The 72089-nt window shown below is 38.3% G+C and overlaps 2 protein-coding genes and 2 pseudogenes across 4 annotated transcripts; all 4 read right to left on the reverse strand.

The window, feature by feature from the left end:
* Positions 1-6711: 6711 nt before the first annotated feature.
* Positions 6712-20496, reverse strand: LOC140890653 (V-type proton ATPase subunit a1). 3 transcript variants are annotated; one of them, XM_073298594.1, is made up of 18 exons: positions 20031-20496; positions 18321-18365; positions 17352-17474; positions 17126-17233; positions 15915-16028; positions 15653-15826; positions 15251-15388; positions 14725-14832; positions 14522-14629; positions 14267-14415; positions 13220-13373; positions 11944-12104; positions 9916-10122; positions 9652-9835; positions 9484-9567; positions 8495-8691; positions 8354-8413; positions 6712-7327 (listed from the first exon to the last, which is right to left on the reverse strand). In XM_073298594.1, the coding sequence occupies exons 3-18, from the start codon at positions 17454-17456 to the stop codon at positions 7123-7125; spliced, it is 2256 nt and encodes a 751-aa protein (XP_073154695.1). In that variant the 5' UTR covers positions 17457-17474; positions 18321-18365; positions 20031-20496; the 3' UTR covers positions 6712-7122. The 3 variants fall into 3 exon arrangements, with proteins under 3 accessions (XP_073154695.1, XP_073154694.1, XP_073154696.1); XM_073298593.1 differs by having other exon boundaries at positions 20002-20496; XM_073298595.1 differs by lacking the exons at positions 6712-7327; positions 8354-8413 and having other exon boundaries at positions 8502-8689; positions 20002-20496.
* A 2089-nt stretch (positions 20497-22585) lies between these two features.
* LOC140890654 (shewanella-like protein phosphatase 2) lies at positions 22586-27496 on the reverse strand. The gene is made up of 4 exons (XM_073298596.1): positions 27031-27496; positions 25429-25473; positions 24355-24477; positions 22586-24236 (listed from the first exon to the last, which is right to left on the reverse strand). The coding sequence occupies exon 4, from the start codon at positions 24141-24143 to the stop codon at positions 22959-22961; it is 1185 nt and encodes a 394-aa protein (XP_073154697.1). The 5' UTR covers positions 24144-24236; positions 24355-24477; positions 25429-25473; positions 27031-27496; the 3' UTR covers positions 22586-22958.
* A 674-nt stretch (positions 27497-28170) lies between these two features.
* LOC140893583 (shewanella-like protein phosphatase 2) lies at positions 28171-29898 on the reverse strand (annotated as a pseudogene).
* A 1348-nt stretch (positions 29899-31246) lies between these two features.
* On the reverse strand, positions 31247-51867 carry LOC140892412 (E3 ubiquitin-protein ligase RSL1-like; annotated as a pseudogene).
* Positions 51868-72089: the final 20222 nt, after the last annotated feature.

The raw sequence follows: 72089 nt of genomic DNA on the forward strand, positions 1-72089 counted from the left end.
TATTATTATTAATATTATGTTGAATATTGAATGTTGAATGTTGAATATTGAGTTGTAAAATATGGAAAATTAGTGTGTGATGATGTAGATGATGATGTATTTATTTTTGGACTAATCTCAAATGTGGATCTATAAATAGGTCTTCATTTGTGATGAAAAATACAATTGAAGTTGAGAGAAAAATATTATAAAGTGTAGAGTTTGATATATTTTGAGTTTTGGAATATTTACTTTTTACCGTAAATTTTTACTTTTTCACAACACGTTATCAGCACGATCGCTCGAAGGTTCTCTATATTTTCCGACGATCCAAAATACAAGAAGAAGTCAAAAATATTCAACAAGTAAGAATAATTATTTTATTGTTTATTGTGTATATATTTAATATATATTATCATGTTATAAAAAAAAAATTAGTTTTTAAAAACTTGTTATAAATCCTGGGAGGATGTTAAGACGACATCCCACACTCCCGGTAAGGGATACGACAAGTATAAAAGCCTCTAAGGTTTTTAAACAATAACGTGATATGATATATGTATATATACTAACTATATCAATATATAATTTCATGTTATTATATAAGAGGTTGTCTAGGACACTGACCTTATAATAACGTGATATGATATATATTTTATTGCGTATATTTAATTATGATTATCATTATACGCATCACATGATTATCACGAATTTTTATTCAACACATAATCATTTTTTTCTTACCCTCAACGGTCACAAACGGTCATAAACGGCTAGTTTTTTGCCTATAAATATGTTCACTCAAACTCATTTTCAATCACACCAAAATTCATTCTTCATCTCAAAACATTCTCCTCGGTTTTTTTTTTTCGAAAAAGAAGATGGAGTTTTTGGCTTTTCTAAGGATATTTTTCATAACGACTATAATCATCATGTTCACGAGTTTTGTACTCACCAGCGATTTTCCACCACCTATTTTTTCTCTATTTGTATACGCACTTGTAATCTTCGTTTATCCATTATTTTGTATTGTCATATTAATGGAAATTAACTAATAAAATGTATTGTTATTTTTCTAGTACCACCATGTCAAATTTGGCAAAGATTGAATTCGTTGCGCTCGATATCACTGGAAAGAATTATATGCCATGGACTCTCGATGTAGAAATGCATCTTGAGTCATTGGGTCTAAGTGATACCATCAAAGAAATTAATATATCAACCTCACAAGATAAAGCAAAGGCAATGATTTTCTTACGCCACATCTTGATGAAGGGTTGAAATGTGAGTATCTCACAGAAAAAGACCCAATGATTTTATGGAAAGGGTTGAAAGAAAGATTTGAGCATATAAGGGAAGTGATACTTTCGACCGCCCGTGATGAATGGAATTCGTTGAGAATCCAAGACTTTAAAAAAGTCAGTGAATATAATTCTGCAATGTATCGAATAGTCTCACAATTAAAATTCTGTGGACTTGAAGTCACAGAGATGGAAATGCTTGAGAAAACATTTTCCACTTTTCACGCATCAAATATAACTCTACAGCAACAATATAGAGTGCGTGGTTTTACGAGATATTCCGAACTCATTGCATGTCTTCTTGTGGCGGAAAAGAACAACGAATTGTTAATAAAAAATCATCAATCCCGACCCACTGGATCAACGGCATTTCCTGAAGCAAATGTCGTAATGAAAAATGAAAATCAAAATCAAAGGCATAGACCAGATTTTGGTCGTGGACGAGGTCGAGGACGTGGGCGTGGACGTAAAAATGATCGCGGTCGTGGTCGCGGCCGTGGATATGAAAATAATAGAGATAGTTACTTCAATAACTCATCTCAAAAGAACGTCGCGAACCACCCACCAAAAAGGCAGCATGAAAACCCGAGTGAAAATGAAAATCACTCAAAAAGATCTGAGAGTGTTTGTTATAGATGTGGCACTCCAGGACATTGGTCACATATTTGTCGAACCCCTGAGCATCTATGTAAGCTTTATAAAGAATCGACAAAAGGGAAAGGAAAAGAGACCAATTTTGTTGAAAATAGTGACCATTTAATTGGCTCAACTAGTTTCAATGCTGCAGATTTTTTGAATGATTTCGAAGACATTGATTAAAAGATTGGTGGGACTATATTGTAACAAATTTGTATTTTTAATGCATTCTTGTATTATAAAGCATGTTATATTTTGCATTTGTATTGTACTTAATTTTTCTTTATTGCATTTTTTGTGAAGTTTGATATGAAAAATGCTATGAGCAAACATGGAAATAATATCATGGAAATTTGCATACCAGATAGTGGTACAACACACACTATTCTGCGAGATGAAAGATATTTCTTGGAAATAAAACCAACAAAAACAATGGTGAATACCATATCAGGTCCTGTAGACTTGATTGAAGGTTGTGGAAAAGCACATTTTTTGTTACCTAATGGTACAAAATTTCTGATAAATGATGCTTTATATTCACCACAATCGAAAAGAAATTTGTTGAGTTTTAATGACATATACTCTCATGGGTATGATACTGAGACGATAACTGATGAAAATCAGAAATATATGTGTTTTACCACATATAAATCAGGAAAGAAATATGTGGTTGAAAAATTATCAATGCTCCCTACTGGATTGCATTATACACATATAAAGCCAATCGAATCAAATATGGTGGTTAATAGTTCTTCAATATTAACAAATTGGCATGATCGATTGGGACATCCTGGTTCAATAATGATGCGAAGAATTATTGAAAATACGCATGGTCATCCATTGAAAGACCAGAAGATCTTTCAGAATAATAAGTTTCAATGTAAAGCATGTTCTCTTGGAAAACTTATTATAAGACCATCACCAGCTAAAATCCAAACAGAATCACCCATATTTCTTGAACGGATTCAGGGTGATATTTGTGGGCCAATTCATCCACCATGTGGACCATTTCGATATTTTATGGTATTGATAGATGCTTCTAGCAGATGGTCACATGTATGCTTATTGTCAACTCGGAATGTGGCATTTGCAAGATTAATGGCTCAAATAATAAAATTGCGGAATCAATTTCCAGATTATACAATCAAGAAAATAAGACTTGATAATGCTGGAGAATTTACATCCCAGACTTTCAATGATTATTGTATGTCAATGGGAATCACTGTTGAACATCCTGTAGCTCATGTTCATACGCAAAATAGATTAGCTGAATCATTGATTAAACGTCTACAACTGATTGCTAGACCAATGATTATGAAAACAAAACTCCCTATTTCTATATGGGGACATGCAATTTTACATGCTGCGGCATTAATTCGCATTAGACCAAGTGCATATCATAAATTCTCCCTATTGCAACTTGCATTTGGTAAAGAACCAAATATCTCTCATCTGAGAATTTTTGGATGTATGGTGTATGTGCCTATTGCACCACCTCAACGATAAAAAATGGGTCCTCAAAGAAAAATCGGTATTTATATCGGTTATGATAGTCCATCAATCATTAGATATCTTGAGCCTCAGACAGGCGATGTGTTTACAGCACGCTTTGCTGATTGTCATTTTAATGAAGAAATCTTCCCAGTGTTAGGGGGAGAAAAGAAACACATCGAAAAAGAAATCACATGGTATGTACCATCATTGTTACATTTGGATCCAAGGACCAAACAATGTGAGAAAGATGTACAGCAAATTGTGCACATGCAAAGAATTGCAAATCAAATGCCAGATGCATTTGCAGACACAAAAGGGGTAACAAAATCATATATACATGCTGTAAATGCCCCTGCTCGAATTGAAATTCCAAAGAAACAAATTGAAGACACTCATGATGTCATAAAACGCTTGAAGCGTGGAAGACCAGTCGGTTCCAAGGATAAAAATCCTCGGAAAAGAAAAGGCATAGAGAAACACGACGATCATAAAATAGAAAATGGTGTTCCAGAAGAATCACCTGATGATGAAAATATTCTGTCAGAACCACAAACTGACGAGAATCGTGAAATCTCTATCAATTATATTAATACTGGAAAAATATGGAACCGAAAAGACATAGAAGATATTGATGAGATATTTTCTTATAATGTGGCTTGTGACATCGTAAATGAAAATGAGGATCATGAACCAAAATCTTTTGGTGAATGTAAAACTCGTCATGATTGGGCCAAATGGAAAGATGCCATTCAGGTTGAATTGGATTCGCTGAATAAACGTAATGTTTTTGGACCTATAGTCCTCACACCTGAAGGTGTAAAACCTGTTGGATACAAATGGGTTTTTATTCGAAAGCGAAATGAGAAAAATGAAATAGTCAGATATAAAGCTAGACTTGTTGCACAAGGTTTTTCTCAAAGGCCTGGAATTGATTATGAAGAAACGTATTCTCCTGTTCTGGATGCAATTACGTTTCGATATTTGATTAGTTTGGCAGTGTCTGAAAATTTGGAAATGTGTCTTATGGATGTTGTTACAGCTTACTTATACGGATCACTTGATAGTGATATATACATGAAAATCCCTGAAGGATTTAAGATGCCTGAAGCACAAAGTTCAAAACCCAGAGAATTTTATTCTGTAAAATTGCAAAGATCATTATATGGGTTGAAGCAATCAGGCCGAATGTGGTATAATCGGCTAAGTGATCACTTGATGAAAAAGGGATATGTAAATGATCCAATATGCCCTTGTGTTTTCATCAAGAAAACAACATCCGGATGTGTAATTATTGCTGTATATGTTGATGATTTAAACATCATTGGAACGAATAAAGAAATTCAAGAAGTTATGATGTACTTGAAGGAAGAATTCGAAATGAAGGATCTTGGAAAAACCAAGTATTGTCTGGGTTTGCAAATCGAACAAAAAGAATGTGGAATTTTTGTTCACCAGGCAAATTATACAGAAAAGATCCTTAAACGTTTTAATATGGATAAATCAAATCCATTAAGTACTCCAATGGTCGTAAGATCATTAAACATAGAAAAGGATCCATTCCGTCCATGTGGAGATGATGAAGTTATTCTTGGTCCAGAAGTACCATATCTAAGTGCCATTGGTGCCCTTATGTATCTTGCAAATTGCACTAGACCTGATATATCTTTTGCTGTAAATTTATTGGCAAGATTCAGTTCATATCCAACAAAGAGGCACTGGAACGGAATTAAACATATATTTCGTTATCTACGAGGAACAACAGATTTGAGACTTTTGTACTCAAAAGACACCAATCAAAGTATCATTGGTTATGCTGATGCTGGATATTTATCTGATCCACATAAGGCACGTTCTCAAACCGGATATGTATTTACTCGTGGAGGCACCGCAATTTCTTGGCGTTCACAGAAACAAACACTCGTAACAACTTCATCAAATCACGCTGAGATTATTGCGCTACATGAAGCAAGCCGTGAATGTGTTTGGCTAAAATCAATGACACAACATATCCAAACTTCTTGTGGATTATCAGTAGACAAGAAGCCTGTGACGTTGTATGAAGACAATGCTGCATGTATTGCTCAAATGAAAGAAGGATACATCAAAAGTGACAGAACAAAACATATACTCCCAAAGTTCTTTGCCTACACTCAAGAGCTTGAGAAGAATAAAGATATTGATATCTGTTATATTCAATCAAGTGAGAACTCATCAGATCTCTTCACAAAGGCACTTCCCACGACGATATTCAGAAAACATATATACAACATTGGGATGCGCAATCTGCGGAATATGTGAAGAATCACTCATATTAACATGAGGGGGAGTTTACGTGGCTGCACTCTTTTTCCCTTACTATGGTTTTTATCCCACTGGGTTTTTCCTAGTAAGGTTTTTAATGAGGCAGTATAAAACACGTAATGAAGACAGTCATCATATCACAATCATCATCACAAGGGGGAGTGTTGAAAAATATTATTATTATTAATATTATGTTGAATATTGAATGTTGAATGTTGAATATTGAGTTGTAAAATGTGGAAAATTAGTGTGTGCTGATGTAGATGATGATGTATTTATTTTTGGACTAATCTCAAATGTGGATCTATAAATAGGTCTTCATTTGTGATGAAAAATACAATTGAAGTTGAGAGAAAAATATTATAAAGTGTAGAGTTTGATATATTTTGAGTTTTGGAATATTTACTTTTTACCGTAAATTTTTACTTTTTCACAACAGTTTTTAGTTATTATTATTAATTTAGCTTAATTAGCTGATTGAATTTATGGTATTTATTTTGATTTAATAATTGATGATTGGATTTATGATATTTATTTAATCTATATTTTAATTGTTCTATATGTATTTTTGTTGTAGATGTATGGATTTTTTATTTGGTGTTCCTGTGTACATAAATTTAAAATTTTATATATTCTTACCAAATTCAAAATTTTATGTATTTTTAAAATTTGCCCACTTTCTTAAATTATAATAAATATTATAAATCGGTACTTAAGTTTTTTATTTTTAAGTTTTTTATTTGTAATTTAATGGATAAAAATACATGAAACAAAAAATCTTATTTCCGTTTACTATAAATTAATTAGAAAAACAAATTCCTTATATTGTTCATAATATAATTAGGAAATAATTTAATTATGGAAGATTTTGTCAAGCTAAATAAGATGTGTAGCATATTGTGGTGCATAGAGTGTTATCAGCTAGTTGGTTTTGCAAGGAAAAAATTTTAATCTAATCTAAACTTGGTCATAAATATACCAGTTAAAATAAATGACGATAAAAAATATAATGAATAAAATAAGGCATGTCGCGAAGCCGCGAAGGTTGATTTCCAACCCAGATCCATTTTTCATATTTCTCCAAACATACGACATCAAAACAGTGATTCAGCTAAACAGATTCTTTACGCGTAGTCACAAAAAAATTATGTCCATCGAAACTAAGATCATCTCAAGATGAACGGTTTTCAGAGTTTGAAGGTTGTAAAAATGTATGTGGCTGGCTCCCAGATAGAAAAGATGAAGATTCTATTGTGTGTATACAAAAGAAGGGGTCATTTACAACAACCCAATCCTAATCCAGAAAAGGAAAATTGAAACTATGCCCTGTAGCCACAGCAAAACTTTCTCTTACCTTTCTATTTCATCAAAATCTGTTAAACCACCCCCCCCCTCCAAGAAGGCCAATGTACTATTCATCATCATCGCCTAATGCAGCGAAAGAAAAAGGCTTAAATTTATAGCCATCACCACTGTAGAACTTGTTTTGAAACTCGACCCAATGCAGACGCATAGAATGGAGGAAAGCACTGAGAGTCTCCATCATGAGTAGTATAAAAGCTGTCGCGAATGCAAAAACCACCAGGCCCACCAGGCGAATGATAATATTGTTGTACCTGCGTTGATGAGCATGACTGAGAGTAAGATTATAAGCTACAAGGAACTCTACTCGACAATTCTACAGCTTTATATCAGATCAAGCGAGAAACCTCTTGTATACCAAGAAAATACTATTTGATACGGGGATTCCACATTTCCACAATCCACTATACTTTACATCATGTGACCTAAATATGATACCAAGTGCTTCAATTGCATCCAAAAGTATAAAACAACACCGTATATTTAACATCTGACCAGGAATGTATACAAGTTACATCCCAAAAAAATGCCCGTGATAAAAGCAAATGTCCTCTACAGCACCCAACATTTTGCTCACCAGAGAATATGAAAAACAGTATGAGTAATATCAATTATTGAAAGGTGCAGACATATGCAGAGCAAAGATCAAGAGAATGCTTTAGTCTACAACATACAAAATATCTGAGCCCCCACCAATATTAAAAGATAAAGTAAAAAACAGGGAAAGCAATAAGTGGATGCGTTTCACGTGCATTTTCGAATTCATCTAGTAGCACAATGCAAGTTTATGAAATTAGCCAGCCATAAAATTGAAGTGATATTTGTTTTTTCTCAGTATTCTTCCACAATTTGCTTGTAACAGTAAGGTGCAATGGATTCAGGGAAATATAACGTTTTCATACGAGTAGACATACAATTGCTAATCTGCATTGGAAGGGGGAAAAAACATATATATATATATATAAACTTATTGAAATCGTCACAAGCTAATCAACTGACGATGCACGAAATCTATTTGCACACAATATAACAATCCCATGAACTTTTGTTAGTGCATGACCATATTGTGTTCAACACAGAAATGTGTGTGAGCAGATCATAAACACCGAAATTGATGTAATCCAACAAACACTATCAGATTTAATCAACGGCTGGAGTTGAAAAAAAAAATGTTAAGAAGGTTCATGCATGTCTAAGAGTTCATCTGACATTCTAACTCACTCAAGTAAATTCAAACTGAGGCAGAAAACATGAGGTGTGGTGTTAGTAGCAGAACTTACCCCCAAGCAAGAAGCAACACTTTCTCATAGAAAACAGTTGACAATTCTGAATGGGCCAAACTGTAGCATCGCAGACAAAATCACAAGATGAACGAAATCATGAATAAAAATGTCAAGAGCTGCATTAAAAAGTTCTCTAACCTTAGTGCCCATAGCCGGAGATATGATGCAGTATTAGAAACTGCACCAAGTACAAACTCAATAGAATGTATCATTTGGTGCACGAAGATCTCACTAAAGTTGAACTCCTCATGGCGTGGTTGCCTTGCAGAATCAGGTTCTTCATCAGCATGCATGTCAGTGGTTCCAAGAATACCATATGTCCGACCTTGAAACCTCTTAGATATATACATGAAAATGGCCTAGTTAATCAACAGTTCTATGGTTTCAAGATCACACAAACAATATTTAGTTTCCTGCTACTGTTGTTACATCCTACCCAATACAGATTAGCCATTGCTACCATGTTGTTTTAAGGACAGTTCCAGTATTAGATATATGTCTACTTACATATAAGAAGAGATCATTCTTGTTGGGAAATTCTTGACACTTATTTTCCAGACTATGAGAAAAATAGTAAGAGTGATCTAAAAAACATGCAATTCCACTTTATTAACATTTGGCAAACAGTATTTTGTATCCTAGAGTAAGGTATGAAACAGCATTCATGATCTGCATTTTTCAATGGGTTTCTGAAACAGTTGCATAAGTGGCAATTAGATACCAACCCACTCTTTTGACCCTAATTCTTATACAAGAATGACCCTGAATTCGATAGTCATATGCCAAGATTAGTGGAGATTAAACACATGCATTGGTGCAGTGTATCATTTAACTATCACGATGAAGAAGCTCAGAAAAGAACTTCAAACAAAGGAACTTTCTGTGACAATTAAACAGAGCAGCGGTTTTGGGGGGAAAATAAAGTACATGTACAACCACATAACTATGAGTAGGACAAGAATCTTAAAATCTTATGACAACAGAAGTTCAAAATACCAACAAAACAGTGCGCGTTTAGGAATGGTAGAAAGCCTAAAAAATGTGACAGTTTCCAGGATGGATAACACGAAAGAAAACGACTAAAGCACTTCAAAGAAAAAAACAGTCATGGAAATAGATGATTGTACCTCAGTATGAAGCCTCCTTAAAATAAAAGGTTTGGGAAAGAGCATCCATGGCACAGCAATAATGGCTAAAAGCAGCAATATGACCTGAAAAGTTTCTGCATGTGTTCACACATTCGAGCATGCAAGTATGACATCGTAACCACCACAAAATTTAAAAAGGATCAATACCTGAAGTACCCCCTGACCCCAGAATAGCTGATTTTCCCCTAAACCTTCAAAAGGACTTAAGAACATGTATATCATTACGTGGTAAAGGTCCGCTTGAGAACCAGTACACCATTTGATTATGATGAGAAGAGAAAGATAACCAAAAAGGCTGTTCAGGAAGATCATATGTGGTATAAACTGATACCTGAAAAAGAAAGAAATAAATAAGTCCCAAAAGGAGTGCTAAGATATTAATCGGTACAAGAGAATAGAAAGATAACACACTTGATATCAAGGGAGTTGGAAAAGTAGCGCGCATTGAAATAACTTAGGATAATTCCCAGATTCATATGTGCCACACCAAACAAAATTGACATTTTCATCTTGAGAGAATTCAAGAAAGGCAGCTCAGAACGACTTCCACGCCAACTTGGATCCACGCCAAATGGATATGCATCTCGGTATTTTACTAAACCAACTGAAGAAGCGTCACTACAGGTAGAGTAACAGAAAAGCAGTGTTAGAGCCACCGTTGACAGAAGTAAAAGAAAAGGGAAGACACAATTATCTGCAAATTTAAGGTTTCTGACATCGAATAATTATAAACATACTGCATCAATAGCATCCCAGTTGTGATCCCAAAGCCTTAGAAACAGGAACTATATTAATATCACCCAAATACGACAAATGCAGAACAAAACATAGACGACAATGAAATTAAAACGAGAAAGTATAAACATATCATAGGGTTTGGAAGAATCCCGTCAAATAAAATCATCAATTCAGATGTGATCATAACCTATTTTAACTAGCTCAATCTAGCCGTGATTCAAAGGTGAAACAATGCCCAAGCATCTTTTGATAAAAAATTTTAAAACCTACATATCATACACACTTGTTCGTTAAATCCTGTTTGAATGAATCAATTTTTGTGATGGCAAACGATAAAACCTTCACGTTCATGCAAACTTAGTAACATGCTAAAAAACTGCCTTGTTCATGAAAATCTAGCATCCTAAAATTTTGGATATCTTAGAAACTTAGTATGATGTACTTGAATCTTTTAAACCATGTTAGAAAGGATGGGAATGGATCGAAAATAATAATAATAAATAAACAAATATGGGAAATTGGTTTGCTTCATCGTGTGTTCGAGAGGGAGAGAATAAGCGAACAGAGAAAACCGATTATCAGGTAAATATGAACTTTCAAGCAATTTATGTTGTTTCCTGATATTGCAAGCAGTTTATGTTGTTTTCTGATATTGCAGTTTTACTTTGGTAGTTGAAAATGTGAAGGCTTGTGTCACTATCATGATACCTTGTAGCGATGATGTTGTTGGGGACTGAACTTCGTCAGTCTAATGCGGTGCGTAGACACATGTTCTACAATCTTAAGTCACTTGGACTGCTACATCGAGAAGAGTACTGTTGCGATGACTCTTATTATACGTTTTTAGATTGTTGAATGAGTAAACAGTTGTTCCATGATGATGATAGGTGGTGGTGTTAGTCGTTATTGATAGAAACAGCCAAATTGTATGTTCCCGTTCGACAACTTTGGGTCTTGCAGCAATGAAATTATGAATTCAAGAGTATTTCATGTAGGTGTTTCACATTATGCCTGTATTTATCTCTTGCCAATTATATGATGTTTTCTTCCTTTTTAGTAGTTGGGCTAACGCTCACTCCAAGCAAGTCTGTTTCTATCAAAACACGAGGCAGGTCAACTTGTGATGAGTATACATGTTAGAGAGGGAGTCTAGGCCAGTTACTGCCATTACCTTTCGGACGAGAGATGACTTCTAGAACCATATGCAGTAGTTTTAGTTTACGGCTTGGCTGTGAGTCTTTTGATTATTGTATATGGCTTATATATACATTTCGAAGTTGTTTTCCTATTGATACTGTTGCATGTATTTTGGGATCACTGCATTAGCTTTTCTATGGGGATATATGTATTGAGCCATACAATATTAAACCATAATTGCATGTTATGATGGTGAGTAACTAGGACTCCAAAGAAAAGGCATGGACCTCGGCTGTAACATTTAATCATGCCTACTAAACATTTCTAGCGTTTTGCTTTCCCACCAGGGAAGCGTGTTGTTTGGTTGTTTTCCCCATTGTGCACCCCTTAACATTCTCTAATTCTCTACGTATTCATTTTTTTTTATTTGATCAATTTCCTCTATTCTCTTCTTCAGTTTGAACTTTTTCATTACCCAAAAAAGAACAATGAAGTAACATGTACACTTTCAAAACTCAATCAGATATAAATCTCAATGATCACATGTGTAATGGTTTACATTACCTGCAAGTGGCCTCTCTGCATCCATATGCAGAGTGGCCGAATATGTGAAATGGAACGGAAAAGAATTCATTGTATATCACGCCACAATAAATTGAAAAAATTGACATCAAAAGGAGAACATATCGGCCACCAAAGAGCATCTCCATGAAGCTGCCAAGTTTCTGAGGGAACAAACATTCGAATTATGCAGCAGATTTGAAGCGGAAGCAGAATATATATAAGCATTGAGCAGATAGGAAAGAACAAGTTCGTAAGCTTATAAGTATATGAGAAAGAAACAGTACTGACAACGAAAAAGTGTAAAGTGGAGTAACAGATTCCACAAAATACATGTCATAAAACTTAAAACACGTGTTAAACTGAAAATCAGTGAACATGACCTCAATTCCAAAAAATTGATGGTTGCGCACAATCACCATCACAGGATCAGTTAACTTATATTATTCACCTCTCTCTACTTTTGGCCAGGAACAATTGTGGCCTGTACTCTATTGCTGTATTACATATTCAAAATTGTCAAAAAGGAAGAAGCATTCACATTATTTGCATTTGACAGTAGTCCAAAAAAAATTTAATTTTTAAGTTATTATTCGAGATAGTTAAGCCTATTCATCAAATACCACATATAAACTGAAACACGCAACCCTTCCCATGGACAACTGAAATAACCAACCATTCCCATGAAAAAAAATCATCCTTCTCCACCAAATGGATAATATGCTACTTTCTGACAAGATGTATATTTTACCCACTTTGTAATAGCAGCATAACAATATTTAACAAAACCTTCATCCCTTGCAGGGCGTTGTACCAGACTTTTATAACTTTCAGGTTTCACATTCAATAATTACTTTTCGTTGTCAAAATCTTACAGGCTCAGGATCACTAGTGCGTTCATCCTCGGGCGATCCCTATCACAATATAATTCCTTCTCCAACGACTACAACAGAAAGATACTATGTTTTCACATAATCATGACAAAGATTATCTATTTTATGAAAAAGGTGATCCACTACATTAATTATCCAAGAACATTGAATCAACATTGACCAAATTGTTGCATTTGTTCAAACCAGCTTATTTCAGAACCCAAATAAAATAGCTTGTTCACCATCGTCAATATAAACAAATTTCTGAAACAAGAAATTACGAAGGCAGGCCTTAAAATAAAATTTTACATGTATAAAAACCCAGAAATATAAAAATCATATCATGTAATTATTTATGAGCAGAAGACAAGATCATTACCTCTAGGGGAAAAAAACAATCGAATTACCTGAGAACTAAGCTTCTTCTCACGAGCTTTAAGGAACAGCGCTCCAAATAATAAGCAAATACCATGACCCCAATCCCCAAACATCACAGCAAATAAAAATGGAAATGTAATGATGGTAAAAACTGTAGGATTTGCCTCCTGATATTTAGCAACCCTGCAAATCAAAAATTTTATCAGTGCCTGATTCTACCATGCAGCTAAGTACTTAGAAACTCATAGGAATATATACAAAATAAACATTATTGCCAGCAAAAAAAACAATACGAGGAGCATATGATAAGAAATCATGCATCATGCACATATATAGGTGAAAATGAAATATATTGGGGTGCATATGATAAGAACTCATGTCCAATATACATTATAATATTAATAATATCAGCATACAATCAAAAAGGTTGATAAATGAAAGAACTCCGACCTCACAGAGCAATACTAAATTTGTGTGGATATCATACCAACCCTTCACACTTTCTCAACTTTTCTGCTAAATTAAGGGGCTTCCTTAACATCACTCACAAGCAAATTAATACAGCTGGTACTAGCGCAAGTTAGAGACTTGTTAGGTGCAGAAGTTGAGAACGCCTCCAAATCATGCAAACTAAAGTATTCATTCAATGTTAGAAAATAATGATTGACCAAATGGATTTTAAAAGTAATATTTTCTTTTAAAATTAAAAAGGGTTTTGCAGGTTAGTTATTTTGTCCGCTAAACTAGGAATGTGTTGACTAGGGAACACCATTCATTTAGACAAGTACCTTAGATTCCATAAATTCAACATGGAAGTTAATAATTCAGGGAAAAGATTTCCGACATCATATTTTATTAGAATTTAGAACCCAGATAATTATGGATAAAACCATGAGCTTCTCCAGGAACTCAAACAAAGCTAACATCATTTTCTTCTATTCTCTGTTAAATAAATTCTCAGCAATGCATAATAAAATGGTGAAGAACACCAAAAACAAGAGGCACAATTCATCGAAAGTTTATCATAAATTAAATGCATATCACTACTTGATACAAGGAAAAAAGTACTGCCTTACCCATACGCATCAACAATTTCTTGGTAGCCATTTGTAAAATGATTGGTCCTAAAGTATGTTGGAGGCAACTCAACGGAGTTCATCACATGAAATATTATACCAACTTGCGAACTACTGTCAAATGTTGCACGCTGCAGAGCTTCCTGAATCTGCAATGCCATAGATTAACAATTTCAATATATATAATATAGTAAATGGTAGTCACTCCAGATATATATCCAGATAAAAACACAAATAAAACAGTAGACCGGGTACCTTTGGTTTTGAAAATATTGGGCACCAACCCTCACCAACCAGACATTTCTTCGTAACATCAAAATTCAGCATATTTAATGTGTCATACACAGACTTTTCCCGTCTAACCTAGAAAGAGGAGTAAGGATGAGGACTTAGTCTCCAAAATTGGATGCCAATGATTGAGTTTGAAATTAACAAAACAACTCAAAAGCTGTAACTACCATGTTCAACCACTTTGTAATGTGAAACCCAATGGAAGTCAGGGCTTTATGCTGATGACGCAGACCAGCCTCTAAAGTTGTTTCCAACTCAGCTAAGCGTGATAAAACCTGGAATGGAGAAACTAATGCATGTCACTCAAATTCGAGAGTCACTGAAGCTTTGCAATACTGCAGTTGAGAAGCAGAAGTTTTCCTATATGCTCTTGTACATTTGAGGGTAATGAAATGACAGTGTGACAAGGAGATATGGTTTTAAAAAAACTAAGGAAACATGGCTTAATAAAAACATATAAATTTTTAGGAAACCGGATTGAGAACTGTTTACTTGAGCCATTGTTTATTTTGTACTAAGAGTGCACAAACTTATGAATTAATAAGTACATACAATGGTAAAGGACCAGAATGAGCCACAATTATCAGTCATTCCAATAGAGTGGTAACACATTCAACTACATTGTAATGCAGAGCACACAGTTCTTGTATCCCAATGAAAAAGAAAATCAAAGTGATACATTCAACAACATACTTCTCTTGTTATTTGTCTCCGTTTGGTGGTGTCTTCTGGAACTGGGTAGCAACTTGCACCAAATGCTTCACAAATTTTCAGGATTTTTGTTCTTGCCTGCTCGCCTGAGAAGAATACAACAAAAATTGTTTTCTCAACCTGCAGATGAAACAATTACAACTTTTAGAATATATTTTAAACTACAAGATTAAAGATGATCCAAAATTTAAAACTAAATTTATATGACTTGTAAAATCTCACTCTATATAAAGAAAAATGGCAGTTGCTTAAGAGAAACATGATGTGAAAAGATCATTTTTTTATTCATTTCGAGAGAGAGAAATATCCACTTCTGATTATATTGCCACCCACACAAGAAAGTACATCAATATTTCCAGGAACAAATCAAAGAATGCCACCAACCGTCTCATTTGATGAAGGATCAATGATTTGGTCATCAGCTGGCACCTGATTGAAAAGCATATTGCCCCTTGTTGTGCGAAATACCATCCTCTCAAATCTCATGACTTTAGATTTACAGATAATGCCACTTATAAATCTGACACCAGATTGATTTGATGGTCCTGGTCGAGAATCCTGCATATTAGAAAAACAAGATGAATATAGCATCTGAAATTATTCAAGAAGTAAAAAAGTTCAGTGATAATAATCATATTTCACGTACCTGCTCAAGCAGTGATGCTGTATCTGCATAATTATTATTTGTATGGACATTTTCGTTTAATTCCATCTCTTGGGCATCAATTTGACTTCCACTTGAGACAAGGAAGTCTCCAGACTGGAATTACCATGACAACATATAAATGAGATGATTGAATGACATATAAGGGACAAAATGAACATTGCACATTTCCACTTTCAAATATGGTTCAGGATTTGGTAAAAGACCAGGATAACATCTAGGAGAACATAAATGGGAAGTTCTAATGTGTCCTATATTCTTAAATGTGTCCCCATTTCCTGTTCTGTCAAAGAATCTTTATCATATTATGCTTCATCTGAAGAAGAGGAAAGCATATATGATTCACCTCCAGAGATTCCCAGAATGCACAATATAATATGCAATGTAATGCAGTCCAAACGCTGAAAAAAAGAAAGAACTGTGAGAACTGTGGGTTGTTAAATTTTAAGGAAAACTGTGGCATTGTCTGGTTTCACTTCTGAGTTTTTTTTTTTTTTTTTTTCTCTAGAAATGTATTGTTTGTATTGTAAAATGTGTTATATGTCTGGTTTTGTTTTCTGAAAGCATACTATAAAATAGTTATACAATAAATTCGATATAATATAAGAAAAAAATAGATTTTTTTTAAATAAAAATAGTTATTTTTTAGAGTCGTGAAAAGGTGAATCAGATTCTGCACTTTGAAATGAGGCAGAAATGAGTTTTTAGGGAAGAATGAAAATCAGATAGAAAAATTTTGGTTTTATTTTCGGAAAAGGGAAATGTTTCCGGAAAATTAAAAGGGAAACAAAAACTCAAGTTTGGAATCACCGTTATGTTGGATGAGTGGGCTGGATGTACAATTGTTAGCTTGGGCCGGCAAAGACAAGATCAGCAGTGTTGGTGAACTGATGAATAACTTAAGTCCATTCACTGAACTCTTGATTCTATTAAGTTACCAGTCCAATTCAAAGAGTGTACTAAAACAAAAGATACAGTCTTAAAAGTTTTATTTACAAAAAAAAAAAAGAATAAAAAAGAAAAAATCGGTCTCTTCTCTGCCAAATATGGCAAATTAAAATGGTTATCTGAAATTCTGCCAACAAAATAAAAACCAAATATGTTGTCATATATTTAACTAAATTGATATTTATCACGAATAGTAACCTAGTGATCACTAAGAAATAAAAAAGATAAATAGGTTGTCCATATACCTTCTGCAATACCATCCTGAACTCAAGCAGCTCGTTGTATGTTTGCTGCAGTTTCTCTGTATTGGAATTCATCTCAATTAACTCATGCTCATGTTCTGCAAGTTGAACCTAAAATAAAAGGAGAGACAAGATGGTTCAAAATAAACTCAACAAAGGAAGGAATTATATTTACAAAAAATAGAAACCTCATCAGATAAACATGAAAGTCAAACAGAAAGAATAAGACCTCTAGTTCTTCTAACTCAATATCAGGTTGGGAAGCTGGATGAGGAGATGGCAACAAACCAGCTTTATGAATCTGATCTTTGAAAAAACGCAACTTACGGGACATCTCAGCACATCTTTTAACCTGTGAACAAAATAATAAGACTAGAATCTACACAGCCAAAAATGATTGTAAAAGAAGATAATCGCTTCTGCACATGAACTAAGGAAAATCGCTGGCACAGAACTCCTGAATAATTTTCAAAACTTTGTGCTGCTTCTCTAACTAAACAAATACAGAATCAGCAATTTCATGAAACAATCTCTAGGAAATAATATTATCTTACTGCAAACAAGAAGTTTCAGAAAGATAACAACCGAAAGTCTGAAACACGGTGAAAAGTAGCATTCGCCATTAAGCATCATATTTGAGCACGTATCAATAACCAACTTATGCACACGACATGCAAAAGATCATAAACTAGGTTCTGCAATCATAATTGCCGTATGTATTAAATACCATCTGTTGACTGTATCCAGGTGCAACCCCGTGTCCAAAGAAGTAAATAGTAAGCAGAACTAGAAATATAGATTAGAAAGAATTTTATAGAGTTGACTGCCACACAGCTGTCCTTCAGAACTCGCAATAGTTGTAGACTAGGCTATAATTGATAAGGTAGATGGAAAAAATAAATTAAAAGTGAGCGCAGCTGAAATATCAGCATTTCTCTAATTATCAATTAATTTAAACGCCTGACAGGCTGACACCTCAAGCAAATTTACAAAAGTTTAGACCAACAAAAAGTTAAGTTGCCCATACAAACCAAACTATTTGAATTGCATTTTGAGATGGTGTGTAATTAAGGAACAAGAAAGATAGATTTCAGAGCTTTTTGTTTGATCCCAAATCAAACCAATCAAAATTTGAATATTAAAAAATATACTTGATGGTAATATAATCTGCAGTCTGTAGCATTTAAAGAACAAGTACCTGATTCACAAATGTCCTCTGGAAGGGGCTTTTATCATCATTTAACTGCAAGTTAGATTAACACTATTGAGTGCATTGAATAAATATTAGTCAAACGAAGAAATCAAAAAAATTATGAAGCACGGATAGAATATATTTTCATTAAATGATTAAAAGTTATCAAATTTACGAGAATGACCACAAAATGGCACCCAAAAACATTCTTACGTCCATAAATCATAAAGATCTTGGTGTAAATATTCTTACTAAAAAGTCCTATAAAATGCTACTAGTCACTAAACAGTCCATGAAAAGTCTGAACAGACTTATAATCATTTCTTTATTCCCACAGTAAAACACAATATCCTCCAGCCATATGCATATCAATAACAGACACAGTGGCATTAGAATGGAAAGAATGGAACCACGATTTTTTTCTAAAATTAGAGAAATTGTTCGGCGGCCACAGCTATATTTGTTTGCGCGTTTTCCTAATACAAACAATCCTTAAAGCAAAACGCCAACGACATAAGGCCTTTAATCATGAGATTTAGATTATGCTGAAGAGCCAATCCTAATCGATTTCCGATTTTCTCCTCCTTTCTATGAATGTTCATATTCACATGGGGTTGCATTAATCCTGCTGTGGCAACAACCATGAGATCCTCTCGGCCCCATTTATCATGTGAGGCCCTCCACTTCTCCGGGGAAACCAGTGGTATTTGTTCCACATGGAGTATCACTCGCCGTGGAGCATAATCAAACCCCATTTTGACCATTATTTCTGTGTCAAAGACAAACAATGTCCCTATTCTTCACACTGTGTTTCATTGAAATCTCATCACTAAAATATACGTGTTTCTTTTCTTTCAGGTAGCTACTTCAGTCTAAAAAGAGAAGTATAAATATTATTATTCCATACAAAGCAGCCTAGCACAAAAATCGTCAAAGATAAAAATAATGTATGTTTTTCTTTTCTTGGTCCTCACTTCAATAGCAAGGACAAGAACTAGCATTCGAACAATGCAAGTTTGTAAACTGCTTAATACATCTGGGGACCTGGATAATGGTTCCTAAGTTGAAATCAACTGGGGTGACATTAGCTACAATACTAGATCAACATAGCAAACTTTGCTTAAATCAAGCAAAGATGTTTAATTTGGAGATAATATTCATATGTGCTTTCCATTAAGTAAAGAAAAAATAGCATTTGAAATTAAATCAAACTTAAATTTACAAATGGAAAGTTTAGATCCATAGTCTGCTTTTTCTTTCACCAAAACATTTTTTAGGAAAACCCATGTTTTGATTATTCCTGAAAGTGAAAGCTACACTAAATCGTTGATTGAGAGTTTAAATGTTATCACTAGCAGCAAGAAGATAAAAGTGAATACACATTTGATCAACTGACAATGGAATAACACTTCCATGGCAATAAGATCAATAATAAAGACAGTCTAACAAATGTCACTGATCTACGGAATGAAGCATAAAAATCAACAGTTTCCTACTCTGCCACTCATATTGACAATTACCCGGAAAATATGAAACTCTTTTAAAACACAGCTTGAGCCCGACGAAGAATTGGATCAGAACACGAAATAATAATAGGAACATAAACAGTTTGACTGACAATTTCAATCAAAGCTTACGTAAAAAAGAATTCACACGCATGAATTGAAAGAAAGAGATCTAGACGTACATCACGGAATTGGAGGAGACCGAGTTGACCGAGATAAGAGACAGCCCGGTGCGCCGACTCGACGGGTATAATGAGTTGCACGTACGTCATTTGCTCCGAACGCATCAGATCCATGGTTGGCAAATTGTTTATGTACTCCATTTTCCATCAACCGCCAAGACCCTCCCTTTCGATATTATTAGTATCACAATCACAAACTTTACCCCACTCTACAGATCTGAATTCGATCAAATTAAAGAGACTCGGCTGCCGGGTTCGTTAAAGAGAGAAGCTTTGCCGCGTGTTTAATGGCTTCGTTTGTGTGAATAAGGGCATATCCGTTTGCAGCAACTGTGCGGCGACCGCAGCGGCGGTTTTGGCGGCAACTACCACGGAGGAATCTTCTGTGCTTTTGGCGGAAACGAGTGGCGTACTGGTGGAAATCACGAATGATATGTTGTATATCTTCAGGCTTTGTTCACTTGACATATACGCAATTAACTGGATGAAAGTAACCTGTAGATCTACTTGCAACAAATTCATTATTGCTTACAAATTAAATTTTATAGATTCAACTCTTAATTTAGATAAATAATAATAATAATAATAATACAGTTTAGTTTAAAAATAAAAATTTGTTGATCATGGTATATCACAAAAAATGAAATTTCCAAGACTTAAATCATATGTTTGGATTTAAATCAAATACTATCTAAATTAATATTAACAATAAAAATAAATTAAAATTACGACGATCGACATAATTTTTTCATGTGAATATCCCTTCATCTTAAACATTAAAATTAATATCGTTTTTCCGCTCGTCTCAAATGTATACAACTGTATAAAGTAATGTATTTGATTGATCATGTTTTTCGTTACGAGCAACAATAGTTCGTGACATGTTAAATGTATCACACATGTATAATATATTACATTATTATCATGTCTTGATAAGTATAATTATTTTATGACTAAAATAATGACAATATCATTTATTGCCAAATAACAACTAGAACATTAAACTGCATATTTAATATTACTTTATTATTTAGTTTCTAAACGAGCATAACACAACAACAAACATAGAAATAGAATGGAACCTTAAGAGGCCAAAAAACTTGTGTGAATAACTTGGATCCTTTGAACAAGAAGTGATAATTAAATCCGTCGGTCCGGTGATTTATCGTTGAATAATCCGTTGTGTTATAGCTTCGATTCACTTTTAAGACTTCGATCGCATAAACTAAAAAATCATGTAAAATCGTTTTGAAACTAGTAGCTAAACATGATCCATGTTAGATTCTCGTGCATCTTCTATGCTACCTAAGTGATTTAGAGGCGAGGCGATGTGTAATATCAAATCCTTAGAAAAATCCAAAATACACTTTGTGGAGATCCAGATAAGTTGCACTACCATTGTGACAATAGAATCACAAATAATAAATCGTCACTCATTTTAATAATGTTTGGCTCCACTGCAACCAAAAAACTATTTTTTTCATCTAATATTTAATAAAAAAAAATTTAAAAAAAAAGAAAAAAAATAAAAGAAAAGCAAGCTACGTTAGCAGAAACACCACACATTTTTTTTTTTAAAAAAAAAAAAGAAGAAGAAACACCATTCACCAAAGCAAATGCAAGGAATGTCCATTTGGTTATAACACTGTCGTTTGGGAAGATGTATAAACTTCAATATCTTTTAATTGGCGGACAGAGTCAGGATTCAAAAGTATTTAGGTCTGATTAGTCTGTAATTGACCACCGGAATTTGAGATATCAATATTGGATCTATAATGTCCATGACTCGTCCATGTCCGCTTCTTTCGTTTAGAAAATGAATTCATAGTTTTTCTTTTCTTCGTTCCCGGAGTTTCTTTTATAGCCTAACAAAATAAGTATAAATAATGAAAAATAACTTAATGCATGATTATATAAGTACGTGCAACTATAGAAAAAATAAATGTCAGAAAATATTTGCAATTACAGAATTAATTTAACCAAGCTTTTAAAAAATTATAATCTCGATCAAGATTCAAGCCTAATTTTCGGGCAATAAATTTAAGCATTTAAAATTTCAAATCGCGACTTTCAAACTAAAATCCTTATCAACATCTTTTTGTTCAAGAACTCGTCAATCAATAATTCGAAAATCTCGTAATACTATAGGCTAAAATTTCGACAGTAACCAAATAATATTCAAATAATTTGATTGATACCTCCAATCGATTCAAAGTTTGTATCTACAATCAATAACATACCAAACATCAATTAATTGAATCATAATAAAACCAAAATCGCATAAATCAAACCAAAATTTGGCTCACCCTTAAACAAACTCTAAATGTCGAGCAAGGACAAGATCTCAAGCTCCATAAATCCTAAAAAGTAAAAAATAGAGGGTAAACGTCGATGGAGATCTAGGGCGGCAGACAAGCTGCATGCGACGACGAAAGGGCGACGGCCAAGCTTGGGTCGATTGAAGGGTAACCCGATTTGATTTATTTCAACAACCTATTATTTTATTCTAATATGTATTTTAATATTGTTATTCTAATACAGATTTTTAACAAACAATTCAACAACCATTTAAATATAACCACGGAACAAATAATATTAACATTTGAAATGAGCATCTTGACTGCAACTTTACACCAATGTACCATAGCAAAAAACTTGACAAACATCCCACTGCAAAGTAGAATAAATAACTAAGCTTATGTTCAGATGAAGGGATTTGATTTTGCAGAAGGTTTTACAAATTTCAATCATACCGAAAACGAAGTTTAATTCGCTCACTATCATGGCAAAATATGGTAGAATGCTAACTCAAGGATTCCAAATTCAATCAACTTTAAACTAGCCAAACAAGTAGAGTGGATTTATATCTTCAAACTCTCTCTTCCAAATAAACCCCACAAGAATTCCATATACAGATGCAAATTGAGGCATTTTAAGTATTTTTAACTCATCTGCACTCAAGCATTCACCTCAATTTGCCTCACTCCTTGTTCTGGGATCAATGAACCAATGCCTTCTTTCTCATTGGGAGGCAGAGAAGCTCCATACCCTTTCAGATACAAAGGATTAGAAGTCAAAATGCGAACCTCCGAGTTTTCAATGATCTCCAGAACCTCTGGCAATCCATTCCCACACCCCCACGACATTCCCACATCTATCCTTATTGCTCGGTTACCACAAATTGCATTAATACCACCACTCTGAATTGTATGTCCCATGATCATTCTCTTCACTCCAGGAATGGTCTCGAGTACATGCTCAAGCATTGAACAATCACAATCTTTGGCCAACTCGTTCGAAAAATTCCTCAACCAAACGATAGAATTCCTCCCCCTAACCAATTGATTCGCCACCTTCTCATTCGCCCCACGAATCCAATCCCTTACATCTTTGTTCACACGCTCTAATCCGTATGATACATGTTTCTTCAACAACCCTCCATGAGCAAAAACCGAGTCCCCGACTACAACAACTGTCTGGTTCTTGGACAAGAATCTATTTGCTATCAAGCCATTTGGCCTCATAGCAGCAACTCGAGCTCTAACACCGTCCAGCAACTCCGGCCTAATGTTTCGGAATTCACAAGGCACCCCATCAAACAAATCCTTAATCACATGGTTTTCTTCCACCCCATTACACATTTTCTTCATAACATTCCCCACACATTGCCACATTGCCCAATTCTTAAACTCCTCGAACCCCTCACGCGTCACATACCGGAAGTCCCCATCAACATTCATGATCTCATGATTCCCATTCATAGTAATAACAAGACCACCTGTTTTGGTAGCCTCTCTCTTCAATTTCTCAAAGAAATACAACAACTTAATCTCATCCCCGCCACGATCAAAAATATCACCCACCTGTACCACAGTAGCCGACCCGCCAGACCAATGATCATCTGGGCCGATCAAACCCGCCAGTCTTAAGGCCTGCTTGGACTTGATAAGGTCTCCGTGGAGATCCCCGATTGCAATGAGGCGGCTGGGCTGAGGAAATACAGTTTGCAAGGGGGTATTGGAGTTGTTCAATGGATCTGGAGGCAAGAAAAGGCCGCCGCTGACGGAGAAATCGATGAAAGTGTCGACGAAGGAGGAGAGGAGGGAAGGTAGAAGGCCGCAGTTAACGTTCTGCAATACCATCCTGAACTCAAGCAGCTCGTTGTATGTTTGCTGCAGTTTCTATGTATTGGAATTCATCTCAATCAACTCATGCTCATGCTCTGCAAGTTGAACCTAAAATAAAAGGAGAGACGAGATGGTTCAAAATAAACTCAACAAAGGAAGGAATTATATTTACAAAAAATAGAAACATCATCAGATAAACATGAAAGTCAAATAGAAAGAATAAGACCTCTAGTTCTTCTAACTCAATATCAGGTTGGGAAGCTGGATAAGGAGATGGCAACAAACCAGCTTTATGAATCTGATCTTTGAAAAAACGCAACTTACAGGAAATCTCAGCACATCTTTTAACCTGTGAACAAAATAATAAGAATAGAATCTACACAGCCAAAAATGATTGTAAAAGAAGATAATCGCTTCTGCACATGAACTAAGGAAAATCGCTGGCACAGAACTCCTGAATAATTTTCAAAACTTTGTGCTGCTTCTCTAACTAAAGTACTAAACAAATATTTTTTTTTTGATAAGAAACTAGAATATTATTAAAAATGTAAAATGATTTAGAGTACAAACAGTGAACCAGCTGTCCACAAAAGCGTGCTATGGAACAGAATTAGCAATTTCATGAAACAATCTCTAGGAAATAATAGTATCTTTCTGCAAACAACAAGTTTCAGAAAGATAACCACCGAAAATCTGAAACACGGTGAAAAGTAGTATTAGCCATTAAGCATCATATTTGAGCACGCATCAATAAACAACTTATGTATACGACATGCAAAAGATCATAAACTAGGTTCTGCAATCATAATTTCCGTATGTATTAAATACCATCTGTTGACTGTATCCAGGTGCAACCCCGTGTCCAAAGAAGTAAATAGTAAGCAGAACTAGAAATATAGATTAGAAAGAATTTTATAGAGTTGACTGCCACACAGCTGTCCTTCAGAACTCGCAACAGTTGTAGACTAGGCTATAAATGATAAGGTAGATGAAAAAAATAAATTAAAAGTGAGCGCAGCTGAAATATCAGCATTTCTTTAATTATCAATTAATTTAAATGCCTGACAGGCTGACACCTCAAGCAAATTTACAAAAATTTAGACCAACAAAAAGTTAAGTTGCCCATACAAACCAAACTATTTGAATTGCAGTTTGAGGTGGTGTGTAATTAAGGAACAAGAACGATAGGTTTCAGAGCTTTTTGTTTGATCCCGAATCAAACCAATCAAAATTTGAAATATTAAAAAATATACTTGATGCGAATATAATCTGCAGTCTGTAGCATTTAAAGAACAAGTACCTGATTCACAAATGTCCTCTGGAAGGGGCTTTTATCATCATTTAACTGCAAGTTAGATTAACACTATTGAGTGCATTGGATAAATATTAGTCAAATGAAGAAATCAAAAAATTATGACGCACAGATAGAATATATTTTCATCAAATGATTAAAAGTTATCAAATTTACGAGAATGACCACAAAATGGCACCCAAAAACATTTTCACGTCCATAAACCATACAGATCTTGGTGTAAATATTCTTACTAAAAAGTCCTATAAAATGCTGCTAGTCACTAAACAGTCCATGAAAAGTTTGAACAGACTTATAATCATTTCTTTATTCCCACAGTAAAACACAATATCCACCAGCCATATGCATATCAATAACAGACACAGTGGCATTAGAATGGAAAGAATGGAACCACGAATTTTTTCTAAAATTAGAGAAATTGTTTGGCGGCCACAGCTATTTTTAGCTGCGCGTCTTCCTAATACAAACAATCCTTAAAGCAAAACGCCAACGACATAAGGCATTTAATCATGCGATTTAGATCATGCTGAAGAGCCAATCCTAATCGATTTCCGATTTTCTCCTCCTTTCTATAATTGTTCATATTCGCATGGGGTTGCATTAATCCTGCTGTGGCAACAACCATCAGATCCTCTCGGCCCCATTTATCATGTGAGGCCCCCCACTTCTCTGGGGAAACCAGTGGTATGTTCCACATGGAGTATCACTCGCAGTGGAGCATAATCAAACCCCATTTTCACCATTATTTCTGTGTCAAAGACAAACAATGTCCCTATTCTTCACACGGTGTTTCATTGAAATCTCATCACTAAAATATATGTGTTTCTTTTCTTTCAGGTAGCTACTTCAGTCTAAAAAGAGAAGTATAAATATTATTATTCCATACAAAGCCGCCTAGCACAAAAATCGTCAAAGATAGAAATAGTGTATGTTTTTCTTTTCTTGGTCCTCACTTCAATGGCAAGGGCAAGAACTAGCATTCGAACAATGCAAGTTTGTAAATTGCTTAATACATCTGGGACCTGGATAATGGTTCCTAAGTTGAAATCAACTGGGGTGACATTAGCTACAATACTAGGTCAACATAGCAAACTTTGCTTAAATCAAGCAAAGATGTTTAATTTGGAGATAATATTCGTATGTGCTTTCCATTAAGTAAAGAAAAAATAGCATTTGACATTAAATCAAACTTAAATTTACAAATGGAAAGTTTAGATCCATAGTCTGCTTTTCTTTCACCAAAACATCTTTTAGGAAAACCCATGTTTTGATTATTCCTGAAAGTGAAAGCTACACTAAATCCTTGATTGAGAGTTTAAATGTTATCACTAGCAGCAAGAAGATAAAAGTGAATACACATTTGATCAACTGACAATGCAATACCACGTCCATGGCAATAAGATCAATAATAACGACAGTCTAACAACTGTCATTGATCTACAGAATGAAGCATAAAAATCAACAGTTTCCTACTCTGCCACTCATATTGACAATTACCCAGAAAATATGAAACTCTTTTAGAACTCAACTTGAGCCCGACAAAGAATTGGATCAGAACACGAATAATAATAGGAAGGAGATCGAGTTGACCGAGATAAGAGACAGCCCGGTGCGCCGACTCGACGGGTATAATGAGTTGCACGTACGTCATTTGCTCCGAACGCATCAGATCCATGGTTGGCAAATTGTTTATGTACTCCATTTTCCATCAACCGCCAAGACCCTCCCTTTCGATATTATTAGTATCACAATCACAAACTTTACCCCACTCTACAGATCTGAATTCGATCAAATTAAAGAGACTCGGCTGCCGGGTTCGTTAAAGAGAGAAGCTTTGCCGCGTGTTTAATGGCTTCGTTTGTGTGAATAAGGGCATATCCGTTTGCAGCAACTGTGCGGCGACCGCAGCGGCGGTTTTGGCGGCAACTACCACGGAGGAATCTTCTGTGCTTTTGGCGGAAACGAGTGGCGTACTGGTGGAAATCACGAATGATATGTTGTATATCTTCAGGCTTTGTTCACTTGACATATACGCAATTAACTGGATGAAAGTAACCTGTAGATCTACTTGCAACAAATTCATTATTGCTTACAAATTAAATTTTATAGATTCAACTCTTAATTTAGATAAATAATAATAATAATAATAATACAGTTTAGTTTAAAAATAAAAATTTGTTGATCATGGTATATCACAAAAAATGAAATTTCCAAGACTTAATCATATGTTTGGATTTAAATCAAATACTATCTAAATTAATATTAACAATAAAAATAAATTAAAATTACGACGATCGACATAATTTTTTCATGTGAATATCCCTCCATCTTAAACATTAAAATTAATATCGTTTTTCCGCTCGTCTCAAATGTATACAACTGTATAAAGTAATGTATTTGATTGATCATGTTTTCCGTTACGAGCAACAATAGTTCGTGACATGCTAAATGTATCACACATGTATAATATATTACATTATTATCATGTCTTGATAAGTATAATTATTTTATGACTAAAATAATGACAATATCATTTATTGCCAAATATCAACTAGAACATTAAACTGCATATTTAATATTACTTTATTATTTAGTTTTTAAACGAGCATAACACAACAACAAACATAGAAATAGAATGGAACCTTAAGAGGCCGGTCCGGTCACGGTTCCGGGTCAAACCCGTTGACCCGGTTAACCGGCCCGCGGGTTTGACCCGGCCCTTGGCCAGGTCTACCCTTTCAGATACAAAGGATTAGAAGTCAAAATTCGAACCTCCGAGTTTTCAATGATCTCCAGAACCTCTGGCAATCCATTCTAGGGGTGTTATCGAGCCGAGTCGAGCTCGAGTAACACACTACTCGAGCTCGAGCTCATATTTTACTACTCGAGCTCGAGCTCGATCGAGTAGTAAAATATGAGCTCAAGCTCGAGCTCGATTGTAGTTCGAGTACTCGAGCTCGAGCTTTTATATTATATATATATAAATTAAAAATATATTAATAAATAAATAAATATAATATTATATTATATATATATTATAAAATAAATAAATATATAAATACAATAAATAAAATAAAATAAAATAAATATTATAAATAAATATATAAATATTATAAATAAATAAATATATAAATATAATATTATATTATATATATTATATTTATATTTATATTATTTTTTAATTTTTTAATATATATATATGTGGCTTATCGAGTAGCTCGCGAGCTACTCGATCACATAGTTTCAAAGCTCGACTCGAGCTCGATTGTATGCTCGAGCTACTCGAGCTCGAGCTCGGTCAAATCGAGCTCGAGTCGAGCTTTGACCAAGCTACTCGCGAGTTGCTCACGAGTAGCTCGGCTCGTTTACACCCCTAATTCATTCCCACGCCCCCACGACATTCCCACATCTATCCTTATTGCTCGGTTACCACAAATTGCATTAATACCACCACTCTGAATTGTATGGCCCGTGATCATTCTCTTCCCTCCAGGAATGGTCTCGAGTACATGCTCAAGCGTTGAACAATCACAATCTTTGGCCAACTCGTTCGAAAAGTTCCTCAACCAAACGATAGAATTCCTCCCCCTAACCTATTGATTCGCCACCTTCTCCTTCGCCCCACGAATCCAATCCCTTACATCTTTGTTCACACGCTCTAATCCGTATGATACATGTTTCTTCAACAACCCTCCATGAGCAAAAACCGAGTCCCCGACTACAACAACTGTCTGGTTCTTGGACAAGAATTTGTTTGCTATCAAGCCATTTGGCCTCATAGCAACAACTCGAGCTCTAACACCGTCCAACAACTCCGGCCTAATGTTTCGGAATTCACAGGGAACCCCATCAAACAAATCCGTAATCAAATGGTTTTCGTCCACCCCATTACACATTTTCTTCATAACATTCCCCACACATTGCCACATTGCCCAATTCTTAAACTCCTCGAACCCCTCACGCGTCACATACCGGAAGTCCCCATCAACATTCATGATCTCATGATTCCCATTCATAGTAATAACAAGACCACCTGTTTTGGCAGCCTCTCTTTTCAATTTCTCAAAGAAATACAACAAATTAATCTCGTTCCCGCCGCGATCAAAAATATCACCCACCTGTAGCACAGTAGCCGACCCGCCAGACCAACGATCATTTGGGCCGATCAAACCCGCCAGTCTTAAGGCCTACTTGGACTTGGTAAGGTCTCCGTGGAGATCCCCGATTGCAATGAGGTGGCTGGGCTGAGGAAATACAGTTTGCAGTGGGTTATTGGAGTTGTTCAATGGGTCCGGAGGCAAGAAAAGGCCGCCGCTGACAGAGAAATCGATGAAAGTGTCGACGAAGGAGGAGAGGAGAGAAGGTAGAAGGCCGCAGTTAACGGCGGAGCCGCTGTTTGGAGAGTCCGTAGTTTTCATGATTCAGCCTTCATCCGATTTAGGTTGCGTGAGGCTTTGTTAGAAGTTAGAACACTTCAAAAAGTTGGGGAAGAATAGGACATAGACAACACACACATGTATTTTAATACATGAATTTTATAAATGACATCTAATAACTAGGAAAAAAAATTATATTTTCTTTTTAAAATCTACTATTCATAATTAATTTTTATTTGAATATTTTTTCCAAGAACTCAAAATGAGAAATATGCAAAGTATAAACGAAAAAATTATGTAAATAAATTTAAATGAAAAATATATAGAATCACCGTGATTTTTTTTTCTTAAAAGTTTATTTAGATTATATAATTTTTTTTCTTAAGTAAACGGATCGGAATTTCGATTCCAACTTCCAACTATGCTTGATTTTTCGGACAATATACTCAAAGGCAGTTGTATATGATTGAAGAAAATTGATCGAGTTAACGAGTTGTGTGCTTCTAAAATTGGCCAAGGATGAATGGAAGAACCATCGATGTATTTTCTGCAAGAGATGTTCGGACTAACATCTCACTTAAAAACAAAATTTGAATAACTTATCGATATTTTATTTTTATTTATTTTTTGTTTCCAAATGAAAAATAACATATCTCAACGTATAATGTAGAATAACTCGTTTTCTCAGTACGACTTTGAACCTTGTGCTCTATACCCAACATAGAAGAACTAGTTTTCTGTACGACTTTGAACGTCTCATTCTCCATTCCTAACATAGAACAACCAGTTTTTCAATAGGACTTTGAACCTCTCATTCTCTATACCTAAGCTAATATCACGCATTTCATGATGAACATTACATCTTGGAACATGATGACATTTTCTTTCATTAGCTTTTATGAGAAATTAGAAATCACTTCGGCATAGGTCGATTGGTTCTGATATTGAGAATCTTTCCTAGCTTCTTCCAATGAAAATAAACATAGAATCAAGAGAGGAATCCACAGTAGCCGCAGATCACATATTCCAAATAGTTTTTCAAACTTAATAGATATTAAATATCGGAGACACAAAATTTAATAAAAATACCTACAACACAATTCACCTAACTACAAGTGACAATGAACTGAAACATAGTTTTGATATACAATATATAGAATTTGAAGAGTACAGTGGTTGTCCTGGCGTTCATCATCGTTTATATCCAACATCAGTCATTGCAGAACACTGTATGAATTGGTCGTTGATTTCATCTGAAAAGGAGAGACATGAATCAAAATAGTGACCAAGATAATCAAAATAAATGGAACTCGAAAAATCATAGATAATTAGAAGTTATAAAGAATCGAGCACCCAATCAGCCATGATTGATAGATTTTTGCAATAGAAATTATTGATCCTTGTCCTATCCTCACAAAAATTACCAGTACTGGTCAGAATCCGACTCGTACTCCTCTCCATCTTCATCATCATCGTCATCGTCCTCGTACTCATCCTCATCCTCATCACTGAAGTCTTCGTCTAAAATTTTTTGTTCATCCCAAAGTGGACAGCAGCAAGTCGCTGCCTTGTTCCTCCACTCCGCTCCACAAGTATAGCAAAATTCATAGCCACATCTGCAACAATTGGGTTCGAACCAATACCAAAGTACAGGAAAAAAAAGAAACTTATGTATATCAAAAGAAGTTTAAACCTCTGACCTCTTTGGCAGGTAACAATACCAAATGCCAACGAGGAATAAGAATTGAAGATTTAAGGTGTAATAGTAAAGTGTGTAAAATAAGGCTCTGCCCTCTGGATTAACCAAGAGCTGGAGCTTATAGATTTATAATAGACAAGCCTGACATCAACAAGGAACATAAATTGGTGATCCCATTTTATCTATGAGAAGATGCAATATGTTGTCTCAAGTTCCAAATGGTTAGACATACATTTCCCAAAGATTGTAAGATATTATATTCCTAATTTGGAATGCATCACCTTGTTTATTTCATAATGCTTTTTACAGAAAATCTCAGTTTAATGGAACAAAAAATAGCTACATTTTGGGAGACTATACCATTTCCAACTACAGGAATTCCAAAAGATTTAGAAAGCTAACCAATCATTGTTCATTATGATTCCGTATATTTATGTGAAACATTGAGATATCTGATATTTAGTTGGTACCTGGACCCAGCAACAAGTTCAATCATATGGTTGCACTTGACACACTGACGCCACATATTCGTTGCAGCCAAATTCTTCAACTTCGCTTCTTCTGGCTGGGGATGAGGATTTCTCCTCTTGTATTCTAAACAACCCATGCCATTGTGCCATGGCACCTTGCAATTGATGCAAAAGTTACCATTGAATTTTATGCACCTTCTGAATCCATTTCTTTTTGCTTCCGCTGAGGGACGCTTGGTATGTTCTAAAGCCTCCGTTTTAGACATCAAAGTCGAAAATTTTGGGTAAGGGCAATAGATTTTCTCAGCGATGGGAATTGAAGCCTCCATAATCCGCTGCTTCATAATTTTTGTCAGCCTGTGTGTCAAGAATTTGCGACAACTGTCAATTTTGAGTTGACTACCGCAGCCCTCATGCGGACATTTAGGCAATATCCCATGTAGTAACTTCACTTCCACGTGCTGTTTCATGCAAGAAAAGCGATATCGGTGCATGCAATCATCGATGGTGAAGATCTGGTTAATATTTGCATCCTCTAAACAAATTACACATGTCTCATTATACACGTTACTTGAACCACTCAATTCAGCACCTTTCTTCAACTGATTAGCTATAGCTTCTCTTGCAAGTTTAAATGCAAACTTAATATAATTTCGAGTCACAAGAGCTGGCCTGCAGTGGGTAAATTTTTCTTGAAGTTTGCACACTTGATTGACTAATGCCAACACTTTTCTCTGTTTCGCTGCCCACCGGCGTGTATTCTAGTTTGAATGGAAATTTGAACAAAATAAGTTAACTTTTGGAATTAAGCATCAGCACAAGTCCAAATTACTTTTTATCGTGATCAATTAAAATCAATGCAGCTATTCTTAGTGCAACATTAGTTGCTCCAGTTTGAAGTTGCATATGTCAGTATTTAGGTTTGGGGATTTGTCCTTGATGCACGTGATTGCAAGGAGCGAGAGCAAAAACATAACACTCAAAAGAAATACCACGTCAGCACATTTCTCCACCCCACTGGTGTGGCCAGGTTCTTGTTTAATACAAATGAATATGTTACAACCACAAATCATTAACTGAAAATTATATGTCAATAGAATAGAAAAGTTTTTTTCCCATAGATAAACTCTGTACACAAACCCTAGCTAACTGCTAGTAAGTTCCCTAGCCTAATCTAGTAAAAAAAACTCGAGGAAAATAACAGAATGCTAATCTACTCTCCCCAATATCTTTTTATATCCTCCCCATTTCTAGATAATTCTAAGGGTACTTGATTTGGCATAGGCCCATTATATTTGGATCCATGACAGAATATGTCCAGAGGCTAGCAGGATAATAACCAAAGCAACTCCCTAACTAATGATGCTTTTACAATGATAAATACAATTATTCATAAGAAGGAAAAATGGCATGTCAGTGAGACCCCGTGCACTAGCATTCACAGCCCAAAACCATACAAGACTAGAGTAGTTTATTAAGGATTAGTGAAAGCATAATTTGACTAATTTTCTGAAACGCCCAGAACAAAACACACAACACTGCAACAACAGGATATGAAGTCAAGACAGTGACTCGGGTATCATAAAAGTAAGGGTGATGTCCCAATTACACCAAGGAGCAACATGGTCAAATTCTCAAAACGTACACCATGCCAATCTAATCAAAAAGATGTTAAAAACTTAGGCACCATTTGGTATAATATATGAAAATGGAATGAACCACAATTATCATTGCATACGGATTAGATAAGACATCACTCCTATCCCACGTGATGGGAACATGATTAATTTGAATACTTGATATGAGTGGAATTTTATGAATATTCCCTTTTCCTACAATTGTTTGTGATTAACAAGTGCATTTAAGACATTATATAATTGTAAACATAATAATCCTACAAAATTAAACCACTTGTAGTTAATCTCTATATGTTTTGTCTTTGTCTTATCATAATTTTATTACACTTATACACATGTTTTGTTCATCTCATCCAGGACACCGAACAATATATAAATCTATGTGGTTAGCATTACCATTCTATCACATTCGAAAACAAAAAATTTGGATCACGATAACTTTCTCATCATTACTTTGTGGTATCTTTGTTATGCTTCCTAAATACCCTCATTATAACGAATACATGAAATATGATCTTATCACATGCTTTAGAGTTTAGATGTCTCCTTAAGGAGTTGAAACTCACGAATTTGTGAATCAGAAATAAAAGGGAAATGAAGGAGGTGAAAGGGATTGGAACTTAAAAACTTGTACATCGGGTAGTAATCACAGAAAAAATTACCCTTTGGAGTCCCAATTCTACCGCGGCATTCAGACCCTCGATTAGCGCCCTGAGTTCAACGCCCTGCCGGCTCATCATATTTCCCACTAAGAGTTTTCGCAGCTCAAATAGCAGTTCATCTTTTGAATCACATATCACAACGCCAATCCCTCCAAGAACATTCCCCTTCAGAAGTTGCCTCTCAACCAAACCTGTAGTAGCCCGTATCCTAATTGAGTAATTAAAGGATTAATGCTAATTAAATAAATTGGGTATCGGACGGATCGAAAGCTCCGAAGGCACGATCGAAAGCTCCGATCAGGATCGGAAGCTCCGATGAGCGATCGGAGGCACCGATGATATTACGTCATCCATGACGTGTGGTTGGATCAGAAGCTCCGATCACCCCTATCCAAAGTCAACAAGTGATATTTTGACACGTGGCAGATCAGGATCTTCGGAAGCTCCGATGGCAGGATCGGACGTTCCGATCGAGGTTTGGAAGTTCCGATCGAGGATCGGAGGCTCCGATCGTTGTCTATAAATAGAAGACCGAGAATTCACTTTCAATTGCCAATTCCGGATTTCCTCTCTACTCTAGTCGTATTTGAGTTATTCTAGCCTTCCTAGGCTTGACCCGGGAGTCGTCGAGGCGTTCGAAAGTCATAGCAGAGTTGTGCCCAAGTTCTGGTGGCATCGACATCAAAGGGCTAACGACGGACGAAGGTATAGCTTTTGCTTCCTATAAATATTTAGGAGTATGCAATAGCTTAGTTAAGGCTTTTAGAGCACTTTAATGATAGTAGTATCATTTGACAGTGTAGATCAGACTATAGGCGTGGACCTAGAGTTGGTAGAGCTTGCACTGATTTTGAGGTACGGAAGTACTGTTCGAGATATCCTGACTGAGTATGCATGTATTATGTGACTACATGTTTTATATGTCATTGATTTATGCTGCATTCATTTGCATACTGAGCTATCTCCTTCGAGATGTCTGTTAGTAGGGTTTTTCCATATCCTGCTAGTGGTTGGACTTCCATCAATTTGGGTCTGGCATATCCACTGGTATTATGGTATGGGAGCCACCTCCTGAAGCGACGGCACAACGTGCTACATACCAGGGCCCGGTCTGTCTCTGTTATTTGATTCTTGACCTCGAGTTTATAGGGAGTTCACTTTGTATGCATGTATACTCATACTCTTGTACTGAGCGTTTTATGCTCACGTCTCGTACTCTGTGTTTCTGGACACCCTATTCCATGGGGCAGGTTTGCGATTGGATGAGGCGGGTGGATCCAAGAGGGGCTAGGCAGTTGTTGGCCAGCTGGAGCTTCGTCTAGGTTTTATTCTGTTGTTATTAGATTAATTCAGCTGTTCGATCTGGTTGTATAATATTTGGGTATTTACAGATTCCTTTCCTTGGGATTGTATATTGTTTTTGGTTTCCGCAGTTTTATTCTGATATCCGTTTAATTAAGTTAATTGCATGCCTAAGTTCTGTTTAGTAGGTGATCCAGGTAAGGGTCACTACATTTATGGTATCAGAGCATGCAAAGTATTATTGGGATTTAGATTCTACATAAAGATAACCGTTAGGTTAATTTTGTAGATGGCAGATCGTGACGACCAGAGTTCTCATGGAAGTATTGGTGGGCGTTGGGGTGATGCCGACCGGGAGCCTCGTCGGGAACGCCGCCATCGTCATCGAGATGAGGACCGTTTTAGTGTACGTCGATTCTTGTAGACGGGGCCTAAGCCCTTGGTTGGAGGTAAGTCTCCGGAGGATGCGGAGAACTGGTTAGACCGCATGGAGACGAATTTTCAGACTTTCCACTGCACCGAGGAGCAGAAGATGGAGACCCTGGGTTATCTTCTGGATGGACGTGCACACAGGTGGTGGAGGTTTACTTCTGCACCTTTTGTTGCGGCGAGAGGAGTGGCCACCTGGGCCGAGTTCCGCACAGCTTTTCAGAAGCTGTATTTTCCTTCTGCACTCCGTCAGTCGAAGGCGGGCGAGCTACTGATGTAAGAGTGGGTGCCCAGTGAGCCAACTGTGTGGCTATGGGCTTTGTTGACTCTTTGTATAAACAATCTTTTGTTTAATATTATTTACACTTTTATGGCAATGACTTTATATTACTTCATATTGTTATATTGTGATATACTATTGTTGTTTTGATAAAGACCTTGAATATACTATAGTGTATGTAAGATGTGGTAGAACATGGAGATGTCTATCATGAAATACATCTTATAGTCACTGTATATTCTAAAATCGTTCCTAGTCGATTGAGCCGTCCGATAATAAGGATAAGGATCGCTCGAGTTTGAGACTAGCATTTGCGATGCGGAGTACCACGTTTCATTGGTAGGGAACATGGAGATGTTCGAAGCATGCAAATGGATATTCATAGGATGAATAGTCGAACTACCCTATCCGGACTTTCCAAGTGGTTATCACTTATCGAGTGGATAAAGTCCGCGGTTTTGGTTGTACACCATTAGTCCTTACGACTTGAAACATCATGGAGACTCTATATGCTAGTACTGTGCTTTGACTCGTTTACCGACTCTGAGGGGGTCATCAGGTGTCGAGATTGGTTACAGTTACGACACATATAGGAGTCAATGCATTGTTGTCAAGGATTCACCACATACTTGCGAGTATGGATATCCTATGCGATCTGAGGAGATATTAGTGTGACAAATCTCTGGCCAGAGTACTTGATGTGATTTAAGAAATGGTTTCTTAGTAGCACATGCGATGTCACTAATTTGATCTTCAAGATGCATTGCATAGTTATCGAATCTTGAGCGACTCTCGATATACCAATGGTTGTTGATTCGATCGGGATATATGGATGAAGGGACCGTACTGTACGTTAACCAAAATCTACTGGTTCTTGTAGGCACTATCAGTGATACCTAGGGAATCATGGGGCGATGTTGCTAGGCGCTTTACCATGATTCGTTGGGCAAGTCGGAAAGTGTTGTTCCGAGTCACAAGGAGTTGTGAGCCCACGGCTAGCTGTATCCCTGAACCATTGAGGGTCACACAGTGTAATGGAGTTTTAATCCCCGTTGAGATAGTTAAATTTAAAGAGTTAAATTTAATGAACTAAGGAGTTGGACTTCTTAAATAAGAGTATGGGAGTAGGATTTCCTAAAATGACATAGGGATGGACATTTTTGGAAATCACTGAATTCGGATTCAGGAAAATTTATTTTGACTTTAAAACGTGCAGAAATGGTTTCTGTGCACATTGGTGAAATCGTTTCATCAATCGGAGTCACGATGAATTTTATATTAATTTCTGAACGAGTGGGCTTTGCTTATCGGGCCCCAGCTTATGACTAATGGGCCCTAAGGTGTTAGTGGCCTGCATTATAAATAAGTTATTTCAGTACAGAAATTACACACAACAGGTCATAATTTTTGAGAGCAAATTTTCGAAAACCCTAGTCTCTCAAGAAGGATTTCGGCCGAACCCCCTCCCAGCTCTGCCCGAGAAATTTCGGTCTGTGATTTTGAATCGCAGTCAGGAATAACGAATCAGATTCGTGTATTCTCTTCGCAGAAAACTTCTGATAGATTTTCTAGTGCAATCTATCAGAGGGATTAAACCTCTGTTCGTGGACCTGATTGAAGGCGTTCATCGGTTCCAGGGAGAGACAACAAGAGCAGAATTGTTCTGTTGGTGTCCATTAATCTCGTTGCGAGATTTGAGGTAAAATTTATTTAATTGTTATTTAAATTTTACACACACATTAATTCAATCGTTGTATGGTTGATACCCACATCATGGAATCGTTCCATGAGAAAATTTTTAAACTTCCGCTGCACCGGGTATCAATCGTAATTGGTCTGGGAACTCGCCAGTTTTCCAACAGTGGTATCAGAGCCAGGTTGCTCAGATCAATCGATTGAATTAATCAATTGTACAAAATTTTTGAGTCTCGGTTTTTGAAACAAAATAAATATTTTAATAAAAAAATTTTTTTTTTTTTCCGGGGGCGAAACCCGGGCAGCGATTGGATCGCTGCCCGGAGGGGGCAGCGATGGTCGCTGCCCCCAGGGGCGGCGCACGGCGCCGCCCAAAGGGGGCGCACGGCGCCGCCCAGGGCGGCGCACGGCGCTGCCCAGCGCAGCGCTGGGCGCTGCGCAGGGCGGCGCACAGCGCCGCCCAGGGGCGGCGCTCGGCGCCGCCCAGGGCGACGCACGGCGCCGCCAGCGGCGGCGCCAGGCGCCGCCAGGGCAGCAAACGTTGCTGCCCTAAGGGGGCAGCCGGGCTGCCCGGCCCGCGCCCCGGGTGCGGGCCAACCCGGGAGTGTCCCGGGCGGCCCGCGGGAAAAATTATTATTTTTTATTAAAATTAATTTTAATATGTTAAAATTTTATTTTTGGTCCGGTCAAAAATTGTTTTTGATTGGTTCACGAGATTTCGGATCGAATTGTTCGAGTCCGTAAATTTTAAAATTGATTTTGGATAAATTTGAATTTTTGGAAAATTTTAATATTTTATCCGTAAATTGAATTTTGAAATCAATTATTTTGGTACAATTGATGATAAGATATGATCTTATGATATATTAGATAAAATATGATTTTATTTGTAAAATTGGATTTTATAGATAAAATATGATTTTATTTGATATGGAGATAAAATATGATTTTATATGTGAAATGTGATTTTATATATAAAATATGATTTTATCTTGTTTAAATTTGAATTGCCACAGCATGTTATCCAATAAATTAATTTTGAATTAAATGTTATTGGATAAGGATGATCGATTGCCATGACCAATTTTGTAGGTGTATGTTAGGAATTTACATTTTGTCTTTATTGTTGTTGGTTTTATTAATGGGCCTGGTTTATGGCCCGATATGAATGTCATATGTAATAAAAGTGGGCTTGGTTTATAGCCCGTTCCCACCCCCTAAAAATGTATCCCCTACTTGTCATTGTTATTTATTGTAAATACATTAGATTTAGTGGGAGATCAAGATTTGAAGATGGTGGGCCCAGCAGACAATGAAGACTGAAGAAATGTAAATTGGAAGCATATGTAATAGGATTGCATTTGCATACTGCATATTACCTAGGATTGGACTAAGACCCGTGATTGGCAACCACGGGTCAATTAGAAATGGAATCGATCATCCTATATAATATGTGATATTATGATTGTATGCATGTTTAGACATAAATTGCGTGAATCCGGCAATGCATGCAATAAATTAAATATGATGAGACAAATATTTTTATAAATAAAATCCCTCATTTTAAATATGATTTAAAATTTATATCAAGATAAATAAAGGAAATTTAAATATTGTTTAAATGTTCCTACCTTCCATCAACGATCAATGTATGTGATGCTACCCGCGGATACGGTCCGGCTCATATTATTGGGGGGGCCCGTCCGTCGGAAAGCTGTACATTGGATCGACAAATGTTGTAAGTTGGGTGGAACTCCCATGGGATCGGCTCATATTATTGGGGGATCCACATGGCGACCGTCCATCACAACTTAATATTGATGGGTCATCTTGACATGTCACTTTAAACGGCGTCATATTATTGGGCCCTTATTGGACATGAGGTAAATACATGGGGGTTGCTTTTGAAGCAATTGGGCTCTACCTTTTGAGAATTATGGTTGGCTGATATTATTCGGGACCATAAGTTTGTCAATTGGACTCCATGTTCTCACTATGGAAAAAGTTTCCCGTTTTCACTAGAGGGTGGTGAAATCGTTAAAATAGTGGGAGTGAGATTCATAAAATTAAATTCGCCTATTTTATGTCTTAGTAAATTGTTAAACAATCATTGATATATGTCTGTTTTTCCTTTTCAGTATTTCATACAATGAATTCGCGAAATCCTTTATTCTCGATCCTCGAACAAAACAAGCTGACTGGCGCCAACTATACGGAATGGTTCCGGAAGTTGAAGATTGTCTTAACTTCGGAGAAAATGCTCTACGTGTTAGAGAAAGCACCTCCGAAGGAAGCACCAGCTGACATAAGTCCGGAGGAATTGGCCAAACTTGATGCATGGTGTGACCATGACATCAAGACCAAATGCTATATGCAAGCCTCGATGTCTGATGAACTCCAGAGGCGATTTGAGGACACGGTGAATGCTGCTGACATTCACACGCAACTCAAGGAACTTTTGGGGCTCAGTCGAGGGCTGAAAGGTTCTCTACTGTTAAGGAGTTGATGACGTGCCGCATGCGTGAAGGGACTTCGGTCCGTGATCATGGGGTACGAGTGATTTGGCTCATACAGAAGTTAGCGACCCTTGATTTGGTGTTGGAGCATGAACTCAATGTGGACTTGCTGCTTCTATCTCTTCCTTCTTCATTTGATGGATTCGTGATAAATTTTAATATGAACAAGATAGAGGCCACCCTTGAAGAGATGGTCAATATGCTCGTTACATATGAATCCACACTTAAGAAGGATAAGCCAGCTTTCTTGGTGGGCTCCTCATCTTCTGCTAAGAAGGGGCCAAGTATGAAGGGCAAGAAACGTTCTGCCCCACCCAAGAAAGTGGAACCCGAGAAGAAGCAAAAGACAAAGGCTTCAAACGATGGAAAATCCAAGGATGTTTGCCATTACTGCAAGAAGCCGGGTCATTGGAAGCGCAACTGCAAGGAGTATCTTGGGCAGTTAGGAACTGCAAAGGGTATGTTCTATATCGAAATAAACATGTCACTTAATACAACTTCTTGGGTATTGGATACCGGATGTGGATCTCACATTTGCAATGATTTGCAGGTGATGACAAGAAGTCGCAGGCTTAGAATGGGTGAGACCCAGCTGAGGCTCGGGAATGGTTCCAGAGTTGAAGCTACGGCCATTGGAGATGTTTGTTTGATTTTGCAGAATGGTTTTAAATTATTGTTGAGAGATGTTTTATTTGTGCCAGATTTAATTAAAAACATTATTTCTATTTCTATGCTTGATAGAGATGGTTATTCTTGTAATTTTGTGAATGGGATTTGCAGCATTTACAAGAATGAATGTTTAATTGGAAATGGACAACTTGAAAACGATCTATACAATTTAAAACTAAAAGACGTTCCAGTAAATTGTATTGACAAACCGGCGACAACAAACAAAAGGAAAATCGATAGTCAAAACCCGGCAAACCTTTGGCACGCTAGACTAGGTCATATTTCCTCAAGGAGGATGAACAAGCTAGTGGGAGAGGGCATGTTTGATATGTCTGATATTAACTCTCTACCTACTTGTGAATCCTGCCTAAAAGGGAAAATGACTAAATCTCCTTTTAAGGGGAAGCCTGAACGTAGTCAAAATCTGTTGGATTTGATCCATTCAGATGTTTGTGGTCCATTTAGAGTAGGGACTCAACATGGCCACACCTACTTCATTACCTTTACTGATGATTATTCTAGGTATGGGTATTTATATTTAATGAAATATAAGTCTGAAGCATTTGAAAAGTTCAAAGAATTCAAGGCTGAAGTAGAAAACAAGCTAGGTAAAAGTATTAAAGCACTTCGATCGGATCGAGGTGGAGAATACTTGAGTACCGAGTTTTTGGACTATCTAAAAGAGAATGGGATTCTCTCTCAGTGGACTCCTCCTATGACACCACAGCTTAATGGTGTATCGGAGCGTCGTAATCGAACTTTGTTGGACATGGTTCGATCCATGATGAGCTTCACTGAGCTTCCACCTTCGTTTTGGGGCTATGCGCTTGAAACGGCGGTATTGTTGTTGAATAACGTCCACACTAAAGCAGTGGACAAAACGCCATACGAGTTATGGAATGGCAAAGCTCCTAAGTATTCGTACTTGAGGATTTGGGGATGTCCTGCTTACGTGAAGCGGACAGTGGGAGATAAGTTGGATAGTCGATCCAGCTTGTGTTATTTTGTGGGGTATCCGAAGAATTCAATCGGATATTATTTCTATTATCCTGCTGAAACAAAGGTGTTTGTTTTCACGGAATGCCACCTTCTTGGAGAAGGAGTTCTTATTGGATAAGAAAGGCGAGATGATGGAACTCGAAGAAGTTCGAGAAGAACCCGAAATACAAAATAACGATCCCACACCTCAGGAACCATTGCTGGACACGCCTGCACCTAGAAGATCCGAAAGGACTTCTAGACCTCCAGTTCGATATGGTCTTCTTCTTGAAGAGGGTCAAGATGAACCCGACATTGGATGTGATCCAAGAAGCTTCAAGGAAGCAATTTCTGATGCGGATTCGAATTTATGGCTTGAAGCTATGCAGTCAGAATTGGATTCGATGCATACTAACCAAGTCTGGTCTTTAGTGGATCCTCCCGATGGAATTGTTCCAATAGGGTGTAAATGGATCTACAAAAGAAAGCTTGGCCTGATGGTAAGGTATTGACCTACAAGGCGCGATTGGTGGCTAAAGGTTATACTCAAAGGCAAGGAGTTGACTATGACGAAACCTTTTCACCAGTTGCAATGTTCAAGTCCATAAGAATCCTTATTGCCATAGCTGCATGGTATGACTATGAGATATGGCAAATGGATGTGAAGACTGCTTTTCTTAATGGAGACATTAAGGAGGAAATCTATATGAAGCAGCCTGAGGGTTCACATCCATGGGAAGCGAGCATAAGGTATGCAAGCTTCAGAGATCAATTTATGGTCTAAAACAAGCATCAAGAAGTTGGAACCAGAAATTTGATGAAACAATAAAAGATTTTGGTTTCATCAAGAACCCGGAGGAACCGTGCGTGTACAAGAAAGTAGTTAAGGATGCTGTGACATTCTTAGTACTTTATGTTGATGACATCCTACTCATTGGGAATGATGTAGGGATGTTGCAGTCAACAAAGATATGGTTATCAGGTAGATTTTCGATGAAGGATTTGGTGAGGCATCCTACATTCTTGGGATACAGATCTATAGGGATAGATCTAAGAGAATGATAGGACTCACTCAATCAACCTACATCGATACCATATTGAAACGGTTTTCAATGGATGGGTCCAAGAGAGGACATCTACCCATGTGTCATGGAGTTTCTCTATCCAAGTCTATGTGTCCCAAGACTGATGCAGAGATAGAGAATATGACACATGTACCATATGCGTCAGCTATAGGTAGTATCATGTATGGGATGATATCTACCAGACCGGATGTAGCATTTGCTCTGAGTGTCACGAGCAGATATCAGTCTAATCCTGGTCAGATGCATTGGAAAGCCGTGAAGGACATTCTTAAGTACTTGCGAAGGACTAAGAATATGTTCATGGTTTATGGAGGACGAGAACTCAAACTGGAAGGCTATACCGACTCTAGCTTCCAAAGTGATGTGGATGACTCGAAGTCAACCTCTGATTTGTGTTCATGCTCAATGGCGGTGCTGTCTCTTGGAAGAGTTCCAAGCAGGACACCACAGCGGATTCCACCACTGAGGCTGAATACATTGCAGCATCAGCTGCTGCTAAAGAGGCCGTTTGGATGAGGAATTTCGTCCAAGAGTTGGGCGTCATCCCTGAATTTGTTGGTCCAGTCCCGGTGTACTGCGACAACACGGGTGCCGTTGCTCAAGCAAAGGAACCAAGGTCTCATCAAAGATCCAAACACGTACTGAGGAAATACCACATAATCCGGGAGATTGTGGAAAGAGGAGACATCAGTGTCGAACGAGTGGCCTCTGCAGACAATATCGCTGATCCACTTACTAAGCCTTTGCCAGGACCATTGTTTGACAAACATCGCGAAGCAATGGGTCTACGTAGTATGACTAGTTGGCTATAGGGCAAGTGGGAGATTGTAAGAGTGGGTGCCCAGTGAGCCAACTGTGTGGCTATGGGCTTTGTTGACTCTTTGTATAAACAATCTTTTGTTTAATATTATTTACACTTTTATGGCAATGACTTTATATTACTTCATATTGTTATATTGTGATATACTATTGTTGTTTTGATAAAGACCTTGAATATACTATAGTGTATGTAAGATGTGGTAGAAAATGGAGATGTCTATCATGAAATACATCTTATAGTCACTGTATATTCTAAAATCGTTCCTAGTCGATTGAGCCGTCCGATAATAAGGATAAGGATCGCTCGAGTTTGAGACTAGCATTTGCGATGCGGAGTACCACGTTTCATTGGTAGGGAACATGGAGATGTTCGAAGCATGCAAATGGATATTCATAGGATGAATAGTCGAACTACCCTATCCGGACTTTCCAAGTGGTTATCACTTATCGAGTGGATAAAGTCCGCGGTTTTGGTTGTACACCATTAGTCCTTACGACTTGAAACATCATGGAGACTCTATATGCTAGTACTGTGCTTTGACTCGTTTACCGACTCTGAGGGGGTCATCAGGTGTCGAGATTGGGTACAGTTACGACACATATAGGAGTCAATGCATTGTTGTCAAGGATTCACCACATACTTGCGAGTATGGATATCCTATGCGATCTGAGGAGATATTAGTGTGACAAATCTCTGGCCAGAGTACTTGATGTGATTTAAGAAATGGTTTCTTAGTAGCACATGCGATGTCACTAATTTGATCTTCAAGATGCATTGCATAGTTATCGAATCTTGAGCGACTCTCGATATACCAATGGTTGTTGATTCGATCGGGATATATGGATGAAGGGACCGTACTGTACGTTAACCAAAATCTACTGGTTCTTGTAGGCACTATCAGTGATACCTAGGGAATCATGGGGCGATGTTGCTAGCGCTTTACCATGATTCGTTGGGCAAGTCGGAAAGTGTTGTTCCGAGTCACAAGGAGTTGTGAGCCCACGGCTAGCTGTATCCCTGAACCATTGAGGGTCACACAGTGTAATGGAGTTTTAATCCCCGTTGAGATAGTTAAATTTAAAGAGTTAAATTTAATGAACTAAGGAGTTGGACTTCTTAAATAAGAGTATGGGAGTAGGATTTCCTAAAATGACATAGGGATGGACATTTTTGGAAATCACTGAATTCGGATTCAGGAAAATTTATTTTGACTTAAAACGTGCAGAAATGGTTTCTGTGCACATTGGTGAAATCGTTTCATCAATCGGAGTCACGATGAATTTTATATTAATTTCTGAACGAGTGGGCTTTGCTTATCGGGCCCCAGCTTATGACTAATGGGCCCTAAGGTGTTAGTGGCCTGCATTATAAATAAGTTATTTCAGTACAGAAATTACACACAACAGGTCATAATTTTTGAGAGCAAATTTTCGAAAACCCTAGTCTCTCAAGAAGGATTTCGGCCGAACCCCCTCCCAGCTCTGCCCGAGAAATTTCGGTCTGTGATTTTGAATCGCAGTCAGGAATAACGAATCAGATTCGTGTATTCTCTTCGCAGAAAACTTCTGATAGATTTTCTAGTGCAATCTATCAGAGGGATTAAACCTCTGTTCGTGGACCTGATTGAAGGCGTTCATCGGTTCCAGGGAGAGACAACAAGAGCAGAATTGTTCTGTTGGTGTCCATTAATCTCGTTGCGAGATTTGAGGTAAAATTTATTTAATTGTTATTTAAATTTTACACACACATTAATTCAATCGTTGTATGGTTGATACCCACATCATGGAATCGTTCCATGAGAAAATTTTTAAACTTCCGCTGCACCGGGTATCAATCGTAATTGGTCTGGGAACTCGCCAGTTTTCCAACAACTGAGTCTGCGACAGGGAGCCATGTCTATTGATGAGTATCAGCAGAAGTTCTTTGATCTGCTATCCTATTGCCCCGAGATTGCTGACAGCTCTGGAATGAAGTATAATCTGTTCCTTCAGGGCCTTAACCCTGAGATCCATGACCATGTGGCGGTTGGTGACGACATGTCCTACGAGGGTTTGGTGAGCCGTTGTCACCAGGCAGAGGACATCATTCGATGGAACAGGTCTTTCTCTCAGTCGAGACCTGCTAGTTCTTTGGGTCCCCGTGCCCAATCTTTCAAGAAGTCTGGATCTACTTCTTCTTCCTCTGGCTCTGCTGATATTGTCCGTTTTGGTAATAAGGACAAGTGTGATCACTGTGGGAAGAACCATCCATCCGACAAGTGCCATAGTGCTTCTGGAGCTTGTTTCCATTGTGGAGAGACTGGTCATATCCGGAGGGATTGTCCACTATCTAGGGGAGGCGGTTCTGGTTCTGGTTCAGGATCTGGTTCTCAGGCCACCGTTCAGCAGAGGTCGCAGGGACAGCCTGCTGGGAGTTCTCATTTGAGGACACGAGCTTCTGGCCAGGTGTTTGCCCTGAGACATGATCAGGCAGTGGAGGATAATGAGAAATTCATCGCAGGTACATTTTTGCTTTACGGTATACCTTATCTTGTACTTATTGACACTGGTGCATCTCATTCCTTCATTTCTGCACGTTTTGTTAAGAGGCATAAGTTACCATGCATTGCACTAGACGTAGTGATGTCTTTTCTACTCTGACGGGCCAATCTACTTTGGCTAAGCGTCTAGTGATGGGTTGCCCTTTAGAGTTCGAGGGGAACATTCTGTTAGCGAATCTCATGGTTCTTGCGATGGACGACTTTGATTGTATTCTGGAAATAGATATGTTGACTACCTATCGAGCTTCAGTGGACTGCTATCAGAGATTAGTACGCTTTTATCCGGAAGGGAGTGAGAGCTGATTTTTCTATGGAGAGGGAGCGCGACCCCCGATGCCTTTGGTATCAGCTTTGAGAGTCTGTCGAGCTCTAGAGTCTGGCGGGGAAGGCTACCTTATCTATGCAGTTGATTTGTCCGCTGAGAGTATTGGGATAGAGAGTATTCCTGTTGTGGATGAATTTTCAGATGTATTTCCCGATGAGATTCCGGATTTTTCTCCTGTTAGGGAAGTCGAGTTTGGCATAGAGTTGATGCCGGGTACTTCGCCTATTTCTCGAGCATCGTATCGTCTGGCTCTGTCAGAGATGCGTGAGTTGAATAATCAGCTACAGGATCTTTTGGACAAGGGGTACATTCGTCCTAGTGTATCTCTTTGGGGAGCTCCTGTTCTTTTTGTAAAGAAGAAGGATGGGTCTATGCGGTTGTGCATTGACTATCGGCAGCTGAATCGAGTCATTGTGAAGAACAAGTATCCTTTTCCTCGTATTGATGACTTGTTTGATCAGCTGCAGGGCACTTCAGTTTACTCCAAGATTGACTTAAGATATGGGTATCATCAGTTGAGAGTCCGTGATCAGGACGTAGCCAGGACTGCATTCCATACTCACTATGGGCATTACGAGTTTCTAGTGATGCCATTTGGTTTGACTAATGCGCCAGCTATATTCATGGATCTGATGAACCGTGTCTTCAGGGAGTATTTGGACAAGTTTGTCGTGGTCTTCATTGACGACATCTTGGTGTATTCGCGTAATACGAAAGATCATGTTTCTCACTTGCGGTTGGTACTGCAGACTCTTCGAGATGAGCAGTTGTACGCCAAGCTGAGCAAGTCTGAGTTTTGGATGGATCGAGTAGTCTTTCTTGGCCATATCATATCCAGGGAGGGGATTTCTGTTGATCCAAGCAAGATTGAGGCGGTGCTTAATTGGTTGCGTCCGACGACGGTTGCTGAGATCCGTAGCTTTCTGGGTCTATCAGGATATTATCGTCGCTTCATTCTGAACTTCTCTCAGTTAGCTCGACCTTTGACTCAGCTTACCCGAAAGGGTGTGGATTTCGAGTGGTCCTCCGAGTGTGAAGAGAGCTTCTGCGAGCTTCGACGGCGGTTGACTTCTGCGCCGGTGTTGGCATTACCGTCAGGATCTGGAGGGTATGTGGTGTACACTGATGCTTCTCTGCAGGGGTTAGGTTGTGTCCTGACTCAGAATGGGCATGTGATCGCATACGCTTCTAGACAGCTGAAGCTTCACGAGGACAACTACCCAGTCCATGATTTGGAATTGGAAGCCATTGTGTTCGCTTTGAAGATCTGGCGTCATTATCTGTATGGCGAGAAATTTGAGATCTTCATCGACCATAAGAGTCTCAAGTATTTGTTCACTCAGGCGGAGTTGAACATGAGGCAGAGACGTTGGATGGACTTGCTTAAGGACTATGATTGCGAGATTAAGTACCATCCGGGAGCTGCTAATCTCACCGCTGATGCTTTGAGTCGCAAGGTGCGACTATCCGCACTTCAGACTTTTTCGATGTCTAGTGCGATCAGTGACTGTTGTACTTCAGGATATACTTTCAAGCATAAGAAAGGTATGCAGGGTATCCAGATGTTTGCGATATTATCTGAGCCAGTGTTGTATTCACGGATTCGAGATGCTCAGATGTCTGATTCGAAGACCCAACATTTAGCTCGTCTAGCTAACGAGGGTAGATCGTCTGGATTTCACTATCAGTTAGATGACTTTCTGTGTTTGTCTGGTAGGCTTGTGATTCCACAGGATGTAGAGTTGCGAGAGGAGATTTTGTCTCAGGCGCATCACACTAAGTTGAGTATTCATCCTGGGAGCAACAAGATGTACAAGGATCTACGTACTCATTTCTGGTGGAAAGGAATGAAACGCAGTGTTTATCAGTTTGTTTTGAGATGTTTGGTGTGTCAACAGGTCAAGGCAGAGCACCGAAGACCTGGAGGATTGCTTCACAGTCTGCCTATTCCTGAATGGAAATGAGAGTTTATCACAATGGACTTTGTGACCCATTTGCCGGTATCCCTGAGGAACTGTGATGCTATCTGGGTTGTGGTGGACCGACTCACCAAGTAAGCGCATCTCATTGCCTACAACCGGGAGTACAATGTGGATCATATGGCTCGGTTGTACATTCAGGAGATCGTTCGACTTCATGGAGTGCCTGTGAGCATTGTCAGCGATCGGGACCCCAGGTTTACTTCTAGATTCTGGGGGAGTGTTCAGCGTGCGATGGGTACTACTCTCAGTTTGAGTACTGCCTATCATCCGAAGACTGATGGTCAGTCAGAGCGCACTATCTGTACTTTGGAGGATATGCTTAGAGCGTGCGTCATGGATTTTGGTTCAGCCTGGCAGGATCATTTGCCATTGATCGAGTTCGCGTACAACAACAGCTATCATACTAGTATTGGGATGGAACCTTTTGAGGCGTTGTACGGGCGACGTTGTCGTACTCCACTATTCTGGGAAGAAGTGGGGGAGAGACAGGCTGAGGGACCGGAGTTTATCCAGCAGGCGGTAGACATTGTTGATCAGATCAAGAAATGGATTAAGACTGCACAGGATCGTCAGGCCAGCTATGCTAACACCAAGCGTAGGCCTTTGTAGTTCGATGTCGGGGAGAAAGTGTTTCTGAGAATGTCACCTTTTCGCAAAATTCTCAGATTTGGCCTTAAGGGTAAGTTGTCTCCCAGATTTATCGGTCCGTTTGAGATCTTGGAGAGCATTGACGATTTGGCTTATCGACTAGCTTTGCCATCGCATCTTTCCAGTATTCACGACGTGTTCCACGTATCTTTGTTGCGACGATATGTGGCGGATGAGTCTCATATTTTGCAGCGGTCTGAGGTTCAGGTGAGCAAGGATTTGACCTATGTTGAGAAACCTATTCGTATCCTGGATTATAAGGATAAGGTTTTGCAGAACAAATTCATTCCTTTGGTTTTCGTTCAGTGGCAGCGCCGAGGCACTGAGGAAGCTACTTGGGAGCTTGAGGACAGGATGCGTGAAGACCATCCTGAGTTGTTTTGATTTCATTCTTAAGTTGTATTCAGTTGCAAACTCTGTAAACGTTTGATTTGAATAAAGAATGTTTCTGATTTCTGTATTACATTCAGTACTTAAGATCTGATTTCGAGGACGAAATATCTGAAGTGGGGGAGAATGTAGTAGCCCGTACCCTAATTGAGTAATTAAAGGATTATTGCTAATTAAATAAATTGGGTATCGGACGGATCGGAAGCTCCAAAGGCACGATCGGAAGCTCCGATCAGGATCGGAGGCACCGATGATATTACGTCATCCATGACGTGTGGTTGGATCAGAAGCTCCGATCACCCCTATCCGAAGTCAACAAGTGATATTTTGACACGTGGTAGATCAGGATCTTCGGAAGCTCCGATGGCAGGATCGGACGTTCCGATCGAGGTTCGGAGGCTCCGATCGTTGTCTATAAATAGAAGGCCGAGAATTCGCTTTCAATTGCCAATTCCGGATTTCCTCTCTACTCTAGTCGTATTCGAGTTATTTTAGCCTTCCTAGGCTTGACCCGGGAGTCGTCGAGGCGTTTGGAAGTCATAGCAGAGTTGTGCCCAAGTTCTGGTGGCATCGACATCAAAGGGCTAACGACGGACGAAGATATAGCTTTTGCTTCCTATAAATATTTAGGAGTATGCAATAGCTTAGTTAAGGCTTTTAGAGCACTTTAATGATAGTAGTATCATTTGACAGTGTAGAGCATACTATAGATGTGTACCTAGAGTTGGTAAAGCTTGCACTGATTTTGAGGTACGAAAGTACTGTTCGAGATATCCTGACTGAGTATGCATGTATTATGTGACTACATGGTTTATTTATCATTGATTTATGCTGCATTCATTTGCATACTGAGCTATCTCCTTCAAGATGTCTGTTAGTAGGGTTTTTCCCTATCTTGTTAGTGGTTGGACTTCCATCGATTTGGGTCTGGCATATCCACTGGTATTATGGTATGGGATCCACCTCCTGAAGTGACGGCACAACGTGCTACATACCAGGGCCCGGTCTGTCTCTGTTATCTGATTCTTGACCTCGAGTTTATAGGGAGTTCACTTTGCATGCATGTATACTCATACTCTCGTACTGAGCATTTTATGCTCACGTCTTGTACTCTGTGTTTCTGAACACCCTATTTTATGGGGCAGGTTTGCGATTGGATGAGGCGGGTGGATCCAAGAGGGGCTAGGCAGTTGTTGACCAGCTGGAGCTTTTCCTAGGTTTTATTCTGTTGTTATTAGATTGATTCAGCTGTTCGATCTGGTTGTATAATATTTGGGTATTTACAGATTCCTTTCCTTGGGATTGTATATTGTTTTTTGTTTCCGCAGTTTTATTCTGATATCCGTTTAATTAAGTTAATTGCATGCCTAAGTTCTGTTTAGTAGATGATCCAGGTAAGGGTCACTACAAAACCCTTGGCGTAAATCCTAAAAATCTCGGTATTGGCGCCCTTGGAACTCACTTCTCTGAAGGGAACCTCGAACTCATCGCCCCAGTCCTCCCACTCGTCGTCGGACATCCTTGCTATTTCAATCGCCATTTTGCGATCGTGCATCCAACGGTGGTAATCGGTCTTCAGTCTGTTATACTCTGTTTCCGAGAGGACAAAGTCCTTTAATTCCTGGTCGAGTTTGAGGAGTTCCTCGGACTGGAGGTCGGTGAAGTTCCTAAAGTTGTCTTTTGACTTTGGAGGATTCGATTGGTCCTGGGTTGCGACGGCGGTGGGGGTGGTGGTGGTGGAGGTGGATGGTTGGTTTTTCACGAAAAGAGAGGCGGTAATGGATTCTTGAAGTTGGAGGTTGAAGGCAAAATCTTGGTCGGAATCCAGAGCTTTGGCCTCCATGAGTTCAAGGTGTTGAGCGGCGGCGATGGATCGGAGGTTAGGGTCCACCTCAAAATCCGGTGACTCTATTATTCGGGGAATGTGGGATTGTCCAACAAAGGGCAGAAAACTTGTGCTAGGGTTTTAATTTAAAGGACGTTGTCTATGACCCAGATCCGAGATCCAATAACTCGGATTGGTAGATAGTTCACAGGACGAGATTTCTCTCATCAGATATACTCCATATTATTTTATTTTTATATGCAGACTTATATATTCTTTAAATTAAAAAAATTGAATAATTAAATATCGTGTGATAATATTTTAAAAAATAATAAATATCTTATGATAATATATTACATGTTGTTACCCCGAGAAAATATTTCAACCCGAGCCCGTTTACAATGGGTCTACCCGATATGGTCCAACATGTCAAGGTCCAGCCCAGTTTGGGCTATGTTGGACTTTGACCAGGGCTGGTCATTAGGGTCCGACCTGGGCTGTTCTTAATGGGCTGATACGAGCTGGGGCCCAATGGACTAAGCATACATTTCTAGTTCAAGTAGGACTCTGAGGCCTTGGAGATAAGCTTGATCATTCTACAGATATTCATGAGATATGGATAGACTCAAAAACGGGCCAATGAGTGAAGAGTCCTACCACAGGACGTGTTATAATTCGACTAGATAAATCACTCTATTTTTCCTATAAATACAGATACTGTTATGGTTGTGTTCATTCATTACTCACTATTCATCATTCATCACACATTCACTCTACTTTTATATTCACGCACTCATATCTCTCAGTTTTCGCATTAATCATACCCTCTGCCTTCAAGACACTGACTTAGGCATCGGAGGGGTCACGCCGAAAACACTTTCGGCGCCCCTTGACCTAGTTGTTGCCTGTGCAGTACTTGGTGGTACCCGACCCAAACTGCTTCATCGAAGATTTGGAGGATCCATTCTACCAGACCGAACCCGAGGTAAAATTCCGACATCATCAATTGGCGCAGTCTGTGGGAATTTGAAGAAAAAGAGTTTCGATGGCTAATCAGAATGGAGAGAACCCAAATTTGGAGCAGTTGATAAATCAAGTCGTCCAGAGAGCTTTGGCAGAAAGAGGTGAGGCCAATCCCTCTCACCCCGATCAGAATGTCCACCTGGAGGAGATCAAAAATTTGAAGGAAGAGGTGGAGTAGTTAAGGAAAAAGCAGGCCGGGTACCTAGCTACCACAACAAGAAACATTCCTTTCACTCAGGAGATATTGGATGCCGACCTCCCCAAACAATTCAAGTTACCTCACGTCGGGGAGTATGATGGTAAAGGAGATCTAGAGGAACATCTAGCACGCTTTGAGAATGCAGCTCTGCTGCACAAATATTTCGACTAGATCAAGTGCAGGGCTTTCCTTACTACTCTTATAGGACCATCCCAACAATGGTTCAATATGCTACTCCCGGGGGAGATAAATGAATTCAATGATTTTAGCAAATCCTTTTTGCATCACTTTGCTAGCAGCAAAAAACATCCTACCACTACTTTCAGCCTCTTTGAAATCAAGCAACGAGAACATGAAAATTTGAGAGCATATATCTGCAGGTTTAACGCCTTGGCCCTCGAGGCACCCATGGCTACGCCAGACCTGCTTATCAGTGCCTTCATGCAAGGGCTGGATACAAAAGATTTTCTTAAATCCCTAATAAAGAGGCCGCCAGAGACATACGAGGAGTTACTTGCCCGAGCTGAGAAATACGTCAATATGGAAGAGATTCAGGTCTCGCGAGCAGCTGTAAAGAGGGAACGGCCTAAAAGTCCTAAGAACACTAGGGTTCCGAGGACTATAGATCAAGAGATTGAAAGGATAATACAACAACATTCTGAAATAAAAAATATATTTATCCGTCAAGAGGGGTATCGCCCGAACAGGAGACAGCGAGGAAGATCGAGACAGAGAGCCCGAACTACTCCCCCCCAAGAAGATTTCAATCGCCCAAATCAGGACCAGCCCAAGGAGGACCGAGCTCATCAAAGACCGGCTCCTCCTGCTCGAGGAATTATCAACATGATTTCTGGAGGTCCTACCGATGGAGATTCCAATCGAGCTAGGAAAACTAGCAGCCGAAAATTAATAAATATGGAGATGACAATCAGACTGTCCATACTGGCCCGACCCTCTCTTTTGGGCCGGAAGATTTAAAAGGGGTTTCTAGCAACCATAATGATGCACTGGTAATAAAGGCCATGGTCGCAAATTATGATGTGGCCCGAATATTTGTGGATTCAGGCAGTTCTGTCAATGTTCTATTCCAGGAAGCAATAAATCAAATAGACCTGGGACAGTACAAGATGGAGCCCGTCGTAACATCACTCTTTGGTTTCACGAGTCATGCAATCCGACCTGTTGGGTTAGTACATCTACCCCTAACTCTTGGGAAAGGCAACGGTCGCAAGACCAGGATTGTGAGTTTTATTATAGTAGACGCTCCATCTAATTATAACGCCATACTGGGTAGACCTGCTGATAAGTGTATTTTATACACTTAATTTATATATGATTTTTATTGTTAATTATTGGTTTCGAACAGATTTATGTGGTTGTTTTGTTATTTTTGTGTTTGTAGGAAAAAATGGAGATTTTATGGAAAAGAAGAAGAAAATAAGAATTTGAGAAGAAAATGAAGAAGATTGAGAAAAGAAGCAGTAAAGTAAAGGAAAAGAAAAGAAGTAAGAAGTCAGGAGAAGGAAAGAATGGAAAAAGGTTATTGGGCTTCTTTTATTGGGCTTAAAATGGTTAGCGCTCATTCAAGCGCTAACGAGAAGAAATCAAGCGCAATCGCGCTTCTCTTGTGCTGAAGCAAGAGATTGAATCCATAGGGTTATGCGCGCCCGCGTGATTTCTGGAGCGGGCGCGCGTCGCGAGATTTCAGCGCTTTAGAGTTTTTATCGGGAAGGAAACTTTATTATTTTATGGGCTTTTATTTGCCATGTATAAAAGGGAATTTGATCGTGAGAAACAGGGAGGAGCCGCCACACACAAATCACACGCATATCAGAGAAATACTTTGGAAGCTGATCATGAAGAATTTTTGGAGCTTTAATTGAATAAAGAAGACGGAGATCGAAAGTCCGGACACGGCGTCAACGACGGATTTGATTCTTATCTTTTATTTATTTAATTCTGAATTTATGTCTGGATTTTTGAACATTTTTTGTTTTATTCAGAATTTTATTATGAACTAAATTTTTAGAGTCTAGAGGTCGGATGGAACCTGGTGTAGACACTTTCATGAATTTTTGATTTTATTGAATTGAATTTCTTCTAGATTAATTGTTTTTCTAGAATTGATTGTCTTTTCAATTACCTGATCAATAATTTATTTGTTATATTTATTTGAAATCTGGCACTTCGGAGAAGAGATTTTGAATAGGACCATTAGAAAATATACTGTTAATTATTTATATAACTCGGGAGAGTATATAATTTTAACAGAGCTTTTGAAAAGAACATTGCTTTGTGATAGATTACTGCAAGTAGATTCTTAATAGGGATATTGGAATTGAATTGTAGTTGATAAAAATTAGTTGTTGCTCGGGAGAGGAAAATAATAAACTTAAGTGTTCTTGGCTATTAATTGACTGGAATTCACGAAGATTAATTAATTAGGATTGATTGTTGTTGAAACCAGGTGAAATCTAAACCTCTAGACCATTTTTCTCTGATTGATATTTATCTGAAAGTTGTGTGCGTGCTATAAAATCATAGATTATTTTTATTTTTATGCAAATCTCTCAAATATTGATTTTCTAGATAAAGTTTGGACTATTTTAATTACAAGTACTAAATATTTTCAATTTACTCTCTGAGAGAACGATACTTGATTCATTTACTATATTAAAACTTGACACTCGTACGCTTGCGAGAAATTTTCACAAGAAGTTTTTGGCGCCGTTGACGGGGAGTAATTTTTTATTTTGTTTAGTCTTGTTACCAATTAGTCTAGATTTTAATTTAGAGTTTTATGTATTTTATTTTAAGTTACTAATTAATTTCTTCTTATTTTTTATTGCAGTTTATGCGACGATCTCAAAGTGCGAATTCATTACTTTTTGATCCGGAGATCGAGCGCACTGCACGTGCTTTAAGAAGAATTAGAAGAGAAGAATTAAGGAACATGGCTGAAGAAGAAGCACAACAAGTTCCTCTGGTGCCAATTAGAGACCACTTCAGACCGACGATCCAGGCTCACTATTCTGGAATCGCTCGAGGGACCATTAACGCCAACAATTTTGAACTAAAGCCGGCGTTAATCAACATGGTGCAATCAAACCAATTTAATGGGAGCGCCACTGCTGATCCTCACCTACACCTACGCACCTTCTTAGAGATAACCGATACAGTAAAAAATTAATGGTGTGTTTGAGGATATTATTCGTTTACGCTTATTTCCGTTTTCTCTCAGGGATCAAGCAAGGAGTTGGTTGCAATCACTGCCGCTAGGAAGCATCACTACTTGGGAGGGGATGACAGAAAAATTTCTTGCAAAATATTTTCCACCTGCCAAATCCACCCAACTGAAGATCGAAATCAGCACTTTCCGGCAGATGGAGTCTGAACATCTCTACGAGGCATGGGAAAGGTACAAAGAATTACTTAGACGTTGTCCTAACCACAATTTTGCAGATTGGGAACAGATCGAGTGGTTTTACAACGGACTAAATGCGCCTACGAGAATGAATGTGGATTCTGCGGCTGGAGGTACTATATTTGCAAAGGACCATGTTCAGGCCTATGATATGTTGGAGCAGATGACGGTCAATAGTTTTCAATGGCCATCTGAGCGTATGGGAGTCAAGAAGCCAGTTGGATTGTATGCAGTGGATCCTCTCACATCCATCACTGCTCAATTATCTGCACTGAATACACATGTAGCTTCTTTGAATAAGATTAATGTTGCAGATTCAACTGGAGTTGAAGGATCACATACACCGGAGCAAGTTAATTATATCAATCCTAATGGCTACCGAGGTTATGAAGCTTACAGAGGTAATCCAGTTCCTAATTCTTATCACCCTAGTTTGTGGAATAATGAAAATTTTTCATATGCTAACAATACTAATAAGGGTGATGGTAAGTTGTCTTTGGAGGATGTGGTTAGTACCTTTGTGCATGAATCAGGTAAGAGGATTGCGAGAACTGAGTCTCGCCTCGACAGCTTGGGGACGCACATGTCCAACATGGGAGTGGTGTTGCAATCCATGGAGACTAGCATTGGGCAGTTGGCGAACGCACTGAAGGATAATAACAGAGGCCAGTTTCCGAGCAACACTGAGGTAAATCCCAAGGAGCAGTTCAATGCCATAGAGTTGAGGAGTGGAAAAGAAGTTGGAGTCCAAGAACCTGCTGTTGAAGAGAAGAAAGTTGAGGAGAAGGAGATTGAAGCTGAGCCAAAACTGATGTACAAGCCTCCTCTTCCATACCCTCAGAGGTTCAAGAAGAAAGTGTTGGATGAGCAGTTCTCCAAATTCTTGGAGAATTCAAGAAAATTCATATCAACATCCCATTTGCTGATGCTTTAGAGCAAATGCCAAACTATGCGAAGTTCATCAAGGAGGTGATGTCCAAGAAGAGGAGGCTGCTAGAGAATAAAGTTGTGAATCTAACAGAAGAGTGCAGTGCGGTGCTACAAAAGAAAATGCAACAAAAGCTTAAAGATCCAGGGAGTTTTACTATTCCTTGTTCTATTGGTGGTTCTCATTTTACTACTGCACTTTGTGATTTAGGAGCCATTATTAATTTAATGCCAATATCTATTTACAGGGCTTTGAAGTTGGGAGAGATGAAATCGACTATGATTTCATTGCAGTTGGAGGATCGGAGCATTACATACCCACTAGGAATTGTTGAAGATGTTCTAGTCAAGGTGAAAGAGTGGGTGCCCGGTGAGCCAACTTGTGGCTAAGGGCTTTGATGACTCTTTGTATAAACAATCTTTTGTTTAATATAATTTACACTTTTATTAATGGCAATGACTTTATCTTTCTTCATATTGTTATATTGAGATATACTATTGTTGTTTTGATAAAGACCTTGAATATACTATAGTGTATGTAAGATGTGGTAGAACATGGAGATGTCTATCATGAAACACATCTTATAGTCACTGTGTATTCTAAACTGTTCCTAGTCGATTGAGCCGTCCGATAACAAGGATAAGGATCGCTCGAGTTTGAGACTAGCATTTGCGATGCAGAGTACCACGTTTCATTGGTAAGGAACATAGAGATGTTCGAAGCATGCAAATGGATATTCATACGATGAATGATCGAACTACCCTATCCGGACTTTCCAAGTGATTATCACTTATCGAGTGGATAAAGTCCGCGGTTTTGGTTGTACACCATTAGTCCTTATTACTTGAAACATCATTGAGACTCTATATGCTAGTACTGTGCTTTGACTCGTTTACCGACCCTATTGGGGTCATCAGGTGTCGGGATTGGGTACAGTTACAACACATATAGGAGTCGATGCTTTGTTGTCAAGGATTCACCACATACTTGCGAGTGTGGATATCCTATGCGATCTGAGGAGATATTAGTGTGACGAATCTCTGGCCAGAGTACATGATGTGTTTTAAGAAATGGTTTCTTAGTAACACATGCGAAGGGTCGATTAGAAATGGAATCGATCATCCTATATAATATGTGATATTATTGTTGTATGCATGTTTTAGACAAAATTGTGTGAATCCGGCAAACATACAAATTATAAAATGATGAGACAAATTTTCAAAATTAAAATCCCTCATTTTAAATATGATTTAAAATTGATATCAAGATAAATAAAGGAAATTTAAATTTGTTTAAATGTTCCTACCTTCCATCAACGATTAATGTATGAGATGCTACCCGCGGATACGGTCCGGCTCATATTATTGGGGGGGCCCGTTCATCGGAAAGCTGTACATTGGATCGACACATGTTGTAAGTTGGGTGGAACTCCCATGGGATCGGCTCATATTATTGGGGGATCCACATGACGACCTTCCATCACAACTTAATATTGATGGGTCATCTTGACATGTCACAATAAACGGCGTCATATTATTAGGCCCTTATTGGACATGAGGTAAAAACGTGGAGGTTGCTTTGGAAGCAATTGGGCTCTACCTTTTGAAAATTATGGTTGGCTGATATTATTCGGGACCATAGTTTGTCAATTGGACTCCATGTTCTCACTAAGGAAAACAGTTTCCCGTTTTCACTAGAGGGTAGTGAAATCGTTAAAATAGTGGGAGTGAGATTCATAAAATAAATTTCGCCATATTTTATGTCTTAGTAAATTAATTAAACAATCATCGATTATTGTCTGTTTCAACTCAGTATTTCATTACAATGAATTCGTAATCCACATGTCCTCGAACAAAATAAATTGACTGGCGCAAACTATACGGAATGGTTCCGTAAGTTGAAGATTGTCTTGACTTCGGAGAAGATGCTCTACTTGTTAGAAAAATCTCCTCCGAAGGAAGCACCAGCTGACATAAGTCCGGAAGAGTTAGCCAAACTTGATACATGGTGAGACCATGATATCAAGGCCAAATGCTATATGCAAGCCTCGATGTCTGATGAACTCCAGAGGCGATTTGAGGACAACGTGAATGCTGCTGACATTCACGTACAACTCAAGGAACTTTTTGGGGCTCAATCGAGGGCTGAAAGGTTCGCTACTGTAAAGGAGCTAATGACGTGTCGCATGCGTGAAGGGACCTCGGTCCGTGATCATGGGGTACGAGTGATTTGGCTCATACAGAAGTTGGTAACCCTTGATTTGGTGTTGGAGCATGAACTCAACGTGGACTTACTACTTCTGTCTCTTCCTTCTTCGTTTGACGGATTTGTGGTGAATTTCAATATGAACAAGATAGAGGCCTCCCTTGAAGAGATGGTCAATATGCTTGTGACATATGAATCCACATTAAAGAAGGATAAACCGGCTTTCTTGGTGGGCTCCTCTTCTTCTGCTAAGAAGGGGCCAAGTACAAAGGGTAAGAAACGTTCTGCCCCACCCAAGAAAATTGAACCAGAGAAGAAGTACAAGACAAAGGCTTCAAACATGGAAAAGTCCAAGGATGTTTGCCATTACTGCAAGAAGCCCGGTCATTGGAAGCGTAACTGCAAGGAATATCTAGAGCAGTTGCGAACTGCGAAGGGTATGTTCTATATTGAAATAAATGTTTCACTTAATACTACTTCTTGGGTATTGGATACCGGATGTGGATCTCACATTTGCAATGATTTGCAGGTGATGACAAGAAGTCGCAGGCTTAGAATGGGTGAGACCCAGTTGAGGCTCGGAAATGGTTCCAGAGTTGAAGCTAAAGCTGTAGGAGATATTTATTTAATTTTGCAGAACGGTTTTAAGTTAATTTTGAGAGATATTTTATTTGTTCCGGATTTGATTAAAAACATTATTTTTGTTTCTATGCTTGATAGAGATGGTTATTCTTGCAATTTTGTGAATGGGATTTGCAATATTTACAAGAATGAATGTTTGATTGGAAATTGACAACTTGAAAATGATCTATATAACTTAAAACTAAAAGACGTTCCAATAAATTATGTTGATAAACCGGCAACAACAAACAAAAGGAAAATCGATAGCCAAAACCCGGCAATCCTTTGGCACGCTAGGCTAGGTCATATTTCCTCAAGGAGGATGAACAAGCTAGTGGGAGAGGGCATGTTTGATATATCTGATATTAACTCTCTACCTACTTGTGAATCCTGCCTAAAAGGAAAAATGACTAAATCTCCTTTTAAGGGGAAACCTGAGCGTAGTCAAAATCTGTTGGATTTGATCCATACAGATGTTTGTGGTCCATTTAGAGTTGGTACTCAATATGGCCACACCTACTTCATTACCTTTACTGATGATTATTCAAGGTATGGGTATTTATATTTAATGAAATATAAGTCTGAAGCATTTGAAAAGTTCAAAGAATTCAAGGCTGAAGTAGAAAACAAGCTAGGTAAAAGTATTAAAGCACTTCGATCGGATCGAGGTGGAGAATACTTAAGTACCGAGTTTTTGGACTATCTAAAAGAGAATGGGATTCTCTCTCAGTGGACTCCTCCTATGACACCACAGCTTAATGGTGTATCGGAGCGTCGTAATTGAACTTTGTTGGACATGGTTCGGTCCATGATGAGCTTCACTGAGCTTTCACCTTCGTTTTGGGGCTATGCGCTTGAAACGGCGGTATTGTTGTTGAACAATGTCCACACTAAAGCAGTGGACAAAACACCATACGAGTTATGGAATGGCAAAGCTCCTAAGTATTCGTACTTGAGGATTTGGGGATGTCCTGCTTACGTGAAGCGGACAGTGGGAGATAAGTTGGATAGTCGATCCAGCTTATGTTATTTTGTAGGGTATCCGAAGAATTCAATCGGATATTATTTCTATTATCCTGCTGAAACAAAGGTGTTTGTTTCAAGGAATGCCACCTTCTTGGAGAAGGAGTTCTTATTGGATAAGAAAGGCGAGATGATGGAACTCGAAGAAATTCGAGAAGAACCCGAAATACAAAATAACGATCCTACACCTCAGGAACCATTGATAGACACGCCTGTACCTAGAAGATCCGAGAGGACTTCTAGACCTCCTATTCGATATGGTCTTCTTCTTGAAGGGGATCAATATGAACCCGATGTTGGATGTGATCCAAGAAACTTCATGGAAGCAATTTCTGATGCGGATTCAAATTTATGGCTTGAAGCTATGCAGTCGGAAATAGATTCGATGCATACAAACCAAGTTTGGTCTTTAGTAGATCCTCCCGATGGAATTGTTCCAATAGGGTGTAAATGGATCTACAAGAGAAAGCTTGGGCCTGATGGTAAGGTATTGACCTATAAGGCGCGATTGGTGGCGAAAGGTTATACTCAAAGACAAGGAGTTGACTATGATGAAACCTTTTCACCAGTTGCAATGTTCAAGTCCATAAGAATCCTTATTGCCATAGCTGCTTGGTATGACTATGAGATATGGCAAATGGATGTGAAGACTGCTTTTCTTAATGGAGACATTAAGGAAGAAATCTATATGAAGCAACCTGAGGGGTACACATCCATGAGAAGCGAGCATAAGGTATGCAAGCTTCAGAGATCAATTTATGGTCTAAAACAAGCATCAAGAAGTTGGAACCAGAAATTTGATGAAACAATAAAGGATTTTGGTTTCATCAAGGACCCGGAGGAACCATGCGTGTACAAGAAAGTAGTTAAGGATGCTGTGACATTCTTAGTACTTTATGTTGATGACATCCTACTCATTGGGAATGACGTAGGGATGTTGCAGTCAACAAAGATATGGTTATCAGGTAGATTTTCGATGAAGGATTTGGGTGAGGCATCCTATATTCTTGGGATACAGATCTATAGAGATAGATCTAAGAGAATGATAGGACTCACTCAATCAACCTACATCGACACCATATTGAAACGGTTTTCAATGGATGGGTCCAAGAGAGGACATCTACCCATGTGTCATGGAGTTTCTCTATCCAAGTCTATGTGTCCCAAGACGGATGAAGAGATAGAGAAAATGACACATGTACCATATGCGTCAGCCATAGGTAGTATCATGTATGGGATGATATCTACCAGACCGGATGTAGCATTTGCTCTGAGTGTCACGAGCAGATATCAAGCTAATCCCAGTGAAATGCATTGGAAAGCCGTGAAGGACATTCTTAAGTACTTACGAAGGACTAAGAATATGTTCATGGTATATGGAGGAAGAGAACTAAAATTGGAAGGCTATACCGACTCTAGCTTCCAAAGTGACGTGGATGACTCGAAGTCAACCTCTGGATTTGTGTTCATGCTCAATGGCGGTGCTGTCTCTTGGAAGAGTTCCAAGCAGGACACCACAGCGGATTCCACCACTGAGGCAGAATACATTTCAGCATCAGCTGCTGCTAAAGAGGCCGTTTGGATGAGGAATTTCGTACAAGAGTTGGGCGTCATTCCTGAAGTTGTTGGTCCAGTCCCGGTGTACTGTGACAACACGGGTGCCGTTGCTCAGGCAAAGGAACCAAGGTCTCATCAAAGATCCAAACACGTACTGAGGAAATACCACATCATCCGGGAGATTGTGGAAAGAGGAGACATCACTGTCGAAAGAGTGGCCTCTGCAGACAATATCGCTGATCCACTTACTAAGCCCTTGCCAGGACCATTATTTGACAAACATCGCAAAGCAATGGGTCTACGTAGTATGACTAGTTGGCTTTAGGGCAAGTGGGAGATTGAAAGAGTGGGTGCCCGGTGAGCCAACTTGTGGCTAAGGGCTTTGATGACTCTTTGTATAAACAATCTTTTGTTTAATATAATTTACACTTTTATTAATGGCAATGACTTTATCTTTCTTCATATTGTTATATTGAGATATACTATTGTTGTTTTGATAAAGACCTTGAATATACTATAGTGTATGTAAGATGTGGTAGAACATGGAGATGTCTATCATGAAACACATCTTATAGTCACTGTGTATTCTAAACTGTTCCTAGTCGATTGAGCCGTCCGATAACAAGGATAAGGATCGCTCGAGTTTGAGACTAGCATTTGCGATGCAGAGTACCACGTTTCATTGGTAAGGAACATAGAGATGTTCGAAGCATGCAAATGGATATTCATACGATGAATGATCGAACTACCCTATCCGGACTTTCCAAGTGGTTATCACTTATCGAGTGGATAAAGTCCGCGGTTTTGGTTGTACACCATTAGTCCTTATTACTTGAAACATCATTGAGACTCTATATGCTAGTACTGTGCTTTGACTCGTTTACCGACCCTATTGGGGTCATCAGGTGTCGGGATTGGGTACAGTTACAACACATATAGGAGTCGATGCTTTGTTGTCAAGGATTCACCACATACTTGCGAGTGTGGATATCCTATGCGATCTGAGGAGATATTAGTGTGACGAATCTCTGGCCAGAGTACATGATGTGTTTTAAGAAATGGTTTCTTAGTAACACATGCGATGTCACTATTTGATCTTCAAGATGTATTGCATAGTTATCGAATCTCGAACGACTCTCGATATACCAATGGTTGTTGATTCGATCGGGATATATGGATGAAGGGACCGTACTGTACGCTAACCAAAATCAATTGGTTCTTGCAGGCACTATCAGTGATACCTAGGGAATCATGGGGCGATGTTGCTAGGCGCTCTTACCATGATTCGATGGGCAAGTCGGAAATTGTTGTTCCGAGTCACAAGGAGTTGTGAGCCCACGGCTAGCTGTATCCCTGAACCATTGAGGGTCACACAGAGTAATGGATTTTTAATCCCTGTTGAGATAGTTAAATTTAAAGAGTTAAATTTAATGAACAAAGAAGTTGGACTTCTTAATTATGAGTAGAGGAGTAAGATTTCCTAAAATGACATAGGGATGGGCATTTTTGGAAATCACTGAATTCGGATTCAGAAAAATTTATCTTGACTTTAAAAGGTGCAGAAATGGTTTCTGTGCACATTGGTGAAATCGGTTTATCAATCGGAGTCATGATGAATTTTATATTAATTTCTGAACATGCGGGCTTTGCTTGTCGGGCTTGAACTTATGACTAATGGGCCCTAAGCTATTAGCGGCCTACATTATAAATAAGTTATTGCAGTACAGATATTACACACAACATGTCACAAATTTTCGAAAACCTAGTTATTTTCTCTCAATAGTGGCCGCCCCCTTTCCCCCTCTGCTCGGTAAAATCCAGTCTGTGAATTTTGAATTACAGTCTGGTTTAACGGATCAAATTCGTTAATTCTCTTCGTAGAAACTTCTGATAGATTTTCTAGTGCAATCTATCAGAGGGATTAATTATCCGTTCGTGGACCTGATTGAAGAACAGTTCGTCCATCAGTTCCAGGGATATACAACAAGAGCAGAGCAATCTGTTGGTGTCCAAAATCTCGATTCGAGATTGGAGGTAAAAATTTATAATCGTTATTTAATTTTTACACACACAATTTAATCGTAAAAGTTTTGATACCCATTATGGAATCGTTCCATATAAAATTTTTAAACTTTCGCTGCACCGGGTATCAATTTTGATTGATCTGATCGCCGCGTTATCCAACACAAGGTGGATAAATTCATCTTCCCAGCGGATTTTGTGGTATTGGATATTGAAGTGGATCATGGTGCTCCGTTGATTTTTGGACGCCCATTTTTGGCTACTGCTGATGCCAAAATAGATTTCAAGAAGGGTGAATTGTCGATGGGTGTGGAAGGCGAAAGAGTAATTTTTAACATATTCATGAAGACACCTAGGCCACCCATTGAAGAATTGTGCTTGGTTGAGCCAGTTGTGAAGCTGGAGGGATATCAAAGAGCTGATATTGAGCCGGTTGTGAAGAATAAAGCGCCAAGTTCATCAACAAAGAAGGCCACGAAAAAGAGAGCAAAATTTAAAAGGCGGTTCGTGGAATTTATTTGGCATGTCAAAGAGAAAGGGAAGATTTAATACCAGTGAAAGTCGGGCTGACGACTTTAAACCAAGCGCTACTTGGGAGGCAACCCAAGCATTTTATTTTATTTGCTTTTATTTGCTTTTATTTTCAGTTTATTTAATTTTTGTTATTTAAATGTTTTTACGTTTTTTTATTTTCAATTTTTGAAGATTAATTCTGGTTAATTTTCAAAATTTTTTAGGTTCGAGAAACTCAAATTCGAGCAAGCGGCGCGTTCGCCCCATTAATCTGAGCACCCGTGTAGCTCCTGGACGAAATTGGCGTTGATTTGCGAATTAAAGGCGCCCCCGCGCCACTTTTATCGAGCGCCCGCGCCTCCTCAGTGCATTAAAGCTCGTCTATTCTGCGCATCACATAGCGCAATCGCGCATCTTCCTTTCCCATTAGCGCTAATCCTTGCGCTAACGCGCCTACACCTTGCGCTAAATACCTCATCTGCACCCCACCAAGCGCTATCGCGCTCCCAGCCTCTCCAACTGCACAGCTTGCAGCGCTATCGCGCGTCCCACTTCCCCCTTCAGCGCCTCACCATTACACGATCGCGCCTCTCCATGCACCATCCAGCTTTCCATCTGTGCTTTACTCAGCGCTATCGCGCTTCTCCATGCACAAACAAATCCCAACAGCGCAGCCGACCTACACTCCACCATGCGCATTTTCGTTTCTTCTTGTGCCATTCTCATCTGCGCTAACATCCATGCACCACAGCAGCTCCAATCTCACCACCATGCGCTAAACAATCCTCAACAGCGCTGAATCTTGACCATCCCACCTGCTCATTACCATGCACAGCTTGCACTTCAAACAGCCTCTTCAAGGCTCACTTCCATGCCACATCCAGTTCCTACAGCCACATCTCCTACGCGCGATCATTTTTTTCCTTTGCTTTCAGCGCCGTATATTGCTTATTGTGGTTTCAATTTTTGTGTTTTAATCGTGTGCATGTCTCCTTTTCAGGTTAATTTGGATGTTCATGTTGTGCGTCGTCAACTTCCTCCGATGGTCGGCCGCTGATGATAATGTTGAAGGTTGATGATGCAAATTATTTTAATGGAGATTTTTATAACGCCGAGTACTGATGCTCGGTATCGAAGGTATGAGTCCCTTGTTCTTTTAATTGTTTTTAATCATTAGGAACAATGATTATATTAAGTTTGGGGGGTTGAATCAGTGTTTGATTTAGTTGGTTGGTTGATTGTTGTTTCGTTATTATGTGTGCTTTATAGTTAAATTTTTTGTTGAGCTTATTTGTTGTTTAAGTGAGTTGAGTTGAGTTTTGAATTGAGTCGAGAAATAATTGGAAGCATGGCTGATGATAAAAATATTTTTTGTGCTATAACTGAAATCCATGATTGTCTACCTATCTGACAAATATTTTTGAAAAAATGGAACCAATTGAATGAACAAATTCCTATATACTCTGTGATTAATACTTGAATCTGATTTTTGAAACATACAGACATAGATATGATTGAGGCATTGTTTGGATTTTTTTGGGCCTAATTTTCATTGAAAAAATTTATCCTTAGTTGCCCATTTGAGCCTACACGTATATTAGTACTTTGAGGTATAAAAAAATCTGAATTTGTTGTGAAAATCATCGTTTACTTCTGATGATTAGTTTTTCTGCACTGATTGAGATTTGTATGATTTAATTGTGGATTGAGACTTGTCTAGAACTAGTTCGAAGACTCTTTGAGGCAAAATACGGGAAGAACTGTGATTAGGTATGATTTAGGCAATTTTTCTGAATTCGTTTGAGCCTTTCAAGCTACCCATTAATTTATGTTATCCCTAGTACCTTGTTTGAGCCTTTATTGAAAATCGAATGACATGCGTGTAAACGTGTGATAAAACCCCATTCGTCATTACAAGGTCCTACATTGACTACCTGAATAGCCTAAACACTAATTCCTACCTTTAAAGGAGTAATTTGAATGCTAAAATGTTATATTCTCCTAGTTTTTATTTGTGAAAAATGGAATGGTGTGGTGGAAGAATTGAAAATAAAAAATTAAGAAAGAGGTAGTAGAAAAAAAAAAGAGTTGAAAAGAGGTTTGAAGAGTTGAAAAAAAAAATGGTTGAAAAGAGTTGTGAAAGAAGTTGTGAAAAAGTTGAAAAATCAATAAAGTGAAAAAGAGTGTGAAAATATGAATGAAAAGGAGTTGAAGTTAAATTGAGCATAAATATAAATTACTCCTTATTTTGAATTCTAATCCTTCATTTGTAGCCATAAGCCAGACCTGACATTATAAGCTAATTAAGTCCTTCTGATCGAGTCTCAGTTGCCCAATATACTAATGGAGAAGAGTTGCGAGAATTTAGTCTATGGACTGTTGATTGATATATACTTTTAATGATTATGAATTTTGATCGAAACACACACACACTATTATTCTTTGTTTTTAATCGATTGTGAGTGTTTTTGATTTCATATCCTTTATTTGATCCTATGCTACCTTGAGAAGTCCTCATGATCTATGAATGTGTGAATTGAACTTGGATAAGGGTGTTTTGAAATGTGAGTTGCGGAGATTGTATGTTTATGTGGTTATTTTGTTATGATTAAAATTTTTAAGTGTTAGTAGGTTGGATGAGATTGATTTGAATTTTTAAAATTATTTTTGAGGTCATTGCTCCATAATATTTCTTGACTATTCTTGCTGGTTTGATAGAATGAGTTTTTTTGGAAGATATTGGTTTTGATAGTTTTGCTCGGGACTAGCAAAAATCTAAGTTTGGGGATATTTGATAAGTGTATTTTATACACTTAATTTATATATGATTTTTATTGTTAATTATTGGTTTCGAGCAGATTTATGTGGTTGTTTTGTTGTTTTTGTGTTTGTAGGAAAAAATGGAGATTTTATGAAAAAGAATAAGAAAATAAGAATTTGAGAAGAAAATGAAGAAGATTGAGAAAAGAAGCAGTAAAGTAAAGGAAAAGAAAAGAAGTAAGAAGTCAGGAGAAGGAAAGAATGGAGAAATGTTATTGGGCTTCTTTTATTGAGCTTCAAATGGTTAGCGCTCATTCAAGCGCTAACGAGAAGAAATCAAGCGCAATCGCGCTTTTCTTGTGCTGAAGCGAGAGATTGAAGCCAGAGGGTTATGCGCGCCCGCGTGATTTCTGGAGCGGGCGCGCGTCGCGAGATTTCAACGCTTTAGAGTTTTTATCGGAAAGAAAACTTTATTATTTTATGGGCTTTTATTTGAGCTTTTATTTTCCATGTATAAAAGGGAATTTGATCGTGAGAAACAGGCAGGAGCCGCCACACACAAATCACACGCATATCAGAGAAATACTTTGGAAGCTGATCGTGAAGAATTTTTGGAGCTTTAATTGAAGAACGAAGATGGAGATCGATAGTCCGGACACGGCGTCGACGATGGATTTGATTCTTATCTTTTATTTATTTAATTTTGAATTTATGTCTGGATTTTTGAACATGTTTTGTTTTATTCAGAATTTTATTATGAACTAAATTTTTAGAGTCTAGAGGTTGGATGGAACCTGGTGTAGACACTTTCATGAATTTTTGATTTTATTGAATTGAATTTCTTCTAGATTAATTATTTTTTTAGAATTGATTGTCTTTTCAATTACCTGATCAATAATTGATTTGTTATATTTATTTGAAATCTGGCACTCTGGAGAGGATATTTTGAATAAGACTGTAGCGACCCAAACCGGATCCACTACCTAATCAGAGTTTAGGAGCATAATTAAACATGCATTAAATAAATCGCTGCGGAAGACTTAAATTAAAACAGACCGGCATAATACAATCGGATAAATAAATTCGATTATACAACCCAATCGAATAAATAACCCTAAAGGCAAAACCTACAGCTAAATCCTGCTGTCTTCACTGGTCACTGGCTACTCCAAGCTCCTGGTGCCCAACCATGCACCTACAACTGCCCCGTCGAATGGGGTGTCCAGACATACAGAAACACTGGACGTGAGCTCTAAGCTCAATATAAAATCAATGATATATATATTATATGCAACACATAAGTGACTTTAAAAATCAGGGTTAAATCACTTTCTCTGGGCGCCTGGAATACACAGTACCGGGCTAGAGAGCGACTCCGCGTGGTACTCGTATATTCCCAAGACACGAATCCTCAGGAAGAATCACCTCGACTGATGGAAACTGTCATGACTCACATCATCCCGATGCAGTCTCCGTAAAAACATATGCATGTGCTAAAGCCGTAAAACATGGTAAAACATATAGCACATACTCATGCAACACATATAATATATATCATGATGGCCATCTCAGTCAGTACTTACGTATCTCACTACAGGCAAATCCTAGCAGTCCCACTCTAGGTTCCAAGCCTATCATCAACTCTACAATGCAAATATCCATGCATCATTCAATAAGCTCTAAAAGCCTTAACTAAGCTATTGCATACTCCTAAATAATTTAAGGAGACCATAGCTATACCTGTGTCCGTTGTCAGCCCACTGATGGCGACTATCCCGCAACTAAGGGCACACCCCTGCTGCAGCTCCACAGCTTCGAGCACTGCTCTGCTACACGAGCACTGCCCCGCTACTATGTCAGACACTGTCTGACTATACTAAAATATATTTCCTACTCCAACTCTAAAATAAGAGTACCCAAAGCCCAAAATAGAGCTACTAGGGCGAAGGAGAGGAATTCGGAATTGGCAAGAAATGAGGAGCTCGGACCCTATATTTATAGACGTCGATCGGAAGTTCCGTTCCTCGATCGGACGTTCCGTTCCGGCAGATCGGAAGCTCCGTTCCTCGATCGGACGCTCCGTTCCTCGATCGGACGCTCCGTTCGCCACATGTTAATTCGGTCCACATGCAACCACACACCTGTCACCAACAGCCATCGGAAGCTCCGTTCTTGATCGGACGTTCCGATCGTTGATCGGACGCTCCGATCCTAGATCGTTGCTTCCAATCCCACTCGAGTCTTGGAACCCTCTAAACCGATTTCGAGTGTCCTGGATCCATTTTTGGGCTCCGTTAATCCTCCTAGAATTTCCTTAATCATGTTTTACTTAACCCAAACATGATTACATGATTAATTACTCATTAATCATTAATCACGGATACGGGTCACTACAAGGACCATTAGAAAATACACTGTTAATTATTTATATAACTCGGGAGAGTATATAATTTTAACAGAGCTTTTGAAAAGAACATTGCTTTGTGATAGATCACTGCAAGTAGATTCTTAATAGGGATATTGGAATTGAATTGTAGTTGATAAAAATTATTTGTTGCTTGGGAGAGGGAAATAATAAATTTAAGTGTTCTTGGCTATTAATTGACTGAAATTCATGAAGATTAATTAATTAGGATTGATTGTTGTTGAAACCAGGTGAAATCTAAACCTCTAGACCATTTTTCTCTGATTGATATTTATAAAGTTGTGTGCGTGCTATAAAATCATATGCTTATTTTTATTTTTATGCAAATCTCTCAAATATTGATTTTCTAGATAAAGTTTGAACTATTTTAATTATAAGTACTAAATATTTTCAATTTACTCTCTGAGGGAACGATACTTGATTCATTCACTATATTAAAACTTGACACTCGTACGCTTGCGAGGAATTTTCATAACACCTGCCATGACCACTTTCATGGCTGTCGCATCAGCTCTGCATCAGAAAATAAAGTTCCCAGTTGGTAATGAGGTCGGTGAAGTACAAGGTGATCAAGTTATTGCTCGCAAGTGTTATGTGGAGGAGGTCAGAATAGAGCAAAAGAGGACCAGGACTGATAGAGTTGACAGACCTGGAATTTCTGGCATGAAAAATGTCAACCTGATAGAAGACACATATGTCACTGCTGAAGAAGAAATTGAGGAAATCATGATTTCCCATCCTACGGGGACGGTAAAAATTTCTCGCACCCTTGAAGCACAGTTGAAACAACCACTATTGGAATGCTTGAAATAAAATAAAGATGTCTTTGCATGGTAAGTTTCAGACCTGGTAGGGGTGTGTCGGGAGGTTGCAGAGCATAAGCTCAATATAATAAGGGATTGTCATCCTATTATTCAAAAGAAACGTCACTTTGGTCCTGAAAAAGATGCGGTAATAAAGGAGCAAGTGGACGATTTACTCAGGGCTGGACACATTGAGGAAATATATTTCCCGACCTGGTTGTCCAATATAGTCCTGGTGCCAAAATCCTCCGGTAAATGGCGCATGTGTGTGGATTTTCGGGATCTGAACAAGGCATGCCCAAAGTATTGTTATCCGTTACCCAGAATTGATCAACTTGTCGATTCAACAGCAGGTCATGAGATGCTCAGGTTCTTGGATGCCTATCAAGGATATCATCAAATCCCACTAGCTAAAGAGGACAAGGATAAAGTGAGTTTTGTGACGTCAACAGGAACATATTGTTACGTGGTCATGCCGTTTGGGCTCAAAAATGCCGGGGCTACATACCAAAGTTTGATGGACAAAGTATTCAAGCAGCAAATCGGCAAAAATATCGAGGTCTATGTAGATGATATCCTGGTCAAAACCCGAACTGCGGACCAGTTCATTACCGACCTAACTCAAATTTTTCAGACTTTGAAGCACTATCAGCTTAAGCTAAACCCCAGCAAGTGTACTTTAGGAGTCCGAGCTGGAAAGTTTCTTGGTTACATGGTTACAAAAAAGGAGAATCGAAGCTAATCCCGAAAAGGTCCAAGACATCATTACTATGAGCTCCCCCAAGAATATACAGAAAGTACAGAGATTAACGGGAAGAA

Source organism: Henckelia pumila, chromosome 3 (assembly GCF_033568475.1).
Source record: "Henckelia pumila isolate YLH828 chromosome 3, ASM3356847v2, whole genome shotgun sequence".
Lineage (NCBI taxonomy): Eukaryota > Viridiplantae > Streptophyta > Magnoliopsida > Lamiales > Gesneriaceae > Henckelia > Henckelia pumila.

What these genes read in the sequence shown, in the direction of transcription:
- LOC140890653 (XM_073298593.1), bottom strand. Translation starts at nt 20,142, where the DNA reads ATGGAGTACATAAACAATTTGCCAACCATGGATCTGATGCGTTCGGAG. An exon ending in ATCCTTCATCAAATGAGACG is followed by an intron (nt 15,389 to 15,652) that starts GTTGGTGGCATT and finishes TTTCATCTGCAG; the next exon opens with GTTGAGAAAACAATTTTTGT. An exon ending in GGAGACAAATAACAAGAGAA is followed by an intron (nt 14,833 to 15,250) that starts GTATGTTGTTGA and finishes TCTCCATTCCAG; the next exon opens with GTTTTATCACGCTTAGCTGA.
- LOC140890654 (XM_073298596.1), bottom strand. Translation starts at nt 24,143, where the DNA reads ATGGTATTGCAGAACGTTAACTGCGGCCTTCTACCTTCCCTCCTCTCC.